Genomic DNA, 72,089 nt, shown 5'->3' with positions numbered 1-72,089 from the left:
GTGTTGTCTTCAGGATTATCATGTCATATCATGATATTATCATATCATGACATAGAATATCACGTCATTTACTATCAGTGAAAATTTTAATTCTTCCTCTCCAGTCAGATTCTTTTTATTACGTTTTTCCATCTAATTACAATGGCTAAGACTTCCTAGACCATATTGGATGAAAATGGTAAGAGTGATTAGGGTTTTAGTCAGGTTTAAGCATAACTATCTCTCTTTTCCTTCCTCCCTCTCTGTCTCTCTAAGGCCTCTGGGGAGGATAGAACTACTTCAGGGTCACACTTAACTCAGGGAATTTAGCTGGACTGTTATTTTCTGCCCCAGCCCCCTCAGCCCAATCCTTGGTATATTTCTGTGTATAATTTGTCTATCATCTTTAGCCAGGTGTCCATTCAGATATTTACCTATTTTTAATGGGATTATTTGTGTTAGAATTCTTTGTATTTTTTGAGCCAAATCCCTTATTAGATATGTGTTTGCAAATATTTTTCTCCCAGTTTGTGACTTGGCTTTGATTTTCTGAATGAGCTCTTTCACATAGTAGAAATCTTTAATTTTTAGAATGCTTATGGTATGACTTTTCTTTGTGGATTGCCTCTTGTGTTTTGAGTGTTAAAATTCAAAGCTAATGATCTACAAACCCAAGCTCATGTCGATTTTCTTCTTTAGTTTTGAGTAGTTTTGCATTTAAAGTTTGTCTATAAATAAATCTGAGTAATTTGGAGTTAAGTTATAAAGTTTATGTGTACATTCATTTCACTGTATATAGTTTCCAATGAATTGTTCCTTGAGTGTTTTTGGAGAAGTTATAGGGTGTTTGATTCCATTTTAGTTTGAATTTCAACAGTTTGAATGAGTTCAGCAGGTTGGCCCCCAGAGAACTGTGAGCAAAACGCGGTCTACAATCCCTGTACCAACCACAGGGGGCGCTGAGCCCACTTCTCTGACCCGCCGGCGCATGCACCTTCCTCGGTGAAATTGGCTCTGTGCGCAGCTGAAAGTAGGCTGCCATCTATGGGGTCGCACAGAGTCGGACACAACTGAAGCGACTTAGCAGCAGCAGCAGCTGAAAGGATGTTTCTCCCCAGGCACCACCAGGGCTTGAGCTTTGGGAAGCGCCGGGCAAGTGTCCATGCCACAGGAGTTCAGTCTCTGTAGGGCTCGCTGATATTTGGCCTTTAGGACAACCTGAAGTTGCGTCTGTGCTGACGGGTCCTCGGTTTCCTCAGGATCTGCCTGTGGAAGCACCTTTGGGAGAAAAGGTGAGAAGTGAGTAGAAGCTTCCTGTGTATGACTGTGGTAGTGGATGGGGGAGGGTCCACCTTCAGCTGATGCTGCAGGGGCTTGTTGTGAAAAACTGGTTTTTGGTTAATTTTCTATGCAAAGTAGATGGTGTCTGATGTAGTTCTTTAATGTGTGGTGTCCAGTTTTCAAGCAGTGTTTATTGTGAAGACTGTCCTTCTCCCTTGGTGTGTTCTTGGCTACTTTCTCCTAAGTTACCTGACCGCATCCACATGGGTTTAATTCTGGGGTCTCTGTTGTCCTCCTCTGGCCCTTGAGCCTGTTTTTGTGCCAGTTCCGTATCTTGGATGCTGTAGCTGTGACATCCCTCCAGCAGGCTCTCCTTTCTGAGGATCACTTTGGCTATATGGGGTCCTTTGTGGTTCCACAAATATTAAGATGATTTGCTCTATTTCTATAAAAAGTACCATTGGAATTTTGGTATGAATGGCATTTCACTATATACTTTAAGTAGGATGGATATTTTAATATTATAGTAATTCTTTCTAAAACTGTGGGATATCTTTCCATTTATTTGTATCTTCCTCAATTTCTTCATCAGTGTGTTTAAGTTTTTTGAGTGCAGGTCTTTCAAGTCCTTGGTTAAAGTTATTTCTAGATATTTTGTTCTTTTTGATATAATTGTAAATTGGATTGTTTTCTTTCTCTTTCTGATGGCTTATTGTTGTTTAGAAATGTAATTGATTTTTGTGTATTGATTTTGTAACTTCACTGAATTCATTTATTAGTTCTATTAATTTTTTGGTGGAATGCTGTAGAAAATTGGAATTAAAAAAGCCCATTCCTTCTGTTACATCCAGGTCCCCCACAACACTGATGACATAGTGGCTCCTAAGATCTTCCCACAGTGCCTCTCAATTACAGGTGGATTCCTATATGAGCAATTAGCTTCATGACCTTGTATGAACTGCATCTGAGTAAGGCTTGGCCTCTATAAGGAAGTGTAACGTTTTCTCTTTCAAGCATAGAAAAAAATTGCAATAGTAGTGCAAAGTACTGTTATCTCTTAGATTCTCTAGCCGTCTACTTTAACTCATTTGCCACTGACATGAAATATTCTAGTGTGTTTTCTCCACAACAAGGACACTCTCCCAGGGAACCAGCATGCAACCTCCAAATGAGGACGTTAGTGTGGTTTCCACATTATAATCCAATCCACAGGCCCACTTCCATTTTTGTCAGCTAGCCCCAACTCCAAGGACATGTCTTTTTCCATTCTGATCTACTTTTCTTTTTTTGGAACCATTACTTATACTTTCCCTCAGTTTCGTAACCTTGATGGATTTAAAGCTCACTAGATGAATATGATCTGGCTGCCCTTTTCTGTATGGCTTCTTTCCCTTTAGGATGTTTTCAATGTTCATCCATGTCTTTGTGCCAGCATTTTATTCACTTTTTTCATTGTACTTAAATATGGAAATATTCACCATTCAATCCATTGTAAGTGTACAGTTCTATGGCATTAACTACATTCACATTGTTGTACAAATATCCTCACAATCCATGTTCAGAAATTGTCAATTTTCGCTAGTGAAACTTTGTAGCCATTAAACTCAAATTCCCCTCAGCCCCTGGCAACCTCATTCTCCTTTCTTTCTTTGAATTTGACTTCTCTGGATACTTCATGTAAGTGGAATCATATCATTTTTGTCCTTTTGGAATTGGAGTTATTTCATGTATCATAATGATTTTAAGGTTAATATACACTGTATTAATAGTATATGTTGGTATCCTTAGTTTTTAAGACTGAATTACTTTGTGTATATGCCATATTTAGTTTATCTATTCATTCATTGATGGACACTTGGTTTGTTTCTGTTTTTATGGTTAATGCTACTATGAATATGAGTGTACCCATATCTTTTCCTGTCCTGCTTTCAATCTTTTGATTATATACCCTCATATGAAATTGGTGGTGTGTGTGTGCGTGCTAAGTCACTTTCAGTTCAGTTCAGTTCAGTTCAGTTGCTCAGTGGTGTCCGATTCTTTGCGACCCCATGAACCACAGCACGCCAGGCCTCCCTGTCCATCACCAACTCCTGGAGTTTACTCAAACTCATGTCCATCGAGTCAGTGATGCCATCCAGCCATCTCATCCTCTATTGTCCCCTTCTTCTCCTGCCCCCAATCCCTCCCAGCATCAGGGTCTTTTCCAATGAGTCAACTCTTCACATGAGGTGGCCAAAGTATTGGAGTTTCAGCTTCAGCATCAGTCCTTCCAATGAATACCCAGGACTGATCTCCTTCAGGATGGACTGGTTGGATCTCCTTGCAGTCCAAGGGACTCTCAAGAGTCTTCTCCAACACCACAGTTCAAAAGCATCAATTTTTCGGCGCTCAGCTTTCTTCACAGTCCAACTCTCACATCCATACATGACCACTGGAAAATCCATAGCCTTGACCAGACGGACCTTTGTTGGCAAAGTCATGTCTCTGCTTTTTAATATGCTATCTAGGTTGGTCATAACTTTCTGTTATTAATCCTTTGGGGTTTATATCTAGGAGTGGAGTTGTTGAATCCTATGTTAATTGTTTATTGTAAACATAGGTATAGGTAGCACCCTTTTCCATTTCCACAAGTAAAGTTTAAAGGTTCCAATTTTTCTGCATTATTGTCAACATTTGTTATTTTAAGATTTCTTGATTTTAACCATTTTAGAATATGTGAAGGAGTTGTTGCATTGTGGTTTTAATTTGTATCTTCATCATGACTAATGATGTTTAACATGTTTTCATCAAGCAGTTGACCATTTGTATGTCTTGTGTGGAGAACAGTGTGTTGAAGTCATTTATCCATTTTTAAGCTTGGGTTGTTCGTCTCTATGTTGTTGGTCAAGTTCTTGGGATAAAAGTTCATCAGATATATAATGTGCAGATGTTTTCTTACATTCTCTGGGCTATATTTTCCCTTGCTGAATTGTAACTTTTGAGGTTTTTAACTTTGAGGAAATCCAATTTATTTTTTTCTTTTGTCGCTTGGATTTTGTTTTAGATCTAAGAAACCAGCACTAAACCCAGATTGCAAAGGTTTATTCCCATGTTTCACTGGAACATTTCTACATTCATTCCTCGGTATCTGTGGAGGGTTGGTTCAAGGACACAGGGTATACCAAAATCCACGTATGCTCAAGTCTCTTATAATAAAAATGGTATAGTGTTTGCATGTAACCTAAGCACATATTCCTGTATGCTTTAAATCATGTCTAGGTTACGTATAATAATTAATAAGGTGTAAAAGCTATATAAATGTTGTAATGCAAAGTAAATGTTATGTATCAAAAGAAATTTGCTGGCACATGGAAAATTCAACTTTTGCCTTTACAAACTTTTTGTAATTTCCTCTTTCTAATATTTTCAGTACAGAGTTGGTTGAATCCAATCATATGGAACCTGGGGATACAGGGTTTTGACTGTAATTTTACTTCTTACATTTAAGCCTTCTGTGTATTTTGAGTTACTTTTTGTATGTGGAAGGAGGAAAGGGTCCAATTTCATTCCTTTGCACATGGGTAGCCAATTGCCTAGCACTGTTTGTTGAAAACAGCATTTTCCCCCAGTTTAATGTTGATCATTGTCTAAAATCAGTTTACCATAGATGGGTGGGTTTATTTCTGGAAACTCCCTTCAGTTTCATTTTCTGTATGTATGCCAGTCTCTTAGTGTTTTATTCACTGTTGCTTTGCACTAAGAAGTGAAAGTGGAAAGTGTGAGCATCCAACTTTGATTTTCCTTTTTAAGATTGTCTACTTCTGGGATAATTTCTTTTTTCAGTGTCATGCACACCTCTGGTTTCGTTGCCCAGGACCTGACATCAGCTGTGGGACTTGAATTGATTGTATTGAGTAAGAGGCTGATAGAATTTGTCATTACCACCAAATCTACCAATAGTCCCCTAATGTTCACTGGTAGATGATCTGAGCTATTTGGGGATCTTGAAATCTAATACCCTGCATTTCCAGAGTAATTCATTTGATTAAGTTGAGAATTCCTCTGGAGATGCCCCAGAGAAGTGAAGGGAGTCCCTACCAAGGGGAAGATATTACTGTATTGGATTTATCACCTAAAAGGCAACAGGAATAAGCCTCTAGTTTAGAGAAGGACAGGAGAAGAGGGATGCTCATTACTTTTCTGGGTAACATTTGGCCTTCTCATTTCCCTTCCATAACTTCTGCCAGAGTTCCTGGGTGATGACCTTACTGATGACATTATGGGTGTTAAGAAGGTTCTGGATAAAGTAGGAATTAACTCCTGGTGAGTCCCTGATCTGTTTCCTCCTTTACCTTTCTGTCCTTTTTCTCAGAATTTTAATCCCAGCACCATATCCCTTTCTCTCTACTTCCTGGTCTTTTAAGATAGAATGGAGTCCTCAAAACAAAACTCATTAAGCAGACTCAGGTTTCCAGTTTTCAAGTCTCACCTACTCCACTTCTGTTTAACAATTTTCCTAACAAGGTTTCCCTAACACAGAGCTGAGATCCAGGGTTTCCTTCAGCAAGTCTTGCACATTTAATTCAACTTGTTTAGACCTAAACCCTAAGGCAAGTTCTTTGTACCACAGCCCTACAATTTTCTTGGAGTTAAAAAAAAATGGCGGCGGCACAGTATTCCTTGCCACATGGCCAGGAAAATCTTTTTGGTTTTAATTTTCACCCATACTCTTCAACCTCAGACCTCTAAAAGACAAATCTAGATGAAAGTTGAGCTAAGATCCTGTCAGTCAGTTTGCCTTGTCCTTTTCTTCTTGATCAGGTTGGCCTATGATGTACTCTGTACGGAGAAGCTGGATCAGTGGCTCTGTGAGAAGTTGGAATACCTGCTGTCTTTGCTGCTTCTGCCCTCTTTCTGTTCCTGGAATTCCTCTTCCCCATGGCTACCTTGTTTTGCTTCTTTGTACCCCCTTGAAGCTAACTTGTCCCTGAGCCCCGGGCCCTGTAGTGACACCATTGGACATTAGGACTGATCTCCAGGGATGCGTGACTGATGCTCTGAACTTTTGACCCTTTTTCAGTGACCCTAAAAATTCTTTGGCATTGCTCTTCTTTGGTATTGGAATAAAAACTGACCTTTTCCAGTCCTGTGGCCACTGCTGAGTTTTCCAAATTTGCTGACATGTCGAGTGCAACACTTTAACACAATCATCTTTCAGGATTTGAAATAGCTGGAATTCCGTCACCTCCACTAGCTTTGTTCGTAGTAATGTTTCCTAAGGCCCACTTGACTTCACACTCCAGGATGTCTGGTTGTAGGTGAGTGAACACACCATTGTGTTTATCTGGGTTTAAGACCTTTTTTGTGTAGTTCTTCTGTGTATTCTTGCCACCTCTTCTTAATCTCTTCTGCTACTGTTAGGTTTTTGCAACTTGTGTCCTTTATTGTGCCCATCTTTGCATGAAATGTTCCTTTGGTGTCTCTAGTTTTCTTGAAGAGATCTCTAGTCTTTCCTATTCTATTTTTTTTTTTCTATTTATTTGCATTGTTCACTTAGGAAGGCTTTTTTACCTCTCCTTGCTATTTTCTGGAACTCTGCCTTCAGATGGGTTTATCTTTCCCTTTCTCCTTTGCCTTCCACTTCTCTTCTCTTCTCAGCTATTTGTAAGGCCTTTTCAGACAACCATTTTACTGTCTTGCATTTTTTTACTTGGGCATGGTTTTGGTCACTGCCTCCTGTACAATGTTATGAACCTCCGTCCATAGTTCTTCAGGTACTCTATCTATTAGATCTAATCTGTTGAATCTATTTCTCACTTCCACTGTATAATCATAAAGGATTTGATTTAGGTCATACCTGAATGGCCTAGTGGTTTTCCCTACTTTCTTCAATTTAAATCTGACTTTTTCAATAAGGAGCTCATGATCTGAGCCACAGTCAGTTCCAGGTCTTTTTTTTTTTTTTTTTTTTTGCTTACTGTTTAGAGTTTCTCCATCTTCAGCTGCAAAGATTATAATCACTCTGATTTTGGTATTGACCATCTGGTGATGTCATGTGTGGAGTTGTCTCTTGTGTTGTTGGAAGACGGTGTTTGCTATGACCAGTGCATTCTCTTGGCAAAGCTCTGTTAGCTTTTGCCTGCTTCTTTTTGTACTCCAAGGTCAAACTTGCCTACTGTTTCAGGTATTTCTTGACTTCCCACTTTTGCATTCCCATCCCCTATGGACTGGAAAAAAAAAAAAAGAAAGAAAAAAAAATTTTCTTACTTTCTTTCTTTCCCCTATGGACAGCAAGTAAATCAAACCAATCAATCCTAAAGAAATAAACTCTGAATATTCATTGGAAGGACTGATGATGAAGCTGAAGCTCCAGTACTTTGGCCACCTGATGCAAAGAGCTGACTCATTGGAAAAGACCCTGTTACTGGGAAAAATTGAGGGCAGGAGGAGAAGGGGACAATAGAGGATAAGATGGCTGGATGGTATCATTGACTCAATGGACATGAGTTTGAGCAAACTCTGGGAAGTAGTGAAGGACAGGGAAGCATGGCTTGCTGCAGTCCCTGGCACTGAAAAAAGTTAGGCATGACTGAGCAACTGAACAACAACAACAATGATGAAAAGGATATCTTTTCTTGGTATTGAAAGAAAGTGAAAGTTGCTCAGTCATGGCTGACTCATTGCGACCCCATTGACTGTAGCCCACTAGGCTTCTCTGTCCTTCGGATTCTACAGGCAAGAATACTGTAGTGGGTTGCCATTTTCTTTTCCAGGGGATCTTCCCCATCCAGGGATTGAACCGAGGTCTCCTGCATCACATGCAAATTCACAGCTGCTGGTGATCACACAAATATTGCTAGTTAATACATATTATTGCTTTTAATAAAACTTAAGATTAGAAACTTTAAGAGTATGAAGGGTCTCTTCAGGACTGTAACCTAAACCCTTCGTTGGTTTGGCTTGAAACCACAGAAAGCTAGAAATGATATAACTTGTGGCTTTAAGTTAGTTCTAGAAAATCTTGGAAGTCTACTGAAGAACAACAGCAGTCCCCCTGAAGGCACTGCAACAGTGTATTCCACTAAAAATCAGGCCATTTATTCACGACAGAGGATGAGATGGCTAGATGGTATCCTGAATAATGGGTCTGATTGTGAGTGGCTGGGTGTATTTTTTTCCCAGAGGATGAGGGAGGAAATAGGGTGAAGAGGTAGACATGGCCATGGCTCATAGCCACCTTCATCTCTGCTGAAGAGGAAATGGACTCAACTTGTAACAACTCAAGGATGGAGATTCCTTCTGGTATCAATTCAATTCAACAAACTTTCATTGATCACCTAGATTATTCAAAGAACCATGGAGGGTATCTTGTTATTGTTCAGTTGTTAAGTCTTGTCTGACTCTTTGTGACCCCCATGGACCCCATGGACTGCAGCACATCAGGCTCTTCTGTCCTCCACTGTCTCCTGGGGTTTGCTCAAATTCCTGTCTATTGAGTCCGCGATGGTATGTAACCATCTCACCCTCTGTTGCCCCCTTCTCCTTTTGCCTTAAATCTTGCCAGCATCAGGTTCTTTTCCAGTGAGTTGGCTCTTCACATCAGGTGGCCAAAGTATTGGAGCTTTAGTTTCAGCATCAGTCCTCCAAATGAATATTCAGGGTAGATTTCCTTTAGGGTTGACTGGTTTGATCTTGCAGTTCAAAGAACTCTCAAGTGTCTTCTCTAGCAACACAATTCGAAAGCATCAGATTTTGTTGCTCAGCCTTCTTTATGGTCCAGCTGTCACATCCGTACATGAGAAAATCCACAGCTTTGACTGTATAAAGCCTTTGTTGGTAAAGTGATGTGTCTGCTTTTTAACATGCTGTCTAGGTCTGTCAGCTTTCCTTCCAGGGAGCAAGCATCTCTTAATTTCATGGCTGCAGTCACCGTTCATAGTGATTTTGGAGCCCAGGAAAATAAAATCTGTCACTCCTTCCACTTTTTCCGCTTTTATTTGTGATGAAAGTGATGGGACTGATGCCATGGTCTTAGTGTTTTTGAATGTTGAGTTTCAAGACAGACTTCAGTTTCCCTCTTTCACTTTCATCAAGGGGCTCTTTAGTTCCTCTTCACTTTCTGCCATTACTGTGGTATCATCTGCATATCTGAGGTTGTTGATATTTCTCTCAGTGATCTTGATTCCTGCTTGTGATTCATTCAGCCCGACATTTCACATGATGTACTCTGAATATAAATGAAATAAGCTATATATATATACAGCCTTGGCATACTGCTCTCCCAATTTTGAACCAGTTCATTGTTCCATGTTCAGTTCTGACTGTTGCTTCTTGACCCACATACAGGTTTCTCAGGATACAGGTAAGGTAGTCTGGTATTCCTATCGCTTTAAGAATTTCCCACAGTTTTTTGTGATCCACACAGTCAAAGGCTTTAGTGTAGTCAGTGAAGCATAAGTAAATATTTTTCTGTAACTCCCTTGCTTTGTGTATGATCCAGTGGATGTTGGCAATATGATCACTAATTCCTCTGCCTTTTCAAAATCCAGCTTGTAAATCTAGAAGTGCTCAGTTCACATACTGCTGAAGCCTAGCTCGAAATATTTTGAGCATTACTTTGCTAGCATGTGAAATGAGTGAAATTGTACAGTAGCTTGAACATTCTTTGGCATTGCCTTTCTTTGGGATTGGAATGAAAACTGACCTTTTTCAGTCTTGTGGCCACTGTTGAGTTTTCCAAATTTGCTGGCATATTGAGTGCAGCACTTTAACAACATCATCTTAGAATTTGAAATAGTTCAGCTAGTATTCCATCACCTCCACATTTAGATGGAGGGGATCTAATGTTGGCTAAAAGCATCTCTTCCCTCAAGGAATAGTTGGAAAGATAAGATAAACATTAATAATTAAAGTGTAAGATATAGTATCATAAGTATCATTAGATTAGAAATGTGCCCTAAATGTTTGTAAGAGGAAAGATAATTTATATTTGGTGGTGGGTGGGTTGTGGGAAAAAGCACTCAAGGAAAGATTCATGAGAGGAGTGAGATTTAAGGTTGTTCTGAAGTATTGGTGGGATTCTGACAGGTAAAGTTGTGGGGTGGTAAAAGGACAGTAAGGGCAGGAGCTCAAAGAATCTGAAATGAATGACTTGAGACAGCTTTGAGGTATTTCCTTACCTCTGAGATAAAAAATACCCTTTACAAATTGCTGTGAGAGGAACTCTTTCTGAGAACCACTAGATGAGGAGAGCTGAGCAATAGAAGACTCTGGACCTCTGGGGCCTTGTGGTTGGGAGTCTGTATTTCATTACTCCTTTTGTTAGTTCGTTGGTCATTAAGGAGTGTATTTGCAGAACTTTATTCTAATTTTGATTATGAAAAATGTGAAGAAGGGTAATCAGGAGATTTGAGTCCTAAATCTATTTCTGCTTTTCATTGATGGTCCAAAGCTGGGTAAGTCATTTCTGTCTCTGTGGCTCAGTTTCCTCATTATTAAATGAAGATTTTGGTCTAGTGATTTTCCTGAGATCTCTTCCTGCTTTGACAATCCAGTATTCCAAAATTTTACTTTAAATTGCCTATTTCTGTATTAGCCAAGTTTTATTTTCTTAACTCCCTCATTCTCCCCTATATACCTGGGCTTCACAGGTGACTCTAGTGGTAAAGAACCCACCTGCCAATGCAGGAGACCTAACAGGCATGGGTTTGATCCCTGCGTTGAGAAGATTCCCTGGAGGAGAGCATGGCAACCTACTCTAGTATTCTTGCCTGGAGAATCCTATGGACAGGGGGCTACAGTCCATAGGGTCGCACAGAGTTAGACACGACTGAAGCAACTTAGCACCCACAAAGTACCTACACCCTATATACCCACTTGGTATTTTGGCATTTAGACCATATTTCTCTTGTCTCAGAGACCAGTGGCTCCCTAATGAAGGCCCAGTGGCCTGTTTAGGGACATATAAGGCTAGGCAAGTGGTGGACAGGGCAGCCCTTTCCTATACTTAATGAAAAATAAGTTACAGGAAATAACTTGATATTCATCCTATGATTTTGGTCTGAATTTAAACATAATGTGACACATCTCCCAGAGATGTGCATTTCCCTCCCTAATCATGGGGCTAAAGCCTTTCCTTCAAGTCTAGAGGGTTGTAGGAATAATCCCTGTGTGTGGTTGTGTGGGAGGGCAGGATTGAATGGCCATCCCTCCACTGATCTCACAATCTGCTTATTATTTTGCCTCAGTTACACCCTCAGGACCTTTGTTTGTCTAGTCAAAACTATAGTTTTTCCAGTAGTCATGTATGCATGTGAGAGTTGAACTATAAAGAAAGCTGAGCACTGAAGAATTGATGCTTTTGAACTGTAGTGTTGGAGAAGACTCTTGAGAGTCCCTTGGACTGCAAGGAGATCCAACCAGTCCATCCTAAAGGAAATCAGTCCTGAATGTTCATTGGAAGGACAGATGCTGAAGCTGAAACTCCAATACTTTGGTCACCTGATGCGAAGAACCGACTTATTGGAAAGACCCTGATGTAAAATTGAAGGCAGGAGGAGAAAGTGATGACAGAAGATGAGATGGTAGGATGGCATCACCGACGCGATGGACATGAGTTTGAAAAGGCTCCGGGAGTTGGTGATGGATAGGGAATCCTGGTGCAGTCCATGGGGTTGCAAAGAGTTGGACATGACTGAGCAACTGAACTGACACCCTCAGGAAGGCATATGCTCTGAAAAATGTAAAGGACCAAGAGGTCAGAACAGAAATGCTACTGAAGCTGGGACTGTTTTGTTCAGCTCCCAGCCCTGGCCTCATTCTACAGAGAAATATCCTCATCTTGGAAATTTCACCTGTGAGTGTACCACATACGAGGCCGTGATTTTCAGAGGGCTTTGCTGAAGAAAACTGGTAATTGCAGAGAAGATTGTAGTCTAAGGGTCAAAGGATTGAGAACAGATAGAAGTCAGCAAGCTGGAATTGAAGAGGTCTTAGCTGTTGTAGACCTGTCAGTCTTTGGATGGAATAACTGCTATTGTCTTTCAAGGAGCTCTCTTTGGAGCTGAATGGGAGATGGCGTGGCAGCTGAGCTTTTGTTTTACTTTCTCCAACTGCTTCTCCTTCCTCTCGGCTTGGAAAAAGTCTTGAACCAAGTCAGGGATCTCAAGTGGTCTGGGCTCAGGTGGGTGGTGGAGAGACTCAGGGCCAGGGTGACGGAGTGCACGTGTTTCAGCAAGCTCTTATGAGTATGACCCTCAGTGGTGTCCCAAAATATGGGCTCTTTTTCTCTCTTTCTATCCTGATCTCTTTTCGGTGCTACTTTCTGCTGACATGTATATTGTTGTGAAGGCAGGAATTTTATTGGACAAAAGTAAATGTTTCTTTTCATATGTTCCTTCTCTCCCTTCTCTCTCATTAATTCATCCTTCTTTTTATTTGCATACTAATTGAGAGCCAATTAAGTGATAGGACCTACTAGGTACAGAATCATTAGATAGGGTTTTGCTCTCAGGGCTTATGCTTTAGAGGAAAATATTCCCTCCTATTTCCTAGGATCATGCAAGAGAATGGACTCCTGAGACAGACTGATCATTCATTCCTTCATCAACAAATAGTTATTCAGGATTTATTATTTGTTATGTTCTGATTTAGGTATTTCTGACACATTTATTTTATTTCATTTCTTTCCAGGTTACTCTGGAGCTTTAGATTTTGCCAGGCAGTTTTCAGCATGGGAACCAAGTAGGAGTTGGGTCTCAGTTTTAAGACGGGACCCTCACTGTATGAAGTGGGAAATTTGCTAGTGGTCAGATTTCCACTTTGTGCATAGACAAAAGTAAAAGAGTGAGGGAAAGACAAAAGAGGAGGGGTGGAACATGCATGAAACAAGAGAGAAAAGCAATAGCTGTGGAAATGACTGGTGGAGCTGTGAAGATAGTCTTTTACTTTTTTCCCCTAGTTTTATGGAGAGATAATTGACATACATTAATGTATAAGTTCCCCTTGGACTGCAAGGAGATCCAACCAGTCCATCCTAAAGGAGCTCAGTTCTGGGTGTTCATTGGAAGGACTGATGCTGAAGCTGAAACTCCAATACTTCAGCCACCTCATGCGAAGAGTTGACTCATTGGAAAAGACCCTGATGCTGGGAGGGATTGGGGGCAGGAGGAGAAGGGGACGATGGAGGATGAGATGGCTGGATGGCATCACCGACTCGATGGGCATGAGTTTGAGTAATCTCCGGGAGTTGGTGATGGACAGGGAGGCCTGGCGTGCTGCAATTCATGGGGTCGCAAAGAGTCGGACACAGCTGAGTGATTGAACTGAACTGAACTGAATTATATAAGTTCAAGGCATACAGCAGAATGGCTCGATATACATATATAAATGAGTATTGCAATATGTTCAGTTAATATCCATCATCTTGAAACTTCTAATTGGGAAAATCTTGAAAGTTCCCTCTGATGGAGAAAATTTTCATACGTTGAGTTTTGAGGGAGTCATTTTGACTTATACATGGTTCAGCCTGAAGTTTGTGTGAACTTGAAGAGCCCATCAAAAACACACATCATGGCATGTCTGATTTTTAACCATTAAGGTGAAGAATATCTGTTTTGAAGATAAGAATAAAGAACTCCCTTCTTATGACATCCATATTTAATCTCTTGATAATAAGGTTCTCTTCCTAGACACCAGGGTCCTGCTATCTCACTTGACATTTACTAAACCTATCTCTTTTGGAACCTTGAAAGAATATTCCCAGGTCATCTTTGATGGGTATTCTGTGTTCTGATAAGGTATATGTCTATGCTAAAAATAATGGTTCAACGGAGCAGTTTCTCAGAGTTATCTGAAAGGCTGTCTTTTGGGCGATAGTCCTCAGTTTGACTGAGATAAACCTCTTTTCTATTCCTCAAAAAAATTCCATCATCTCATAATGATATAAAGGAAAGCAAAAGGAAAAAGAAAGTAAAAACTTTTCTAATTGTGATGAGAATTCTTAGGATTTACTCACTAGATTTCCTATACATCATACAATGGTATTAACTACAATCTTCATATTGTACTTTACACCTAGTACTTATCTTACCCTGAAAATTTGTACCTTTTAATTACTTTACTTCCCTCCTGCCATCCACTTCTGGGTAACTACATGTCTGATCTCATTTTCTATGAGTTCAGTTTTTCCCTAGGTTCTGCATGTAAGTGAGATCATATTGTATTTGTCTGTCTTTGTCTGATTTATTTCACTGAGCATAATAATGCCTTCACAGTCCATCCATGTTGTCACAAATGGTAGAGTTTCTTCTATTTTTTATGAATGAGTAATATTCCATTACTTTACCCATGCCTCTTTATCCATTCATCCATTAAGGAAACCTAGTTTCTTTCCATGTGCTGGGTATTGTAAATAATGCTGCCATGAACATGGGGGTGCAGATATTTTTTTGAGTTAGCATTTTCATTTCCTTTGGGTATATTCCCAAAAGTGGAATTGCTGGATATATAGTGGTTCTGTTTTTTGATGATCATCCAGATGTTTATTGAGAAGATTTTCTTGTGTGGTGACTGGGTCCTCTGTGGATGGCTGCCATTAGTTCTGTGGAGGTTTTCCCATCTTGCTTGACTGGGAAGGCACTGGGGTCAGAGGAACTGAGGCTTCTGTTTTTCATGCTGAAAAACATGTCTAAATAAGTAAGCTTAGAGATGAAGCTCTCTCCGTCACCTCTTCTTTCCCATGACTTTTCCTCTTATTATGAGGAAGCAGTAGAGCCTGGCTTAGAAGGTAAGCCTGAGCTTCCTGGCCAGCATCCTCCTTAGAGCTGCCTTCACCTCCTGGTTCTTCAAACTGTAGATAAGGGGGTTCAGTAGTGGGGTCACCACACTGTACTGCAAGGATAGCACTTGCTCCAGGGCTGAGCCGGAAGGTGGAGTCATGTACCTTGAAAAGAATTGCACAAAGGACAAAAATGAACTCAGGATAGTGGGCACAATGATGTTGGCAGCCACGGTTCATCCCATCCCAGACTCTACAAAGAGGGTGCTCAGGGCTGAGTCAGCTATCACTGATAGAAGCATCTAGAAATGACTGTATTATCAGTCAATTCTGTCGTTTCTGCCTTTAAACACCTCAATAGATGAATTATACAAAACATCATAGGAACTGCCTCAAGGAAAAAGGAAGTTCTGTAGCATATCAAGTGCTACAGATTAGAACAAAAAATAATTTCATGCATTTCTGTAATACTTCACTTTTCAAAGTACTTTTCCTTAATAATTATGATGACAATATGAGGATTTTTCCTCTTCTTTTTCTTATATACACAACTGTTTGTTCCCATCTTACGATGATTATTCCTTACAAAATATGTGCTAGTCCAATAATGTTGTCATTTTTCCCAAACCTTTATGGGGAGTTACCTCAGAATCACAGCACATTATTTTTATAATGTGTAGTGGAATAAAATTTTGTCCTTTTTAGTATGTTTGTCTTTGGCTTAGAAAACAAGCTAAGCTTTGTAAATAAAGTGAAACATAAAAATTTTGTGTTTAGCTTGAGATATGAATCCAAAAGAGTAAGATTAAAATTTTGAATGTAACTTGTTAAGTGTTACTGAGAGTATTTCCCAAAGAAACATTAATTTTTTTTTTTTTTGCAATTGTGCCATTATCTTTGGAAGGTTCTTTTTGGGTTTGCAGTGCTTGATTTAAAAAGGTATTCATTTTACTGTCATTTTTTAATTTTTAAATTATCCCTCCTAGCATATCTGTGAAGTAGGTAGGAGAAATCTTGTACCCCCTTGTGGCAAATGAGGAAACTGAGATAAGAGAGCTGCAGAGATTTGTCCTCAGGCTCAGATGAGCTCTCCTAGACTTTTCTTTATTTTTTCCCATGCCACACTTCTTACCAAGTAATGAACAAGTGAGAAAAGTATAGAGCAATTTGTGCAAATCCATCTACATTTCACTAGTAGAGAGCACAGGCCATTAGTTACTGTTTCCTAGGAAGCAAGGACACATCAACTAGAGCTGTTTATATTTGAGAGAAACATGGTAGAAAAGAACTTGCAGTTTCAAGTCAGGGAGACTTGGTTTATATTTAGGTTCCATTCTTAGCTGGTTCTGACAACTTTTGTAAGGTACTTGGTTACTCCTGAAATTCAGGATTCTTATCAGAAGTTGACATTAATAATATTTCTCCTGTGTTGTGATACATATTAAAATTGGGCTTGATTATGTAAAGCAGCTGTTGTATAGTAGATGCCTAATAAATAAACCAGAAATAATCTGGAGACATGAACTTCCAGTAAGAAGGAGAAATGGCATCTGTCTCAAGGATGATGTATTTTATTTTATTTTCTTGTCTAGCACTGAATAAATGTCTACCAGAGGCCCTGTGATTTTCTTTTGATGACTCTGAAAATCATAGGTTAATGAAAGTAAGAAAATCTTGACTTCTTGTATTAACTTATTTTTCAGAGTAGACAGTTGAGGCCTCAGAAAGAAAATGGATTTTTTTTTTTTTTTTAATTTTTTTATTAGTTGGAGGCTAATTACTTCACAACATTTCAGTGGGTTTTGTCATACATTGATATGAATCAGCCATGGATTTACACTTATTCCCCATCCCGATCCCCCCTCCCACCTCCCTCTTCACCCGACTCCTCTGGGTCTTCCCAGTGCACCAGGCCCGAGCACTTGTCTCATGCATCCCACCTGGGCTGGTGATCTGTTTCACCATAGATAGTATACATGCTGTTCTTTTGGAAAATGGATTTTTTAAAATAATTCATACATCAGGCCAACAACAGAGCCAGAACTAGAATCTAGGCCTATTGATTCTAGTACAATTCTTTTCCTGCTACTCTGCAATGCTCTGTCTACAGAGCAAGTTTACTTAGTGTGAAAAATATCCTACATTTACAGTCAAAGGTATAGCAATGACATACCTGAAAATTCCTGAACCATAAAAAATGGTGACCACAAGAAAATGAGATGAACAGGCAGAGAAGATCTTGTTCCAACCTGTGGCAGAGTTGATCCCCACGGCTGTCAGGATAATACAGGTGTAAGAACCCACCAATAGGACAAGAGAACCAAGGCCCAGGACCACCATGGTGGTCAGGATAGAGGCAATGCTAATATAGGGGTCAGAACAGGCCAACAGGAGCACTGGGGGAAGCTCACAGGCAAAACTGCAGATGAGGTTGGGGCCACAGAAATCCTGCTGAGCTAGGAGGATGGTGTTAAGTAGACCAGTCCCCATTCCTATGGCCCAGGAGGCTCCTGCCAGGCCAGCACACACCTTCTTGTTCATGGTCACCACATACAGCAGTGGGTGGCACACAGCCTGGTACCGGTCATAGGCCATGACTGAAAGGAGGCAAGCTTCAGTGGCCCCAGAAAATATGACCAAGGCAATCTGGGTGAAACATTCAAGGAAGGATATAGTCTTCCACTTGGAAAGCAGGTTGTTCAGCAACTTAGGCACAATGACTGAAGCATAGAAAGCATCCAGGAAGGAGAGGTGACTGAGGAAGAAGTACATGGGGGTGTGGAGGTGGGAATCAGTCCTGATCACCAGCAGCATCAGCAGGTTCCCTGTGAGGGTCAGGAGGTAAATCACCAGGAATGTTACAAATAGTACTATCTGGATGTGAGGGTTGTTGGATAGCCCTTGGAGAACAAACACAGTGACTCTTGTTGTGTTCCCAACTTCCATGGAGCATTCGACTTTTCCTTCAGGGGGACAAGAACAGAAAAGAATGTTCTAGTGTGCTATGAGTCTCAAAGAATGGCTGGGGATGAAGTGTCAGGAATAAAGTTTCAGGGCTGATCTAGGACAGACTGTGTAGCAGAGGCAACTTTGCCATGTCAGACCTCATCAACCCTTTCCAGCTCAGGGCAATAATCTATTGGCTAAGGTGGAGAAGGTGGGAAGGAAGAGTGTAGAGAATCAAACTTAGAGAGGAAGGAGGGCAAAAAGAGATTATTGAGACTGGAGAAGGAAACAAAGGGAGTTGGAAATAGCCACCAGTGCACTGAGAAGTACTGTTTCCAGTTCCAAAAAGAATGGAGTTCAAACCACAGGAAGGCTCACTGGCATAGTGAGTAAGCAATGAACATGTTGGCCGGCCATCTGGCTTATAGTCCATGATGCATGTTTGTATGATTGGCAGAGGTATTGTGCCAGCTGATCATGGTACAAGACCTTCCTCTGTCACTGTAAGTTCATAAATAATTCGTTTGAGTTTCTTACCAAAAAACAAATCAAGAAAACTAGATGATTTCTAAAGTCTGTTCCAGCTGAGAAATTCTGAAGATTGGGGAACAGCCTCCCTTGGGTATCTCTGATACTAAGTGGAAACCTTTTCCCCTTCTGTGTCTACACAAGCGGAAGTGGCACCAGAGTTGCTGGTTTCACAGAAACCAGATAGGAGGAAGCCCTCAAATTGGAGGCAATGGCTGTACACATCTGTAACTCCAAGGGATTTCTGTGAAGTTATAATATCCAATGTTTGCACTGTACTCTCAGGATTTAACATGAGAGTCCATGAAGACTGTGCTATTCTCTGAGTTTTTACCAGAGGATTTGGATAAAATCAAGTCAAATTTGGAGCACCTTCTGTGCATCACAGAGATCGTAAAGGGGAAAGAGGAGAGATAAAAGACAACCTAGAACGTGTGGAACAACAATGAGAGGGTTTAGTCTAGAACAAAGGAAGATAGAAGTGTTTACCTCTCTCCCCTTGAAGGGTAATTCAGGAGGATGATAAATAAGAATCTGATCACTATTTACAGCTTTTACACTCACAAGTTCTCAGAATGGATAGTTTTAGGAGAAGATGGAGTTGAATGAGAATAATATTTGTCTTCACCTGTGTTCTCTAGGCCAACAAGAGATGCTCTTAGTGGAGGCTACCTGAATGGCATCCTTTCCAACAACTGGAGCAAAAGCCACAAATATGGTTAAGGCTTCCTGGGCTTCCCTGAACTTTGTCCTTCCTTTAGAAGATGCAGAGGTGGTGCTTCTGAGCAAGGAAATATCCCTATAGTCATTCTGTCCAACAGGAAGATTTCTTGACTTTGCCTCCAAATTAGCAGTGACTAGAGGGACTTGATCTCAGCTCTAGACCTTGGAGAGTGTTGATGGTCCCTGGAGAGGCTCTTAGGTAGGAGGTCTGCTCTGATCTAAATGAGTTCCTGGGCCAACTATTTCTTCCCTGTGTTATTCTTGTTTCAGTGAGTTGCATCATCTAAGACGTACCTTTGGGTGGCCAAGAATTTCTCAAGATAAAAATATAGAGTTCTAAGATTTCTTAGTTCTAAATCTTGGAATTCCTTCCTTCTTCTCTTCCCTCCTTCCTTTTCTTCTGTTTTTGTTAACTGAAAAAAATATTTATTTATTCGTTTAATATTTTTTTAAAATTTATTTTTAGTTGAAGGATAATTGCTTTGCAGAATTTTGTTGTTTTCTGTCAAACCTCAACATGACTCAGCCACAGGTATACATGTATCCCCTCCCTTTTGAACCTCCCTCCCGTCTCCCCCCCCACCCTCATCCCACCCATCTAGGTTGATACAGAGCCCCTGTGGAGCTTACATTGCCGTAGGTAAAGTTGAGAGCCAATGGGAATTTGATGTATGTCTCAGGAAACTACTTTGGTATTTTTGGTTGCATTGAATTTTCGTTGCTATGCGCACACTTTCTCTGGTTGTGGATAGTCGGGTCTACTCTTTGGTTGCAGTATTGCTTCTTCTTGTGGTGGTTTCTCTTGCAGAGCACAGGCTATAGGCACACAGGCTTCAGTAGTTACAGCACACGGTTTCATTAGTTGTGGCTCACGGGCCCTAGAGCTTGCCGGTTTTAGGAGGTGCACGTGGGCTCCGTAGTTGCATCTTGTGGGCTCTAGATTGAAGAGCTCAGAAGTTGTGGTGCGTGGGCTTAGGTGCCCTGAAGCATGTGATGTCTTATCTGACAAGGGATTGAACCCGTGTCCCCTGCATTGGCAGATTCACATCCACTGGGCCACCAGGGAAGTCCTCTTTTTGTTAAATTGTAAATAATATTTATGATTATAGAAATATAATGATAAAAACTGGGCTTCCCAGGAGCGTTAGTAGTAAAGAATCTGCTTGCCAATGCAGGAGACCCAAGAGATGTGGGTTGGATCACTGGGTCAGGAAGATCCCCTGGAGGGAGGTATGGCAACCCATTCCAGTATTCTTGCCTGGAGAATCCCATAGATAGAGGAGTCTGGCAGGCTATAGTCCATAGGGTCACAAAGAGTTGGACATGACTGAAGTGACTGAGTGTGCAATGATAAAAGATACAATATGGAAAAGGTACTTTCAGTATTTTAAAAGTGAAAAACTATATTAAAGATATTTTCATGATAACAGGAGAAAATACAAATTTATTATGTTATCCAAAATTGATTCTTTAATTTATTGCAATTCACAAAAATCCAAATAGATTAAAAGCTGTAAAAAGTTTTGGGTTAGCAGATGTAAACTAGTATATGTAAAATGGATAAACAACAAGGTCCAACTGTATAACAGAGAGAAGTATTTCAATATCTTGTCAGAAACCATAATGGAAAAGAATATAAAAAAAGAATGTATATATGTATGTATTCCAGAATCTTTTGATGTATAGCAGAAATTAACAGAACATTTAAAATCATCTAACTTCAATTTTATAAAGGTAAAAAAGCTTAAAAAGTTTAACTGTCATACAAACTTTTTATTATCAAAAAATTTAAGGATTGTTGTTGTTCAGTCACTAAGTTGTGTCCAGCTCTTTGCAACTCCATTGATTGCGGCATGCCCGGCTCACCTGTCTTTCACTATCTCCTGGAGTTTGCTCAGATTCATGTCCATTGTGTTGGCAATGCCATTTAACCATTTCATCCTTCTCCTTTTGTTTTCAATCTTTCCCAGCATCAAGGTCTCTTCCAATGAGTTGGCTCTTCGCATCAGGTAGTCAAAGTATTGAAGCTTCAGCTTCAGCTTCACCATTAGTCCTTCCAATGAATATTCAGGGTTGATTTCCTTTAGGTTTGACTGGTTTGATCTTAATGTCCAAGGGTCTCTCAAGAGTCTTTTCTAGCACCACAATTTGAAAGCATCAGTTCTTCAGTGTTCAGTCTTCTTTATGGTGCAACTCTCACAACTGTACGTGACTACTGGAAAAACCCTAGCCTTGACCGTACAGACCTTTGTCAGAAATCGATGTCTCTGTTTTTAATATGCTGAGTAAGAAGAATAGTGTAATAATCCTTCTGTATCCATTATCCAGCTTCGTCATTTATCAACTCATTTACTGTTATGCACCTTTGACCACATGGGACTGAAAAATGTGGTCTCTATATTACATGAATAGTCAAGTGTCTAAAACATGGACATATTCAAAGGTAGAAGGGAAGGATAAGTATTGATGAGAAATTATCAGTCTTTGCCAGGGATACTGACTGAATGATGGTTGATTGAATAAATACCTAGGAACTAACAAAGCAACAATATCGATGGAACTTGGGTTTTTCACTCTGGACTCTCTAATACATCTCTGGACTTAAGAGAAAATAATCTTTTATTTTGTTTGATTCATTTTATTTTGGGATCTCTTCTGTAACAGCTTAGCCTTTATCTTTCTAAAACAGATTGCCTAACTAACTCCAATTTATCTCCAATTTCCCACCACCAAAAATAAGGTTGCAGAAAACAATTTTTTAGTGCCTTCAGAAGCGTGTCTGTTATGTTTGAGGTATACGTTAGGTGTTCTCTGAGATACAAATGGTAATAGGAAATCTTATTATGAACTGACAAAAGCAAAAAGTAGAACTTTTTTATTTTGCAAAAGCTTAAACTGCATACTCAGAAATATATCTGCATTTTAATACAAATTACATAATTCCTAGTCTTTTATCAGTTTAGTTCAGTCCAGTCACTCAGTTGTGTCTGACTCTTTCTGACCCCATGGACTGTAGCATGCCAGGTTTCCTTGTCCATCACCAACTCCCGGACTTGACTCAAATTCATGTCCATTGAGTTGGTGATGCCATCCAACCATCTCATCCTCTGTCTTCCCCTTCTTCTCCCGCCTTCAATCTTTCCCAGCATCAGGGTTTTTTCCAGTGAGTCAGTTCTTCACATCAGGTGGCCAAAGTATTGGAGCTTCAGCTTCAACATGTCTTTCCAGTGAATATTCAGTACTGATTTCCTTTAGGATGGACTGGTTGGATCTCCTTGCAGTCCAAAGGACTCTCAAGAGTCTTCTCCAAAAGCACAAATTCTTTGTTTACAGTTCAAAAGCATCAATTCTTTGGTGCTCAGCTTTCTTTCCAGTTCAACTCACATCTATACATGACTACTGGAAAAACCATAGCTTTGACTAGAAGGAGCTTTGTTGGCAAAGTAATGTCTCTGCTTTTTAATATGCTGTCTAGGTTGGTCATAACTTTTCTTCCAAGGAGCAAGCATCTTTTAATTTCATAGCTGCAGTCACCATCTGCAGTGATTTTGGAGCCCCCCAAAATAAAATCTGTCACTATTTCTACTGTTTCCCCATCTATTTGCCATGAAGTGATGGAACTAAATGCCATGATCTTAGTTTTCTGAATGTTGTGTTTTAAGCCAACTTTTTCACTCTCCTCTTTCACTTTCATCAAGAGGCTCCTTAGTTCTTCTTCGCTTTCTGCCATAAGTGTGGTGTCATCTACATATATCTGAGGTTATTGATATTTCTCCCAGCAGTCTTGATTCCATTCTTTTATAACTTCATGAAAATAAGGAATTAAGCTAAAATGCACTCTAATATTTTATAGACTTAAGGACCAGTGTTTTTAGTATATAAAAATATGTTTTTACAGAGGAAAGAAACAGAACTTGCAAGTAGGCATTTTAAACATAAGTGTCTATAGCTACAAAATTCTGTTCTAGGTAGCATTTATGTTTTGGGGGAGTCTCCCAGTCTTCAAAGGACAAAGCAGAGAGTAGAATCAGTGTAAGATGTCCACAGAGTTTGTAAGCAGAGACTCTGAAGATTTGCAGCATCCTGATAAGATGCCTTCAGTTCCTTAACATTGCACACAAATTATGTGATTTATGTTATATGTTTCTTGGTCCACTTACCAGTTATCCTGTCATTTTCTGCTCTGTTGATCAAATACTGAATGTCTGTCCATCTGAGCAGAGGATCCACAGGGTTGCAGTCAGTCAAAAGAGAACAAACTGAGAGCAAAACCTTTGAAATTGTCAATCATACTCTGTCTTTAAGGATGTCCAGACAGATGATTCCTGGACTGTGGATGTTGCTGTTACAGGTTCTGGTGCAGAACATAGTTTTATATTTAAAAAATTTTTTAAAATTTATTTTTGACTGTATTGCATCTTCATTGCTGTGTTCTCTAATTGCAGAGAGCAGAGGCTACTCTGTAGTAGTGCATGGGCTTACTTTCTTGTGGTGCATGGGCTTCTCGTTGCAGTGGCTTCTTTTGTGGAGGAGCACAGGCTCTAGGGTACACTGACTTCAGTAGTTGTGTCATGTGGATTCAGTAGTTGTGGCTCCTGGACTCTAGAGCACAGGCTCAGTAATTCTGGCATACGGGCTTATTTGCTCCAAGGCACTTGGGATCCTCCTGGATCAGGGATCAATCACGAGTCTCTTGCATTGGCAGGCAGATTCTTTACTACTGAGCCACCAGGGAAGCCACACATTGCTATATTTAAAATAGATAACCCACAGTGACCTACTATGTAGCACAGAGAACTCTACTCAATACTCCATAATCATAATAACCTAAATGGGAAAAGAGTTTGAAAAAGAAGAGATACATGTATATGTATAACTGAATCACTTTGCTATACACTTGAAACTAGCACAAGATTTTAGCCAACTTATATTCCAATATAAAATAAAAAATTTAAAAAGAAATCTTTGGTGTGGACAATAAGATGAAAATGTGATATCCAGAAAGAACATGTCACTTTCACATACAGAATCTGGTGGACCAAGTGTGGTCGATCTCCACTCATCAATGTTGTCTCCATTGGCCCAGCAGTGAAGTTAGGAGAGGAGAATCAAGGTTATTTCAGCTGACTCCTCCTGAGTTCTTATGGTGCTAGTGGATAACTTAGCAGTGGTTTTGCTAGAGTGTGGTGCTTTTCTTCTCCTGGGTGGCAGAAATTTTTCTCACTTGTTTTTAGGCTTTTTTTTTTTTCCATTTATTTTTATTAGTTGGAGGCTAATTACTTTATAATATTGTAGTGGTTTTTGTCATACATTGACATGAATCAGCCATGGATTTACATGTATTCCCCATCCCGATCCCCCCCTCCCACCTCCCTCTCAACCCGATCCCTCTGGGTCTTCCCAGTGCACCAGGCCCGAGCACTTGTTTTTAGGCTCTGGAGTGGTTGGATTTTGCCAGTCCATGTCTGAATTAGCACGTCGGCCTGTGGCTTTCATCATGAGTCGTTCACCAGATTGGACATCTTGGAGAAGTTATTTCTTGGAAAATTCTGCTGCCTGCTCAGCCCAGTCCCTGGATGCTATGGTTGTTGGAGGAGGTGAGGAAGAGGCAGGGAGGGCAAAAAGGAAGCCGAGAAAGTTCAGGCCAAGAGTGTGGAACATTGAAAGTTGGACAGGATTGTCTACAATAAACATTTAATACATGTTTCCTCAAGAATTTATATGATAATATTTTAGAGAATTATACCCAGATGAATGCTGAAGCTGAAACTCCAATACTTTGGCCACCTTATGCTAAGAGTTGACTCATTGGAAAAGACTGTGGTGCTGGGAGGGATTGGGGGCAGGAGAAGAAGGGGACGACAGAGGATGAGATGGCTGGATGGCATCACCAACTCGGTGGACATGAGTTTGAGTAAACTCCAGGAGTTGGTGATGGACAGGGAGGCCTGGTGTGCTGCGATTCATGGGGTCGCAGAGTCAGACACGACTGAGCAACTGAACTGACTGAATATATCTGGATCATAGTGTATACGTAGGTATAATTTGATCAAGTAGTCATGCAATGGAGATGATGTAACTTTCACTATAATCCTTGTAGGTTTCTCTTTCATAAATAATTGTTAGCTAATATTTGGTCATCTATCAGGTGTGCAATGCCATATCTTTGCTGTTTTAACTTAATATTTTTTAGTTGCTATTGAGCTGAGTATCTCTCTATGCATATAACAATTATGATTTATTGTAGGATATTGAGTATTGGTCTCTGTGCTATACAATAGGACTTTGTTGTTTATCCATTCTCTGTATAATCATTTGCATCTGCTAGTCCCAAACTCCCAGTCCAACCCTCACCCCCCACTTCTCCTAGGCAACCAGAAGTCTGTTTTTTTAAATTAATTAATTTTTTTTATTGAAGGATAATTGCTTTACAGAATTTTGTTGTTTTCTGTCAAACTTCAGCATGAATCAGCCATAGCTATACATATAACCCCTCCCTTTTGAACCTCCCTCCCATCTGCCTCCCCGTCCCACCCCTCTAGCTAGGTTGATACAGAGCCCCTGTTTGAGTTTCCTGAGCCATACAGCAAATTCCCATTGGCTATGTAATTTACATATGGTAATGCAAGTTTCCATGTTACTCTTTCCAAATACATCTCACCCTTTCCTCCCCTCCCTATGTCCATAAGTCTATTCTCTATGTCTGTTTCTCCATTGCTGCCCTTAAATAAATTCTTCATACCATTTCTCTAGATTCCATATATATGCATTAGAATATATTTATCTTTCTTTTTCTGACTTATTTCACTCTGTATAATAGGTTCTAGGTTCATTCACCTCATTAGAACTGGCTCAAAGCATTACTTTTAATGGCTGAGTAATATTCCATTGAGTATGTGTACCACAACTTCTTTATCCATTCATCTGTCAATGGACATCTAGGTTGCTTCCATGTACTAGCTATTGTAAATAGTGCTGAAATGAACAATGGGACATGTGTCTTTTTCAATTTTTGTTTCCTCAGGGTATATGCCTAGGAGTGGGATTGCTGGGTCATATGGTGGTTTTATTCCCAGTTTTTTAAGGAATCTCCGTACCATCTTCCATAGCGGCTGTATCAATTTACAGTCCCACCAGCAGTGCAAGAGCATTCCCTTTTCTTTACACCCTCTCCAGCATTTATTGTTTTCTTTTAATTTTTTTTCATTTATTTTTATTAGTTGAAAGCTAATTACTTTACAATATTGTAGTGGTTTTTGCCATACATTGACATGAATCAGCCATGGATCCACATGTGTTCACATTTATTGTTTGTAGACTTTTTGATGATGGCCATTCTGACCAGTGTGAAGTGATATCTCATTGAGTTTTGATTTTCATTTCTCTAATGATGAGTGGTTCCAAATAGGAAAAGGAGTACATCATCAAGGCTGTATATTGTCATCCTGCTTATTTAACTTATATGCAGAGTACATCATGAGAAATGCTGGGCTGGAGGAAGCACAGCTGGAATCAAGATTGCCGGGAGAAATATCAATAACCTCAGATATGCAGATGACACCACCCTTATGGGTAAAAGTGAAGAAGAACTAAAGAGCCTCTTGGTGAAAGTGAAAGAGGAGAGTGAAAAAGTTGGCTTAAAGCTCAACATTCAGAAGACTAAGATCATGGCATTTGGTCCCATCACTTCATGGCAAATAGATGGGCAAACAGTGAAAACAGTGACAGTCTTAATTTTTTTGGGCTCCAAAATCACTGCAGATGGTGACTGCAGCCATGAAATTAAAAGATGCATGCTCCTTGGAAGAAAAATTATGACCAACCTAGACAGCATATTAAAAAGCAGAGACATTACTTTACCAACAAATGTCTGTCTAGTCAAGGCTATGGTTTTTCCAGCAGTCATGTATGGATGTGAGAATTGGACTATAAAGAAAGCTGAGCACCAAAGAATTGATGCTTTTGAACTGTGGTGTTGGAGAAAACTCTTGAGAGTCCCTTGGACTGCAAGGAGATCCAACCAGTCCATCCTGAAGGAAATCAGTCCTGAATATTCATTGGAAGGACTGATGCTGAAGCTGAAACTCCAGTACTTTGGCCACCTGATGCAAAGAGCTGACTCATTTGAAAAGACCCAGATGCTGGGAAAGATTAAAGGCGAGTGGAGAAGGGGACGACAGAGGATGAGATGGTTGGATGGCACCACTGACTCAATGGACATGAGTTTGAACAAACTCCGGGTGTTGGTGATGGACAGGGAGGCCTGGCTTGCTGCTGTCCATGGGGTTGCAGAGTCGGACATGACTGAACGATTGAACTGAACTGAACTGAATCATAAATGGGTGTTGAATTTTATCAAAGGCTGTTTCTACATCTATTGAGATTATCACATGGTTTTTATCTTTCAGTTTGTTAATACGGTATATCACATTGAATGATTTGCATATACTGAAGAATCCTTGCATCCCTGGAATAATCCCAGGTTGATCATGGTGTATGAGTTTTTGATGTGTTGCTGAATTGTGTTTGCTCAAATTTTGTTGAGGATTTTTGCATCTATGTTCTTCAGTGATATTGGCCTATAGTTTTCCTTTTTTGTATTGTCTTGTCTGGTGTTGATATCAGGGTGATGTTGGCCTTGTAGAATGAGTTTGGAAATGTTCCTTCTTTGCAGTTTTTTGAAAGAGTTTTAGAAGGATAGGCATTAGCTCTTCTCTAAATGTTTGATAGAATTCTCCTGCGATGCCATCAGGTCCTTGGCTTTTGTTTTTTGGGAGATTTTTGATCACTGCTTCAATTTCAGTGCTTGTAATTGGGTTGCTCATAATTTCTATTTCTTCCTGGTTCAGTCTTGGAAGATTGAACTTTTCTAGGAATCTGTCCATTTCTTCCAGGTTATCCATTTTATTGCCATATAATTGTTCATAATAATCTCTTATAATCCTTTGTATTTCTGCATTGTCTGTTGTAATCTCTCCTTTTTCATTTCTAGTTTTGTTGATTTGATTCTTCTCTCTTTTTTTCTTAATAAGTCTGGCTAAAAGTTTGTCAATTTCGCTTATCTTCTCAAAGAACCAGCTTTTAGTTTTATTAATCTTTATTATTGTTTCTTTCATTTTGTTTTCAATTATTTCTGCTCTGATCTTTATGATTTCTTTCCTTCTACTAATTTTGGGATTTTTTTTGTTCTTTTTTTTCCAGTTGTTTTAGGTGTAGAGTTATGTTGTTTATTTGATGTTTTCCTTGTTTCTTGAGGTAGGATTGTATTGCTATAAACTTTCCTCTTAGAACTGCTTTTGATGCATCCCATAGGTTTTGAGTTGTCATGTTTTCATTGTCATTTGTTTCTAGAAATTTTTTGATTTCCCTTTTGATATCTTCAGTAACCTGTTGGTTATTTAGAAATGTGTTTTTTAATCTCCATGTGTTTGTATTTCTTACATTTTTTTTCTTGTAATTGATATCTAGTCTCATACCGTTGTGGCCAGAGTAGATGCTAGATATGATTTCAGTTTTCTTAAATTTACTGAGGTTTGATTTGTGACCCAAGTTGTGGTCTATCCTGAAGAATGTTTCCTGTGCTCTTGAGAAGAAGGTGTATTCTTCTGCATTTGGATGGAATGTCCTGAAGATATCAATGAGATCCATCTCATCTAATGTATCATTTACAACTTGTGTTTCCTTATTAATTTTCTGTTTGGTGATCTGTTCGTTGGTGTGAGTTGGGTGGTAAAATCTTCTACTATTATTGTGTTAGTGTCCATTCCTCCCTTTATGTCTGTTAGTGTTTGTCTTATGTATTGAGGTGCTCCTATGTTGGGTGCAGAGATACTTACAATTGTTATGTCTTCCTCTTGGATTGATTCCTTGATCATTATGTAGTGTCCTTCCTTATCTCTTGTAATCTTCTTTATTTTAAGGTCTATTTTGTCTGATATGAGGATTGCTACTCAGCTTTCTTTTGCTTCCCATTTGCATGGAATATATTTTTCCATCCTCTCACTTTCAGTCTATATGTGTCTTGAGGTCTGAAGTGGGTTTCTTGTAGACAGCATAAATATGGATCTTGTTTTTGTATCCATTCAACCAGTCTGTGTCTTTTGGTTGGAGCATTTAATCCATTTACATTTAAAGTAATTATTGATATATATGTTCTTATTACCATTTTCTTAATTGTTTGGGGTTGATTTTGTAGATGTTTTTTCTTCTCTTGTATTTCTTGACCATAAAAGTCCCTTTAACATTTGTTGTAAAGCTGGCTTGGTGGTACTGAATTCTCTCAACTTTTGCTCGTCTGAGAAGCATTTTATTTCTCCATCCATTTTGAATGAGATCCTGGCAGGGTACAATAATCTTGGTTGTAGATTTTTTCCTTTCAGTACTTTAAATATATCCTGCCATTCTCTTCTGGCCTGCAGAGTTTCTGCTGAAAGATCAGCTGTTAAGCATATGGGGTTTCCTTTGTATGTTACTTGTTGTTTCTCCTTTGCTGCTTTTAATGTTCTTTCTTTGTGTTTAGTCTTTGTTAGTTTGATAAGTATGTGTCTTGGCATGTTTCTCCTTGGATGTATCCTGTAGGGACTCTTCGTGCTTCTTGGACTTGACTGACTATTTCCTTTTCCATGCTGGGGAAATTTTCAACTATAATCTCTTCAAAAATTTTCTCATACTCTTTCTTTTTCTCTGCTTCTTCTGCGACCCTTATAATTCTAATGTTGGAGCATTTGATATTGTCCTAGAGGTCTCTGAGACTGTCCTCTGTTCTTTTCATTCTGTTTACTTTATTCTGCTCTTCAGAAGTTATTTCCACCATTTTATTTTCCAGCTCTCTGATTCATTCTTCTGCTTCAGATACTCTGCTGAGTATTTTTAATTTCAGTAATTGTGCTGTTTGTCTCTGTATGTTTATTTTTTAATTCTTCTAGGTCTTTGTTAATTGACTCTTGCATTTTCTCCATTTTGTTTTCAAGGTTTTTGATCATCTTCACTAACATTATTCTGAATTCTCTTTCAGATAGTTTGCCTATTTCTTCTTCATTTGTTTGGACTTCTGTGTTTCTAGTTTGTTCCTTCATTTGTGTAGTATTTCTCTGTCTTTTCATTATTTTATTATTTTTTTTTTTTGACTTTTTGTGTTAGAGGTCTCCTTTTGGCAGCCTTCAGGGTTGAATTCTTTCTTCCTTTTGGCTTCTGCCCTCCTAAGTTTGGTCCAGTGGTTTGTGTAAACTTCACATAGGGTGAGATTTGTGCCAATTTTTTGTTTGTTTGTTTGTCTTTCCTCTGATGGGCAAGGCTGAGTGAGGTGATGATCCTATCTCCTGATAATTGGGTTTATATTTATGTTTTGTTTATTGTTTAGATGAGGTGTCCTGCACAGGGTGCTACTGGTGGTTGGGTGATGCCGAGTCTTGTATTCAAGTGGTTTCCTTTGTGTGAGTTCTCACTATTTGATACTCCCTAGGGTTAGTTCTCTGGTAGTTAGGGTCTTGGAGTCAGTGGTCCCACACTAAAGGCTCAGGGCTTGATCTCGGTCAGGAATGAAGATTCCACAAGTGGTTTGCTATGGCATTAAGTGAGGTTAAAACAAATACCCAAAAACAAGAAACCAAAGATGAACTTCAGACAAATGGAAGTTACAAAATCAGGCAAATAATAATTAAAATAATGGAATATACACATATACATACATACCTATGAGCAAAGTCAGAACAGTCTAACAAAAATGAAGTACAGTAGATTGACCTGGTGAACAAAGGAAATCAAAAATTATATTCACCAGTTAAGAACAAAACTAAATAAAGTAAAAACTGGAAAACAAAACTGAAAGCAAGTGTCAGGTGGGGAATAAAGCAATGAAAACAAAACTAACAGATATGTTGAGAGGAAAGGAAAAAAGAAAAGAAAGAAAGAATAGATATGCAAAGTTAAATAGAGGTAGATGAAGATTTGTATACATTAAAGATTAACTGCAAGGGGAAAAGAACAGTAGGAAAAGCAAACAAAGGAATAAATTTAGAAAAAATATGATAGGTTTAAAAAAATTAAAAATTGAAATCATAAAAAAGAGAAAAGAAAAAAAAGATAAAAAGGAAGAAGAAAGAAAACAAACAAACAAACAAAAAAGGAAAACTCCACCGAACTGCAAAAGCCCAAAGTATAGGCAGAGGTTCATAACACCAATAAAAAATGTGACTGAATATACACATATACATATGCACCCATAAGCAAAACCAAAACAGTCCAACAAAAATAAAGTACAATAGATTGCCATGGCGAACAAATGAAACCAAAAATTATATCTACTGGTTAAGAACAAAACTTACTAAAGCACAAACTGGAAAACAAAACTAAAACAAGGTACCAATTGAGGAATAAAGCAATGAAAATAAAATTAACAAATATGTTGAGAGGAAAGGAAAGAAAGAAAAGAATAGATATGCAAAGTTAAATAGAGGTAGATAAAGAAGATTTATATACATTAGCTGCAAGGGAAAAAGAAGAAAAGCAAACAACGGAATAAATGTAGAAAAATAATAATAGGTTTCAAAATTAAAATTAAAAAAAGAGAAAAGAAAAAAAGGAAAACTCCACAGAACTGCAAAAGCCCAATGTAGAGGCAGAGGTTTATACCAACAATAAAAAATGTGACTGAGGAAAGAAAAAAAAGAAAGCTTAAAAGCTTAATTAGATTTCATAGTGCCAATAAAATTGACAACTATAACAGAGGCAGGGAAAAAAGAAAAAAAAGAAAAGAAAAAAAATCCAAAAGAATCTATAGAACAAGTCAAAACATAAGAATAATAAATGTTTTCTTGAGTCACTGTTGTCAGAGTCCTTTCCCTCGCTGGGAGTCACAGTCCACCTCACCTCCCTAGGATGCCCTCCAACACTGTGCTGATCTCTGGACCTGCTGTGGGGGCAGCTCAGATTCAAACCTGGTCCTACTCCTGTGTCTTCTTGCCTCTGATGTCCACAGCCATCAGAACTAGTGCATTTTCTTTTGTGGGAGCTCTCAGTGTCCTTTTATATATTCCATAGACACAGAGTCTGCCTAGTTGATCATGTGGATTTAATCTGCAGCTTGTACAGCTGATGGGAAGGTTTTGGGTCTTCTTAGCCATACTGCCCCTGGGTTTCAATTGTGGTTTTATTTCCACCTCTCATGTGGGTCATCCACTGGACTTTGCTCCTGAGGCTGCCCTTGAAGATTTGGATTTGCCCCTGTGAGGGCCAGGTGTGGAGGTGGTGCAGCTGCCTGGGTCGCAGGGATTCTGCCCGCACCAGGTACTCAGGGGAGTTGGTGGCTAGGGCAGCAGGAAATATAGTGCTCTCGAAGGGCATGGAAACCAGTATTGGCCAATACACTCCAGTATTCTTGCCTGGAGAAGCCCCTGACAGAGAAGCCTGGCAGGCCACAGTCTACAGGGTCGCAAAGAGTTGGGCACGACCGAAGCGACCCTGTGTGTGTAGACTTGAGACTTATTTTGCCTGTGGCAGCTCTGCCCCAGTGAGAGTTGAATGTGAAGGTGGCGCATCTGCTTGGCTTGTGGGGACCGTGGTGGTGCTAAGAGTGCAGGGACACGGACTGCCTCTGGCGCAGGAGTTATGGCACTATCAGAGTCTTTTTACAAGCCTCTTGTAGCTGGCAGTTGGAAGGCCTCTTTGGCCAGTCTTTCTTCCTAGCTCCACCCGTTCAGGCACTTAGAGGGCTCCCTTGCCTGGGGTCCTTCTCTGTTGTTCGCTGTGTCAGGCACATAGAGGGGCCCCCCTGGCTGGGGTCCTACTCTGTAGATTGGTGCGTCAGATACTTAAAGGGGCACCCTCGGTGAGGTCCTACTCTATAGTTCAGTGCCTCAGGTGTTTGATGGGCCAGACTCTCTATTGTTTAGCTGCCGATGCTGGCATGTGGGGAGAGAGAGGCTATGGTGATGGCTCCACCCCCTATATGTGACTCAGCAGTATTGCCTTGCTTCCATGGCTGCCTGGCTTTCCTCCACAGGCATTTCCCACCACAGTCTCCTCCTTCACATTCCCTTGATCCGTCTCTCTGCAGTCAACAGCAGCCCTCACCCTGGGATTGCTTCACAATCCCTAACCTCCAGCTCCCAGCTGCTGCACCTTCCAGGGTACCTGCGTCCCTGTCCAGGGTATGTATGGCTGTGGCAAGGACTGTCTGATTCTCATTCCATTTAGGCTGCCACAGATCAGCTGCTTCACTCTCAGCCTTAAATGTTTCTCTTCTGACTCAGACAGTTGCCCCGATGTGGGGATCAGACCCGTGCTTCAGTTCCCTTACCCGCCAAGGGCAGGTCCAGTCCTACTAACACTCCTGTCCCCCACCCCCCCCACCCCTACTTCCTTCATCGTACTGAGTTTTGCGTGGTTCTATATATTCTTTTCCATATATTCATTTCCATTCCTGTCTGCTCTCAGCTGCTGTCTGAAGGTGTATTCCTGATGTATCTGTGGAGAGAGATATGCTCCATGTCCACCTACTTCTGCACCATCTTGTTCTCTCCACAAGTCTGTTTTCTATGTCTATGAGTCTGTTTCTCTTCCATATGTTCTTTGTCACATGACTTTTCCTTTATAGGAGGAGTATACTGTTTCATATTCTTTGGTGTCACACTTAGAACCATGTGTGTATGCCAATTTTATGCACATATTTACTAAGGGCTTCATTTTATACATTTCATCTTTAATCCATCTGGATTTCCTTTTCAAGTAACAAAAATGCTATTTCAGATAAAAACAAAACCAAAAATTCACCAGTTCTTAAATATGTGGGCAGACACAAAAAACCACCTTTGGTATAATTTCATTTATAGGAAACATTGAGAATATGTAAAGAAACAGAGAAGGAAAGGGGATTAGGGGTTGCCAGGGGCTAGGGGAGGGAGGAATTGGGGACTGCATGCATCGGATAAAGTATTTTATTTGCAAGAATAAAGTATTTTGAACCTAGACAGTGGTGATGGTTGTATAGTGTTGTGAATGTACTTAACGGTCTAGAATTGCAAATTAAAAAGGCTTAAGTTTTATTATTTTATTCCTTTTTCACATTTACAAGTCTTTGCCTAATGTATTATTACAAGTAAATTGTAGGCAAATACCATTTATTTTCTGCAGCACCTAGATAGTTGCCCTGGGCATATTGACTACTGAAAATAAAACACAAATTTTAAGTGTTCGAATAATTTTAGTGATATGAAATTGGGCAGAGGGTTATTTGAATTGCAGCAAACTACGTTTGATAAGCCCTAGCTTCCCTGGTGGCTCAGAGGGTAAAGCATCTGCCTGCAATGTGGGAGACCTGGGTTCAAAACCTGGTTTGGGAAGATCCCCTGGAGAAGGAAATGGCAACCCATTCCAGTATTCTTGCCTGGAGAATCCCATGGACAGAGGAGCCTGGTAGACTACAGTCCACGGGGTCGCAGAGTCAGACACGACTGAGTGACTTCACTTTCTTTCTTTTTCTTTTTATCTGTTCACTTACTGAGTTCTCTTGAGTTCTTTGGTTTCATTGCCAGGGAATTGAGGTCACTTCCTGGGACCCCCTTATCTGGGTTTACCACTTACATAAAACTCCCAAGGGTACCTCTGCACTGATGACTGTTCATCCCCAGCCCCATGCCATGTCCATGCACAGTGATACCAATACAACCCACTCCATGGTTTCAGGGAGGCCTGGGTGCAATAAGGACCCCAACTCTAAGGACATAGCTGGGTTCAGACCCAGCTTCTCCTTCTCATCAGTGATGTGTCCCTTGACAAGCAACATACCTCTCAGGGTCCCCAAGCCGCCCATCTGCACAATGAGGTCGTTCTGGTGTCTACTTCATAGGGAGACCATTAAGTGTATAGATTTATAAACACCTACATTGCCTGTAAAGCCCATAGGTTGGTATCACACATGGCTCATGGACAGACTTAGCAAAGGAAGGATTACATAAAGGGCTACTGTAGCACAGATTACAACTGCAACAAGCCTAGGGAAAGCCACTCACTCCCCTTCCTGCCTGTTTCCCAGTCTTCCTATGGGAGGGTTGAAATTAAATGAAATTCAGACATTGTCCTCTCTGGCCTACAGCCTTCCATGTCCCCTTGTTGTGTTTAGATTCAGATCCAAGTGTTTCACCTTGGAAAGACTTTCACCAAGTCTTTCACCCCACCTATGCGGTGGGCTGCCCCCATTGTGGCTTCCAGGGTTCTTGGTTCCTGGTCACACATCCTTGTATAATCCCCAGTGTTCTTAGTGGATGGACAATGAGACTGGGTTCTAACATATGGACTGATTTATGAAAAGTCTGTGACTTCTACTCATTCCTCCTCTCTTGCTGTCTCTCAGTCTCTCTAACTCTGTCTTTGCCTCTTTTTTTTTTTTTTTTTTTTTATCTCTTTCTTTCCTGTGTGCATCAGATCAGTTCAGTCGCTCAGTCATGTCTGACTCTTTGCCACCCCATGGAATGCAGCACACCAGGCTTCCCTGTCCATCACCAACTCCCTGAGCTTGCTCAAACTCATGTCTGTTGAGTAGGTGATGCCATCCAACCATCTCATCCTCTGTCGTCCCCTTCACCTCCCATATTCAATCTTTCCCAGCATCTTTTCCAGTGAGTCAGTTGTTCACATCAGGTGGCCAAAGTATTGGAGTTTCAGCTTCAACATCAGTCCTTCCAATGAATATGCAGGACTTATTTCCTTTAGGATGGAATGGTTGGATCTCCTTGCAGTCCAAGGGACTCTCGAGCGTCTTCTCCCACACCACAGTTCAAAAGCATTAGTTCTTTGGCACTCAGCTTTCTTTATAGTCCAACTCTCACATTCAGACACGACTACTGGAAAAGCCGTAGCTTTGACTAGACGGACATTTGCTGGCAAAGTAATGTCTCTGCTTTTCAATATGCTGTCTAGGTTGATCATAGCTTTTCTTCCAAGCAGCAAGCATCTTTTAATTACATGGCTGTAGTCACCATCTGCAGTGATTTTGGAGTCCAAAAAAAAAAAAAAAAAAAAAGTCTCTCACTGTTTCCATTATTTCTTCATCTATTTGCCATGAAGTGATGGGACCAGATGCCATGATCTTTGTTTTTTGAATGTTGAGATTTAAGCCAGCCTTTTCACTCTCCTCTTTCACTTTCATCAAGAGGCTCTTTAGTTCTTCTTTGCTTTCTGCCATAAGGGTGGTATCATCTATATATCTGAGGTTATTGATATTTCTCCTAGCAATCTTGATTCCAGCTTGTGATTCGTTGAGCCTGGGGTTTCGCGCGATGTACTATACTTATAAGTTAAATAAGCAGGGTGACAGTGTGCAGCCTTGATGTACTCCTTTCCCAATTTGGAACCAGTCTGTTGTTCCATATCCAGTTCTAACTGTTACTTCTTGACCTGCATACAGATTTCTCAGGAGGCAGGTAAGTTTGTCTGGTATTTCCATCTCTTGAGGGATTTTCAAGAGTTTGTTGTGATCTACAGAGTCAAAGGCTTTGGCATAGTCAATAAAGCAAAAGATGTTTTTGCTGGAACTTTCTTGATTTTTCGATGATCCAGTGGATGTTGGCAATTTGATCTCTGGTTCCTCTGCCTTTTCTAAATCCACCTTGGACATCTGGAAGTTCACGGTTCACGTATTGTTGAAGTCTGGCTTGGAGAATATTGAGCATTTCTTTGCTAGAGTGTAAGATGAGTGCAATTGTGTGATAGTTCGAACATTTTTTGGCATTGTCCTTCTTTGGGATTGGGAAACTGACCTTTTCCAGTCCTGTGGACCCTGCCGAGTTTTCCAAATTTGCTGGCATATCGAGTGTAGCACTTTCACAGCATCATCTTTTAGGATTTGAAATAGCTCAACTGGAATTCCATCACCTTCACTAGCTTTGTTCATAGTGATGCTTGCTAAGGCCCACTTGACTTCACATTCCAGGATGTCTGGCTCTAGATGAGTGATCACACCATTGTGGTTATCTGGGTCATGAAGCTCTTTTTTGTATTCTTGCCACCTCTTCTTAATATCTTCTGCTTCTTTTAGGTCCATACCCTTTCTGTCCTTTATTGAGCCCATCTTTGCATGAAATGTTCCCTTGATATCTCTAATTTTCTTGAAGACATCTCTAGTCTTTCCCATTATATTGTTTTCCTCAGTTGCTTTGCATTGGCCACTTAGGAAGGCTTTCTTATCTCTCCTTGCTATTCTTTGGAACTCTGCATTCAAATGCATATATCTTTCCTTTTCTCCTTTGCCTTTCACATCTCTGCTTTTCTCAGCTATTTGTAAGGCCTCCTCAGACAACCATTTTGCCTTTTTGCATTTCTGCTTGAGGATCGTCTTGAGAACTGCTTCCTGTACAATGTCATGAACCCGCCTATAGTTCTTCAGGCACTCTGTCTATGAGAACTAATCTGTTGAATCTATTTGTCACTTCCACTGTATAATCGTTAGGGATTTGATTTAGGTCATACCTGGATGGTCTAGTGGTTTTCCCTACTCTCTTCAATTTAAGTCTGAATTTTGCAATAAGGAGTTCATGATCTGAGCCACAGTCCACTCCCGGTCTTTTGCTGACTGTATAGAGCTTCTCCATCTTTGACTGCAAAGAATATAATCAATCTGATTTCAGTGTTGACCATCTGGTGATGTCCATGTGCAGAGTCTTTTGTTGTGTTGTTGGAAGAGGGTGTTTGCTATGACCAGTGCGTTCTCTTGGCAAAACTGTTTTCCTTTGCCCTGTTTCATTTTGTACTCCAGGGCCAAATTTGCCTATTACTCCAGGTATGTCTTGATTTCCTACTTTTGCATTCCAGTCCCCTATGATGAAAAGGGCATCTTTTTTGGGTGTTAGTTCTAGAAGGTCTTGTAGGTCTTCATAGAACTGTTCAGCTTCAGCTTCTTCAGCATTACTTGTTGGGGCATAGACTTGGATTACTATGATATTCAATGGATTGCCTTGGAAATGAACAGAAATCATTCTTTCATTTTTGAGATTGCACCCAAGTGTTGGTGTTCACTCTTGCCATCTCCTGTTTGACCACTTCTAATTTACCTTGATTCATGGACCTAACATTCCAGGTTCCTATGCAAAATTGTTCTTTACAGCATCAGACTTTACTTCCATCACCAGTCATATCCACAACTGGGTGTTGTTTTCACTTTGGCTCTTTCTCTTTATTCCCTGTGGAATTATTTCTCCACTCTTCTCCAGTAGTGTATTGGGCACCTACCAACCTGGGGAGTTCATCTTTCAGTGTCATATCTTTTTGCCTTTTCATACTGTTCATGGGGTTCTCAAGGTTTCATGAGGTTCATGGGGTTTCATGTATATGTTGGCTATTTATATGTCTTTGCAGGAATATCTGTACAGATCTTTTGCCCATTTTAAAATCAGGTATCTATGTATGAATCTGTATAGGTATCTATGTAGCTATTGACTTGTGTGAATTTATTATATATTTCAGATATTAACCCCTTATTAGGCATGTGGTTTGTAAATATTTTCTGTTATTCTTTAGGTTGCCTTTTCATTTCATTGACTATTTACTTTGCGGAAGCTTTTTAGTTTGTTGCTGTCCCAGATATTCCTGTCACTGCTTTTGTTGCTTGTACTTTTGGCATCATATAAAAAAATCTTTGCCCAGGTCAAAGCCAAGAAATGTATTCTGTATGTTTTATTCTATTAGTTTTATGGTTTCATGACTTACATTTAAGTATTTAATTTGTTCTGAACTTTCCTCAGCTTTATTGAGATATAATTGACATATAACATTGTGTAAGTTTAAGGTATATAGTACGATGATTTGGTCCATGTATATATTGCAGAATGTTTTGCCACAATAAAGTTAGTTATCATATCCTCTACCACACACAGTCACTGTTTTGTTGTTGATGTTGTTATAACAAGACTATTAAAGCTCTATTCTCACAGTTACTTTCAAGTATACAATAAAGTATTGTTAACTGTAATCACTATGCTCTACCCTAGAAACTCAGAACTTATTCATGTTATAACTGGAAGATTGTACCCTGTGCGCAACATATCCCCATTTATGTACCCATTAACCCCAGCAACCACCACTCTAAACTCCGTTTCTATGAGTTTGATGTTTTTAGAATCCACACAGAAATGAGATCATAACAGTGTTTGTCTCTCCCTTTCTAACTTATTTCACTTAGCATAATGCCCTCAAGATCCATCCATCTTGTTGTAAATGGCAGGGTTTCCTTTTTTTTGGTGGCAGAATAATATTCCATTGTATGTATATAATTCTCTATATCCATTTTGAGTTGATTTTTATATTTGATGTTCAAATACCTTCCCTGGTGGCTCAGATGGTAAAGAATCCTCCTGCAATGTAGGAGACCTGGGTTCAATCCCTGGATCAGGAGGATCCCCTCTAGAGGGGAATGGCTACCCACTCCAGTATTCTTGCCCGGAGAATTCCATGGACAGGGGAGTCTGGTGGGCTACAGTCCATGGGGTTGCAAAGAGTCAGACACGACTGAGCAACTAATTTATTATTATGAGATAATCATCCAAGTTTACTCTTCTGCACGTGAATACCCTTTCCCCCCCAGTATCGTTTATGGAAGAGACTGTCCTTTCTCCAATGGATATTCTTGGCTTCCTTGTCAAATATTAGTTGATCATACATGTGAGGGATTATTTTTTGATTCTGTTCCATTGACCTATGTGTCAGTTTTTATTCCAGTGTGTTAGTCAGTCTCTCAGTCATGTCTGACTCTTTGGGACCCCAGGACTGTGGCCCACCAGGTTCCTCTGTCCATGGGATTTCCTAGGCAGGAATACTGGGGTGGGTTGTCATTTCCTCCTCTAGGGGATCTTCCCAACCCAGGGACTGAGTCCATTTTCTTTCTGTCTCCTGTATTAGCAGATGGGTTCTTTACCATTAACACTACCTGGGAAGCGCCAAGGTGGGGTTTATGCCAGTACCATAATGTTTTGATTAGTGTAGCTTTTCAATAAAGTCTGGAGTCAAGAAGTGTGATATCTTCTGCAGTTTTGTGGTTCTTTTTCAGGGTTGCTTTGGATATTTGAGATCTTTTGTGGTTCCATACAAATTTTAGTATTATCTGTTTAGTGAAAAATGCCATTAAAATGTTGCTAGAGATTCCATTGAAACTGTAGATAACTTTGGGTAGTCTAGGTATTTTCAATATTAATTCTTCCTATCCATTCTATCATTTCATTTATTTGTGTCTTCTTCAGTTTCTTTCATCAGAGTCTTTTCCTTTTATTTGATGAGTTTATATTTCTGTTATTCTTATATGCATCTTGAAATTTTCTATGATGTAATTTTTAAACTTTAAAAAAATAATTTTATGCTGTCTTTACTTTGTTTTCTGTCTTTTGTTGATGACAAAAATCTCATGCTGTCCTTACACTCAAAAGAACATTAAATACCAGATAATAATATACCATCTATACAGAGGTAAAATGATGAGAACTCCCAAATTCTACAATTAGGAGTTTTCATTTATATGTAGGGTCAAAATAAAAAGATTGTGCAGTGTTGGTGGTACAGTGGTGAGCATAACTACCTTCCAAAATAAAGAGATTCACAGACATGCACTCTTTAGATTTAATAATTTCCATTTCTTTAAGAAAATCTAGATGAGTGCACATTACAACAAAATAAAAGCAGAATGAAATAACTTATAAATAATGATGGGTAACACTCAAATGTTGGGTATTAGTGCTCTAATGCTCTATATGTTCATTTCATTTAATACTCACAGTGTCTTTATAATGTAGATATTATTGCTGTATTGTCTATAGGAAATTGACACAGAAATGTTAAGTAATTTACTGGAGTCATAAAGCTTATATGGACAGAGCAAGGGTATGAATATAGGCATTTGGATCTTAAGACAATGCACCTAACCATTGTGCTCTAATGAAAAGGGAAGTAAAACTGGATAAATGTTCTGTAAAAGGAATACTTGTCAGCACTAAATAATTTTAAAATTAGAATGAGACCAAAGAACTATAGAAATTACAACTAAACTCCATAATATAACTGATTAAAAAGTCACATCTCATGCTTAGTCACTTGGTCGTGTCCAGCTCTTCTGCATCTCCATGGACTGTAGCCCACCACGCTCCTCTGTTCATGGGATTTCACAGGCAAGAATTCTGGAGTGGGTTGTCATTTCCTTCTTCAGGGGATCTTCCTAACCCAGGAACTGAACTCATGTCTCGTGTCTCCTGCATTGCAGGTGGATTCTTTACCACTAAGACATTGGAGAAGCCCCTCCCTCAAAAAAAAACTCATATAATGTAAAGTAATAATTCATGAATGATACCCAGAAACAATAATCCCAGAAAGTAGGAAAAAAAAGCAGGAAGGGAGTGAATTAAAGTGGCAGAGAGAAGATGGAGACTGTTAAAGAAAATAAATCTGTAATCTTTCATGGGAGCTGTCAACATGCTTTGTTCTTATGGTTTAAATTCATAAGTATATGTTTTAAGATGTTCAAAATTATAAAGAGAAAATAAAAATAGTTAAATACTATAGAGGACAATAAATTGAATAAAATCCTTAACAAAGTTGATCAATAAGACAAAAAACGAAGTGTCAAGATAAAGTACATAAATGATTAATTCAGGAGATACAACATCTAACTGAATTCTAGAAAGGAAGTGATGGTGGTTGTGTGAGAGGGTAGAAGGAAAAACAGACCAGAGGGTAGAAAGAAAAACAGATTAAAAACGACATAAAGTTTCTTGTATTTTATTTTTCATTATCTGTATAGCCGGGGAGAGGAGAGGGTGGTAGAGGGCTCCCTTACAGTTAGTGGTCTAGAATTCTACCTTAAGTTCAAGCACTTGGCAACACAAACTCATTTCCTTTTATTCCGTGTTCTTATTCGCTACTTAAAATATTGCAGGTATTTCCCAAAAGTCCTTTTCACAGCAGCCTTCACCTCCATGTTCTTTAGGCTGTAGATGAGGGGGTTCAGCATGGGCGTGACTGCACTGTACTGCAAAGATGAGAGCAAATCCAGGAAGGAACCGGAAGTGGGCATGAGATAGCGAATCAAACCGGAACCAAAGAACAGGATCACTGCGACGAGGTGGGAGGAGCAGGTAGAGAAGGCCTTGCTTCTGCCTGTGGTGGAGCTGATGCTCAGGATGGTGGAGACAATGCGAGCGTAAGAGAAGAAGACTGGGAGGAAGGTTCCAAGACCATGGAGTAAGATGGAGCAGATCAGGATGTCGATATTGATAGAGATATCAGAGCAAGACAGAGGGAAGAGGGAGGGCAGCTCACAGGTGTAGTGGTGGATGGTTTGTGCCTCACAGAAGTCCAGGTTAACAGCCAAAAGCACGATGACGACTGAATTGAGAGAGGCCAGGCCCCATGAGGCCAGTATAAGTTTTACACAGAGCTGGGTGCTCATCAGCTGGCCATAGAGCAGTGGGTGACAGATGGCGGCATAGCGGTCATAGGCCATCATTGAGAGAAGAAAAGCTTCAGTCCCTGCAGTGATAAACACAAAGAAGACCTGAGTCAGGCAGCCCTCGACAGAGATGGTTTTCTTCTCAGACAGGAGGTCCTTCAGGAGCTTGGGCACAGTGACAGAAGAGAAGCAGAGATCTAGGAATGATAGATTACTCAAGAAGAAGTACATGGGTGTGTGGAGGTGGGAGTCAGTCCTGATCACCAGCAGCATCGTCAGGTTCCCCATCATGGTCAGGAGGTAAATCACCAGGAAGAGCACAAAGAGCAGAGCCTCGATGCGGGGGTCGTCTGACAGCCCCGTGAGGACAAACTCGGTGATGGTGCTGTGGTTCCTCAGGGCCATTTGTGGAGGCTACTTCCTTGAAATAAAATAGAGAGATAAGATGTCCTGTCTTTTTCAGAGTTTCACTCCTCTTTTTATATGTTCCTCTCTACTCTGCCTAGACTCTGCTCAGACATCTCAAAGCTGCCCTATCTGTATCTCAGTGTTTACATTCTGTTTTGTTATCACTTCTCTTGGGTCTCAGTCTTCACATACCTCAGAGATTCCTATAAAAATGAATATCTCTGGATTACCTACACATTCATAGTATTTAGATTCTGCTTCATCCATCTTACAGTTTAGAAATCCTAAAAATTCTAGCACGTATCTGCAGTGATTTTCTAAACCTTTTCTTCTCTTTTCAGTTTCTCAATCATATATGTATTTTTTGTTTAAAACCTTACTAAGATTGATGATGACTCTGAGCATTCTCATCCTTTTACTCCAGTGGCTTCAGTTACAGTAATGCCTGCCAGCAATATTTCAGTGTTGCTATGCAGTCTATCTGTGTTGCATAGGGGCTACTGTTGTTGAATTTAAAGGATGCTGTTATCTACACAGGTGTGCTGTCTCATGTCATTGCAACACCCTTTGATGCTCTCTCGTTTTTTTATAATTCACAAGTGATTTTGCCATTGCTGCAAGAAGCTCTTGCATTCATGTTGTGGATACATTATTCTGTTTTCCCAGAAGGGTCAAAGTGGAAAGAGTCTCATAATTTTCTTTTAAACTTTTATTGCATCCTATTACTCAAAGTATCAGCTGTGTCCAAGAGGACCAGATGGTTAGTAGTTTATCTTAATGATGACACTAATGATGATACATTTTGAAGCCTAATTTCTGGCACTACTTGGTAAGTCACTGTCTTAGGTGAAGATTCCTGCCTCACTTGGACCTTTTGAGGCTAATTTACAAGCATTCTGTTTTTGTCTGTCAATCCACAGTCTGATCCCATAGTAGTCTTCTGTCCTCACAAGAACGTGATCTTGCTGATTCAGAGAACCCTGTTTCTGACCCTTCCAGCTTGCCAGAAATCCATTACCAGATGCTAACTTATGTCAAGAGAAGTTTGAATTCTGATTTCATTAACAACCCCATAAACCCAAGCTGAAGTCCATCTTAGACTCAAGTCTAGGTTACCTGTGTGCCAGAATAGAGGGCAGTGTTCACCTTTGAATGTCTTCAGGATGTTAGCTTAGACCTGGTGATGGTGAAGCATAATCAGCTGGAGAAATTGCTTTTGAGGATCCTGTGTGGATGAAATGTAAATACTGTTGAAAGCAGTATTTTGAATTTCTACAGGCAAAATAAATGATGAGTGAAAGCAAGTCTTTCCAATGGTTTAGATATTTCAAAATATTTATTGAATGGCTGTCTTGAAAATTGCTTCCATTCCTCCACTTTCATTCACAGAAGTGGACCTGGCCAGTGTCCACAGTGTTCACAAGGACTTCAAGCTTTCTTCTTAAGAACATGGTAGCATTTGCAGAGAATCACTTTCTGTCCTGCCTGACACCCACATTTTGTGTGAATAAAGGTGGCAGCTACTTCTCTTACATGATTTTCAAGTTATCACTTAGAAAGGAATATCCTACTCCCTTGCCATCTCTAAATAGCATCTCAAGTTGATATCTGAAATTTCTTTAATGATTAGGAATAACTTTTCATTTAAATTCTATAATTAAGCATAAAATAAACCAAGTTTGCAGTCATTTTTAGGAAGGGGTGATATTGACTTCATTGAGTCCTGAAGTATAGAAGATTGATAATATTTATAATATTTTTAATACATATATAATATTTATAATAATATATAAATATATTATACTACAATATTATAATACAATGTTATATTATTATACTAAATTATATAATATATATTATATTATAATGTATAATTAAACATATTATAATATTTAAATATATAATATTTATAATATTTTGAGTGACAGCAGAAAAAGACAAAAGGGAGAAACTGAGAGGTTAACTGTGGATGGGTAGGAGGTGTAAAAAGTGGATTTCAGAAGTGTCTTAGACAAGCACCTGTGTCACCATTTTGCCAACACAGACACTTCCTATCCATGGCACATCTGGCCATATGATCTATATCTCTTACAAAGAGATGAAGTAGGATACTGGCTACATCTCTGATTTTATAGTTCTCAGAAGGTTCACTAAAATAAACATCTTCCCTAATTCATCTGTTTAATAGAGAAAATCAAAATGTATTTCACCAATTTTGGATTTAGCCCAAAGTTAAGAGGAACAACTCTGATGGAGATATCATCTTAGTTACCTGAGCTTGTCTGGATCAGTTATTTGACAGCAGGTTTCTACAAAATGAGAGACTTTTTAGGTGTCTGGTGAAGAGCCCTGCTTGAACTGGCTGCTAAGAGAAGTTTCTGGAATGAAGAAGTGAATGAAGGGTGTGTGTGTGGAAGGTCAGACTGGACGAGGTGACTTGAGGGATCCAGCATGTTGAGGGGTAACAGTCAGACCCTAGGTGCATGGGAGAGGAACCTGAACTTTGAGAAGGATATCAGCCCTGGAAGCAGGAAGGACCAAAGGCAAACTTCATCCATTTGAACTGCTGGTCAGGACTCTCCTCTCCTATGCATCCTTGCACTGTTCACAGTATCTCCGAAGTGACTAGATATGAGTGTAATTTCAATCATGGAAAAAATCTACTACAGTTCTCCTAACTGGAGTACTGAGCAAGCAGATAAATAGGTACTTCAAAAATTGTAATATCTATCACTGATACCCTCATTTCATTCCAGGCTTCAGCTTTCTGCAATCTTTTGGGATCCTGAAACAGGAGAGGATTGATGCCCAGGCTTTAAAGTGTTACTGTCCTTTGTGTTAAGCAGAGAGGGAAGAAAGACCTTTCAGAGGAGGTGTCCAGGGCAGCTGTACAAATGCCCCATTTGGAGAAGCAGGTATCAGAGTCCCATCCAGGGGAGATGGCCTGCCAAGGAGTAGGATATTTCCACGTCTATCTGAGGGATGAGGAATGGGCGGCTCAGGAACCTCCGGGTTTTGGACTAATGAACCGTATCATGAAGTGGCAGGAGGAGGAGGTGGAGGAGAGGATAGGCAGCAGAATTAAAACAAACACAGAACTTTATAAGCAGAAAAATAGGGGGAACACCAGAAAATCAGAGAAGATATTACCATTCTGCTGGTTCTTCTTGGAGGAAGCAGCTCCACATACTCTGTCTTGTCCATCTTGGGTAGACAGGTCATAGGTAAAGTCTCCCTACAAGGGAACCTTTGTCACGAGAGGCTGACTGTTTATTATTGAGTATATAGCTTTTTCTCTTTGCCATCAGCTAGTGAAGGAAATTAGAATGCTTCAAGCTCTGGAAGCAATAGGTATGCCACAGTTATCAAGATTGTTCCCTGAATGACTTAACCTAGAGTGCTGTCATTCTGCAATGCAGGGCATGGTATAGAAAGATAAATAAAATTTCTCTAAAGAAGCTCATATTTTGAGCAACAGTCATGTATTTCATTAAAATCTTCTTACATGATCTCAAGTACAGTAACTTGTCTTCTCTTCATTCATTTCCTCTGTGATTCTAAATACTCTTTTAAGATCATCACTTAAAGAAAGAACTCTCTAACAGAACCAATCAGAAGGCCATCTGTGCTTCTGCAGCCAAGGGCTGAGTTTGGGACTCAGCAGAAGCTGCGGTATTGCCCTGTATTCCCTGAAGTCTCAGCCTGAAGCCAAGCTCTTGGCTCTCTAACTGCAGTTTCCAGTTAACTGGAAAGTTAAACTTAGTAGGAGGCACAGGGGATTCTTTCCAGGGCAGTATTTGAAGTTTCTGATTAAGGCAATTATTTAAAACCTAGAAGAGAACTCTTATTAGCCTTGAGGTGGGAGGAGAAAGGAGAATAATACAAAGTCTTTAAGAAATATCTGCTGAAAAACTGACATTTTCCTCAGGTAACATGGAGCTGAGAATGTGTGGGATTGTCATGGGAGCTGATCTATGACACAGTACTGATCTCTAGGTCATTTTTGAGTGTACATTTGAGTTTTCCATATTTTCACAATAGGATTGTCTATTATAATAATTAAATGAGAGCAGATAACCATTCTGAGGAAATTAAACCTTAAGTTTCTAGAGCTTCTATTGTTAGTTTATAATAAATTTTAAAAAGAGTTTGTTAAGGTATATATACCTTATATATATATATACACCTTATATATATATAGTATATATATATATACACATCTTATATATAAAATATATAATCATTTACTTTAAAACATACAATGGGTTTATAAAATTTCTAAAGTAAAAAAATTTTCTTATTTGAGGCAGATGAAAATCATCAACATTTTAGTGCAACTTATGTATAAGCAACAAAGAGAGGGCATGTTACTCAAATTCACTTGACTGATATACACATCATAGGAAGCATAACTACGAACAAAGCTAGTGGAGGTGATGGAATTCCAGTTGAGCTATTTCAAATCCTAAAAGATGTTGCTGTGAAAGTGCTGCACTCAATATGCCAGCAAATCTGGAAAACTCAGCAGTGGCCACAGGACTGGAAAAGGTCAGTTTTCATTCCAATCCCAAAGAAAGGCAACAACAATGTTCAAACTACTGCACAATTGCACTCATCTCACACGCTAGTAAAGTAATGCTCAAAATTCTCCAAGCCAGGCTTCAACAGTATGTGAACCGTGAACTTCCAGATGTTCAAGCTGGTTTTAGAAAAGGCAGAGGAACCAGAGATCAAATTGCCAACATCCACTGGATCATCGAAAAATCAAGAAAGTTCCAGCAAAAACATCTTTTGCTTTATTGACTATGCCAAAGCCTTTGACTCTGTAGATCACAACAAACTCTGGAAAATTATTAAAGAGATGGGAATACCAGACCACCTTACCTGCCTCCTGAGAGATCTGTATGCAGGTCAAGAAGCAACAGACATGGACATGGAGCAACAGATTGGACATGGAGCAACAGACTGGTTCCAAATCAGGAAAGAAATACATCAAGGCTGTATATTTTCACCCTGCTTATTTAACTTATATGCAGAGTACATTATGTGAAATGCTGGACTGGATGAAGCACAAGCTGGAATCAAGATTGCCGGGAGAAATATCAATAACCTCAGATACGCACCCTTATGGCAGAAAGCGAAGAACTAAAGAGCCTCTTGATGAAAGTGAAAGAGGAGAGTGAAAAAGTTGGCTTAAAGCTTAACATTCAGAAAACTAAGATCATGGCATCTGGTCCCATCACTTCATGGCAAATAGTTGGGGAAACAATGGAAACAGTGAGAGACTTTGTTTTCTTGGTCTCCAGAATCCCTGCAGATGGTGACTGCAGTCATGAAATTAAAAGGCGCTTGCTTCTTGGAAGAAAAGCTATGACAAACCTAGACAGCATTTTAAAAAGCAGAGACATTACTTTACCAGCAACGGGCCATCTAGTCAAAGCTATGGTATTTCCAGTAGTCATGTATGGATGTGAGAGTTGGACTATAAAGAAAGCTGAGTGCCAAAGAATTGATGCTTTTGAACACTGGTGTTGGAGAAAACTCTTGAGAGTCCCTTGGACTGCAAGGAGATCCAACCATTCCATCCTAAAGGAAATCAGTCCTGAATATTCATTGGAAGGGCTGATGCTGAAGCTGAAACTCCAATACTTTGGCCAGCTGATGTGAAGAACCGACTCATTGAAAAATACCCTGATGCTGGGAAAGATTGAAGGTGGGAGGAGAAGGGGACGACAGAGGATGAGATGATTGGATGGCATCTCTGACACAATGGACATGAATTTGTGTAGGCTCCGGGAGTTGGTGATGGACAGGGAAGCCTGGTGTGCTGCAGTTGATGGGGTCGCAAAGAGTTGGACATGACTGAGTGACTGAACTGAACTGATCATTAACATCATTAACACATCATTAACATTAACATTAACATCATTAACATCATTAACACATTTATTCATTCACCATTTCTTCAGTAAAAAGTGAGTGCCAGGCACTGATCCCAGAATAAACAGATCATCTACTCCAATCTCTTGTTAGGTTTAAGGAGGAAAGAGGATATTAGTTCTGAGGGTCAAGGTATGTTTGAAGTATATGCAAAATTCCTGTTTAAAAATAATTTTTTAAAATTGGAGGACAATTGCTTTACAATATTTTGTTGGTTTTGCCATAGAGTAGTGAGAATCAATCATAACTATATGTATATCCCCTTCCTCTTGAGCCTTCCTCTCCCCCCACCATCAAATCCCACCCTTCTAGGTTATCACGGAGGACAGAGCTGAGCTCCCTGTGCTAGACAGCAGCTTCCCATAGCTATCTATTTTACATATGGTAGAATGTATAGTCAGTACACTTTCTCAATCCTTCCCACCCTCTCCTTCCCCTGCTGTGTCCAAGAGTCCATTTTTTATGTCTGCATCTCTATTCCTGGCCTGCAAATAGATTCATCAATACTATTTTTTTAGATTCCATATGCATGCGTTAGTACATGATATTTGTTTTCCTCTTTCTGACTTACTTCACTCTGTATAACAGGCTCTAGGTTCATCCACTTAAGTTCACATTTGTTTTTATGGCTTAGTAATATTCCATTGTGTATATGTACCAAAATTTATTTATCCGTTCATCTGTCAATGAGCATCTAGGTTGCTTTGATGTCCTCGCTATTGTAAATAATACTGCAATGAACATTGGCGTTGCTACTGTTCAACTGCTAAGTTGTGTCCAACTTTTTACTAACCCATGGACTTCAGCACTCCAAGCTTCCCTGTCCTTCACTATCTCCCAGAGTTTGCTCAAACTCATGTTAAGTCAGTGACGCCATCCAAACATCTCATCCTTGGTTGCCCCCTTCTTCTCTTGCCCTCAATCTTTCCCAGCATCAGGGTCTTTTCCAATGAGTCAACTCTTCGCATCAGGTAGCCAAAGTATTGGAACTTCAGCTTTAGCATCAGTTCTTCCAATGAATATTTGGGGTTGATTTCCTTTAGGACTGCCTGGTTTGATCTCCTTGCAGTCCAAGGGACTCTCAAGTCCCAACACCACAGTTCAAAAGCATCAGTTCTTCAAAGCTCCACCTTGCTTCTGGTCCAACTCACATCTGTACATGACTACTGGGAAAAACCATAGTTTTGGTTATATGAATCTTTATTGGCAAAGTGGTTGTCTCCGCTTTTTAGTACACTGTCTAGCTTTGTCATAGCTTTTCTTCCAAGGAGCAAGCATCTTTAAATTTCATGGCTGAAGTCACCGACTGCAGTAATTTTGGGTCCCAAGGAAAGAAAATCTGTCACTGTTTCCACTTTTGCCCCTTCTATTTGCCCTGAAGTGATGGGACTAGATGCCATGATCTTCGTTTTTTGAATGTTGATTTTTAAGGCAGCTTTTTTCACTCACTTCTTTCACCCTTATCACCCTTTACTTCTCTTTACTTTCTGCCATTAGAGTGGTATCATGTGCATATCTGAGGTTGTTAATATTTCTCCCAGAAATCTTGATTCCAGTTTGTGATTTGTTCAGTCCAGCATTTCACATGGTGTACTCTGCATATAAGTTAAATAATCAGGGTGACAGTATACAGTCTTGACACACTCCTTTCCCAATTTGGGAGCAATCCACTGTTCCATATTCAGTTCTCAGTTCAGTTAGTTCAGTTGCTCAGTCCTGTCTGACTCTTTGCAACCCTGTGGACTGTAGCACACCAGGCTTACTTGTCCATCACCAAGTGCTGGAACTTGCTCAAACTCATGTCCATCGAGTCAGTGATGCCATCCAACCATCTCATCCTCTGTCATCCCCGTCTCCTCCTGCCCTCAATCTTTCCCTGCATCAGGGTCTTTTCGAATGAGTCAGCTCTTTGCATCAGGTGGTCAAAATATTGGAGTTTCAGCTTCAACATCTGTCCTTCCAATGAACACCCAGGACAGATCTTTAGGATTGACTGGTTGGATTTCCTTGCAGTCCAAGGGACTCTCAAGAGTCTTCTCCAACACCACAGTTCAAAAGCATCAATTCTTTGGCTCTCAGCTTTCTTTATAGCCCAACTCTCACATCCATACATGACTACTGGAAAAACCATAGCCTTAACTAGAATGACCTTTGTTGACAGATCATGGCACCTGGTCCCATCAAATCATGGTAAATAGATGGGGAAAAAATGGAAACAGTGACAGACTTTATTTTCTTGGGCTCCAAAATCACTGCAGAAAGTGACTGAAGCCATGAAATCAAAAGACTCTTGCTCCTTGGAAGAAAAGCTATGACAAATCAGACAGGGTATTAAAAAGCAGAGATACCACTTTGCATTGATTTGTATAGTCAAAGCTATGTTGTTTTTTTTTTTTTTTCCAGTAGTCACGTATGGATGTGAGAGTTGGACCAGAAAGAAGACAGAGCTTTGAAGATTTGATCCTTTCAAACTGTGGTGCTGGAGAAGGCTCTTGAGAGTCCCTTTGACAGCAAGGAGATCAAACCAGTCAGTCCTAAAGGAAATCAACTCTGAATATTCATTGGAAGGATTGATGCCGAAGCTCCAGTACTTTGGCCACCTGATGCAAAGAGCTGACTCATCAGAAATAACCCTGATCCTGGGAAAGATTGAGGGCAGGATAAGACATGACTTATTGATAGAACAGGAACAAATACTTGAGTCTTTCTTAAAAGGGGACTCAATTTTTTTTGTTGGGTCACTTCTGTGGTTTGGAGAATTAGATGTAGATATCTGGGAACAGTGTTGCTGAGGGTGGCCTGAAATCCCTATATCTTCAGCACCTTTTTTCTTTGATAGAAAATTTTTTCCCAAGCTTTTGTGAGATACTGCACAATTTCACCACTTCCCCCCTAGTTTGCCTGCCCAAGATCCCCTCTATATAGGATTTGTAGTTTCTCACAGTCAGCCAAGATTTAGGGGAGGCCAATGAGGGGAAGGATTCTGAGAGCATGAGGTCCCATGACCATGCTGGCGGGAGGCTGGACTGGCCTTTTATTTTTGCATTGATGGATTAGGAAATCAGGTTTCAACTTGTTTTTAAAAGTCTGTCAGTATTTGTTAAAGTATATATTCTTCACAACTGAAGAAGGAGAAGCTCTATACAGTCAGCAAAAATAAGACTGGGGAGCTGACTGTGGCTCGGATCATGAACTCCTTATTGCAAAATTCAGACTTAAATTGAAGAAAGTAGGGAAAATCACTGGACCATTCAGGTATGACCTAAATCAAATCCCTTATGACCATATGGTGGAAGTGACAAATAGATTCAAGGGATTAGAACTGATAGAGTGCCTGAAGGTCTGTGGATGGAGGTTCACAACATTGTACAGGAGGCAGTGATCAAAACCTTCGCCAAGAAAAAGAAATGAAAAAAGGCAAAAACGCTTGTATGAGGAGGCCTTACAAATAGCTGAGAAAAGAAAAGAAGCAAAAGGCAAAGGAGAAAAGGAAAGATATATCCATCTGAATGCAGAGTTCCAAAGAATAACAAGGTGAGATAAGAAAGCCTTTCTAAGTGAACAATGCAAAGAATTAGAGGAAAACAGTAGAATGGGAAATACTAGAGATCTCTTCAAGAAAATTAGAGATACCGAGGGAACATTTCATGCAAAGATGGGCACAATAAAGGACAAAAAGTATGGACCTAACAGAAGCAGAAGATATTAAGAAGAGGTGGCAAGAATACTCAGAAGAACTGTACAAAAAAGATCTTCATGACCAAGATAACCACGATGGTATGATCACTCACGTAGAGCCAGACATTCTGGAATGTGAAGTCAAGTGGGCGTTAGGAAGCATCACTACAAATAAAGCTAATGGAGGTGATGGAATTCCAGTTGAGCTATTTCAAATCCTAAAAGATGATGCTGTAAAAGTGCTTCCCTCAATATGCCAGCAAATTTAGAAAACTCAGCAGTGGCCACGGGACTGAAAAAGGTCAGTTTTCATTCCAACCCTAAAGAAAGGCAATGCCAAAGAATGTTCAAACTACTGCACAATTGCACTCATCTTCCATGCTAGTAAATTAATGCTCAAAATTCTCCAAGCCAGCAATACGTGAACTGTGAACTTCCAGATGTTCACGCTGGTTTTAGAAAAAGTCGAGGAACCAGAGATCAAATTGCCAACATCTGTTGGATCATCAAAAAAGCAAGAGAGTTCCAGAAAAACATCTATTTCTGCTTTATTGGCTATGCCAAAGCCTTTGACTGTGTGGATCACAATAAACTGTGGAAAATTCTGAAAGAGATGGGAATACCAGACCACCTGACCTGCCTCTTGAGAAACCTGTATGCAGGTCAGGAAGCAACAGTTAGAACTGGACATGGAACAACAGACTGGTTCCAAATAGGAAAAGGAGTACATCAAAGCTGTATATTGTCACTCTGCTTATTTAACTTTCATGCAGAGTACATCATGAGAAATGCTGGGCTGGATGAAGCACAAGCTGGAATCAAGATTGCGGGGAGAAATATCAATAACCTCAGATATGCAGATGACACCACCCTTATGGCAGAAAGTGAAGAAGAACTAAAGAGCCTCTTGATGAAAGTGAAAGAGGAGAGTGAAAAAGTTGGCTTAAAACACAGCATTCAGAAAACTAAGATCATGGCATCCGGTCCCATCACTTCATGGTAAATAGACAGGGAAATAGTGGAAACAGTGGCTGACTTTATTTTTCTGGGCTTCAAAATAACTGCGGATGGTGACTGCAGCCGTGAAATTAAAAGACGCTTACTCCTTGGAAGGAAAGTTATGACCAACCTAGACAGCATATTAAAAAGCAGAGACATTACTTTGTCAACAAAGGTCCATCTAGTCAAGGCTATGGTTTTTCCAGTGGTCCTGTATGGATGTGAGAGTTGGACTGTGAAGAAAGCTGAGCGCCGAAGGATTGATACTTTTGAACTGTGGTGTTGGAGAAGACTCTTGAGAGTCCCTTGGACTGCAAGGAGGTCCAACCAGTCCATTCTAAAGGAGATCAGTCCTGGGTGTTCATTGGTAGGACTGATGCTGAAGCTGAAACTCCAATACTTTGGTCATCTGATGCAAAGAGCTGACTCATTTGAAAAGACCCTGATGCTGGGAAAGATTGAGGTCAGGAGGAGTAGGGGTTGACAGAGGGTGAGATGGTTGGATGACATCACCGACTCAATGGACTTGGGTTTGGTTGGACTCCGGGAGTTGGTGATGGACAGGGAGGCCTGGCGTGCTGTGGTTCTTGGGGTCACAGGGAGTTGGACACGACTGAGTGACTGAACTGAACTGAACTGATTGCTGAAAGCTAAGCTTTCTCATAAAACCTATTAAAGGCAATTAAAATTATAATAATAAATTGCAGTTATTTTTTGCAAAGTTTAGCTATTTTAATGTAATATTTGGATGTTTTCAAGCTCTTCTGAGAATGGTTTCATTATTTCACTTTTACACATTCTTCCACTGTTACACAGGTGTGATAGATTTCTTTAAAGACTAATAGAATAGCTTGCAATTCAATTCTGGATCCAGTTGTGGTATAAATCTGGGTTTCCATTTACTTACTGAGTGGAATATACTGACTTCACTTCCTTCTCTGCTTCCAGAGACTGAGTCAGATTTACCCAAGGGTGAGAACAGAAGGAAATTAGAAAGTGAAGTTGGTGTGGTTGATCATGATGAAGGCTAAAATTTTTGAAAAGAGTATTTTAAAGATAGTTTAAAAAAACCTTGCCCACACTGGTGTTTTAGCAATGAATACATGTATTAATGGTGTGTGTGTGGGGTCAGCCTGGATAGTCCCTGGTTACAGGGACTTGAGAGCTTACGGGTAATATTCAGAATTTAGGTGCACAAGGGAGGAATTTGATCAGCAGAGAAAGATAGCAGTGCTGGAATTTGGCAGAGACTAAAGACAAACCTCAGCCACTGGAGATTGTTCTCACAAGCTCTCTACTTCTGTGCTGCGTTGCATTATTCACACCGTTCCTGTTGTGAATAATGATCTGTTTAACTAGTAGAAAATATTTCCTGCCATACCCTAATGGAATTCTTGTCAAAACCTAGTATCTATCTGTCATATCCTTATTTCATTCCAGGTGTCATGTTCTGCAGTGAGAGGATTTATGCCCCAGTTATAATATGTCCTGGTCCTCAGTGTTATGCATGGAGGAAAGAGGGACCTTTTTGATAAGCTGTACAAGGCAGCTGGAACAATTGCACATTGAGGAGAGTAGTGATATCTGGGTCCACTCAAAGAGCGGAGGTACCAAGCCAAGGATGGGAAGTTACCATCTGTAGCTCAGGTGGCAGGTATGAGCGAAGAAGGAGCCTGAGTCTTGAACGAATGGAATGCACCATACAGTGGCAGTGGTTAGGAGTGGAAGAGAAGATAATCAGCAGATTAAAATACACTGAAAATTTTCTGGGAAGAAAAATACAGGGACCATCAGAAAATCAAGGACAATACTACTCTGTTTTTGATATTCTGGAGGGAGCAGCTCCAGAGTTTTCTGTCTTTCCTGTCACAGGCTGACACATCAGTGGCAAAATCTCCCTATAGAACCCCTGTCACAGGAGTTTGATGCTTCACATACCGGGTAACTTTTTCTCTTTGCTGCCAATGAGCGATGGGCACTACAGTAGTTCAAGCTCTAGAAGCACTGGAAATGTCACAAATTCAGGATTATTCTTCTGCATATCTTAGAGTGATGTCATTCTGAAATGCAAGTCACAATATGCAAAGAGAAAAACATTCTCCCTAATGAAGCTCAAATTCCACGCAACTGCCATATATTTCTTTAAAATCTTCTCACGTGATATCAAATGCAGTAACTTGCCTTTATTTAATTTTCTCTGGGATTCTGAATATTCCTCTAAGAGCATAACTAAAGAAAACATGCCTTAATTGAACCAATCAGAAGGCCATCTGTGCTCAGGCAGCTATGGATTTGGTCAGGCACCCAGGGAAACCTGGGCTGTTGTGTATTCTCTGAAGCCCCAGCCTAAAGCCAAGCTCTGGATTCACTACCTCACAGTTTCCAGTTAACCATAATTAAAACTTATTAAGCGCATGGATTCTCTTCAGGAATCTATTTGAAATTTATCCTAAAGGCAGTTATTAAAAGTCTAGAAAAGCCATTACTAGGTTAGAGAGGACTGTAAAGGGGAGGATAAGAAAGTGATTAAAGAATTAATGGATCTGCTGGAAAAGGGACATTTTCCTCATGACATTGTGGGGTTGGGAATACCTTTTAGGAATTCTCAGTGGCTCTGAGCTCCAAGTCATTTTTAGTGTTGGGAAGTGTTTTTCTTTATACAACAAGATTGTCCATTTTATTGATTGAGAGGAGAAAATGTTACCCTGGGGAAATTATTGGGTGGGACTTGATTTTGTAGAGTTTCTATGTTCCAGGGATACAATAAAATTTTAAATAGTATTTGAAGGAGTTAGTAATTTAAGAATACATGAGTTACTATTAACAATTTATAGGTGCCATTAAAATGTCTAAAGTTAATGTTTTTGATTTCTTATCTGGGATATGTTAGATATGTTTCAACATTTTAATGGAATTTACATACAACTAAAACATACAGAAATGCATGAACCGTGAACTTCCAGATGTTCAAGCTGGTTTTAGAAAAGGCAATACAATGTTGTAAAGTAAAATAAATAAATTAATTAATTAAAAAGAAAGAAAAGAAAGAAAGAAAGAAAAAAAGAAAGAAAAGGCAGAGGAACCAGAGATCAAATTGCCAACGTTCGCTGGATCATCGAAAAAGCAAGAGAGTTCCAGAAAAACATCTATTTCTGCTTTATTGACTGTGCCAAAGCCTTTGACTGTGTAGATCACAATAAACTGTGGAAAATTCTTCAAGAGGTGGGAATACCAGACCACCTGACCTGCCTCTTGAGAAACCTATATGCAGGTCGGGAAGCAACAGTTAGAACTGGACATGGAACAACAGACTGGATCCAAATAGGAAAAGGAGTACGTCAAGGCTGTATATTGTCACCCTGCTTATTTAACTTTCATGCAGAGTACATCATGAGAAATGCTGGGCTGGATGAAGCACAAGCTGGAATCAAGATTGCAGGGAGAAATATCAGTAACCTCAGATATGCAGATGACACCACCCTTATGGCAGAAAGTGAAGAAGAACTAAAGAGCCTCTTGATGAAAGTGAAAGAGGAGAGTGAAGAGGCTGGCTTAAAACTCAACATTCAGAAATCTAAGATCCAGGCATCCGGTCCCATCACTTCATGGCAAATAGATGGGGAAACAGTGGAAACAGTGGCTGACTATTTTTCTGGGCTCCAAAATCATTGCAGATGGTGATTGCAGCCATGAAATTAAAAGGCACTTACTCCTTGGAAGGAAAGTTATGACCAACCTAGAGAGCATATTAAAAAGCAGAGACAGTACTTTGCCAACAAAGGTCCATCTAGTCAAGGCTATGGTTTTTCCAGTGGTCATGTATGGATGTGAGAGTTGGACTGTGAAGAAAGCTGAGTGCCGAAAAATTGATGCTTTTGAACTGTGGTGTTGGAGAAGAGGCTCTTGAGAGTCCCTTGGACTGCAGGGAGATCCAACCAGTCCACCCTATAAGAGATCAGTCCTGGATATTCATTGGAAGGACTGATGTTGAAGCTGAAACTCCAATATTTTGGCCATCTGATGCAAAGAGCTGACTCATTCGAAAAGACCCTGATGTTGGGAAGGATTTAAGGCGGGAGGGGAAGGGGACGACAGAGGCTGAGATGGTTAGATGGCATCACTGACTCAATGGACATGCGTTTGGGTGAACTCCGGGAGTTGGTGATGGACAGGGAGGCCTGGTGTGCCGCGGTTCATGGGGTCACAGGGAGTCGGAGAGGACTGAGCAACTGAACTGAACTGAAGTCAAAATATACAGATGTGTCTCCAATAACTTAATCAAGACCACATATGGTCAACACAAATTTGTTTAACAAATTCTTCCTCATTTTGGTGTGTGTGCTAGGTATTAACAGATAATCAGGTCTCAAGATAAATATTACATGTTTCTTGTCATTTAATTAAGACCTCCTAGGTGGAAATTGGTATTATTTTTGTAATTTCATCATTTTGAGGGATAAATCCGAGTGGAACTCATTCCTTAACATTTGATTCCACGCTATCAAATAGATGCCTCAGTACTAGGAAGAAAGCATATCTCCTAGTAATAGAGGCCAATTTGGCTTAATTTTTAAAAATTGAAGTACAGTTGGCTTACAGTGTTGTTTTAGTTTCAGGTATACAGCACAATGATTCAGTTTATATATATATCACTTAGTATGATAGTCTCTAGGTTCATCCATGTTGCTGAAAATCACATTATTTCATTCTTTTTATGGCTTTGTAATATTCCATCACATATATATATAATATATGTATATATACACATACATATAGCACATCTTCTTTAACATTCATCTGTTCATGGACGTTTAGGTATCCTCCAGGCCTTGGCTATTGTATCTAGCACTGCTATGAACATTAGGGCACATGTATCTTTTCAAATTAGAGTTTCTCTGGGTATGTGCAACCTCATAGTGGGATTGCAGGATCATGTGGTAACTCTATTTTTAGTTTTTTAAAGAACCTCCATACTGTTCTCCACAGTGGCTGCACCAATTTACATCCTCACCAAAAATATAAGAGGGTTCCTGTTTCTCCATACCCTCTCCAGAACTTATTATTTGTAGCATTATTTTGAGGATGGCCATTCTGATTGGAGTGAGGTACATTCTGATGTTGTAGTTTTGATTTGCATTTCTCTGATAATTGGGCTTCCTAGGTGGGGCAGTGGTAGAGAATTCACCTGCCAGTGCAGAAGATGCAGGTTTGATCCCGGGGTTGGAAAGATCTCCTGGAGGAGGGAGTGACAACCCAGGCCAGTATTCTTGCATGGAAAATCTCATGGACAGAGGAGCCTGGTGGGCTCCATGGGGTCGCAAAGAACCAGACACCACTGAGCGACTGAGCACACACACACTCTCTGATACTTACTGATGTTGAGCATCTTTTCATGTGCCTGTATGTCTTCTTTGGAGAAATATCTATTTAGGTCTTCAGCCTATTTTATGACTGTGTTTTTTTAAAATGTAGAGCTGCATGAGCTATTTGTATATTTTAGAAATTAAGCCCTTGTTGATGTAATTGTTTGCAAATAATATTTTCTCCTATTCTGTAGGTTGTCTTTCTGTTTCGTTTATGTTTCCTTTGCTGCGGAAAAGCTATTATATTTAATTAGATCCCATTTGTTTCTTCTGTTTCTATTTCTATTACTCTAGGAGATGGATCCAAAAAGATATTGCTGTGTTTTATGTCAAAGAGTATCCTGCCTATGCTTTCGCTAGGAGTTTTATAGTATCCAATCTCACATTTTAGGCCTTTAATCCATTTTGAGTTTATTTTTGAAGATGGTGTGAGCAATGTTCTTATTTCATTGTTTTACACATAGCTGTATCACTTTGTTGCATCACTTATTGAAGAGACTGTCTTTCCCCACTATATATTCTTGCTTCCTTTTGTCATAGAGTAATTGATCATAAATGCAAGGGCTCTCTATTCTCCATTCTATTCTGTTACATTGGTCTCTGTCTGTTTTTGTGCCAGTACTGCATTGTTTTGATTCCTGTAGCTTCATAATATAGTCTGAAGTCAGGGAGTGTGATAGATTTATTTATTTTTTTTAGGATTTCTTTGGCTCTTTGGGTTTTTAAAAATGCTCCCATACACATTTTAAGATTGTTTGTTCTTATTCTTGTGTATCATGTATATTTTGATGGGGATTACCTTGAATCTATAGATTATTTTGGGTAGTATGGGCATTTAAACAGTATTAATTCTTCCAATCTGTGAACATGGAGTGTCTTTCCATTTTTTTTTTTTTGTATCATTAGCTCCCCGACCACAGATGGAAACTGTGCCATCACCGTGAAAGCCCCAAATCCTAGCCATGAGGCAGCCAGGGACTCTCGTTGCTTTCTCTTTCTGATGGTTCATTATTAGTGAATAGAAAAGCATCAATTTCTGTGTTATGATCTTGTAGTGGTACGTTTACTGAATTCATGTATTCATTCTATAGTTTTTTAGTGGAAACTTTAAGGTTTTCTAGATATAATATCATGTTATCTGTAAATAGTGACAGTTTTACTTCCTTCCTTCCAAATTGGATGTCATTTTATTTCTTTTTCTTGTTTGATTGCTGTGCGTAGGATCCAATATATGTTAGAGGTGGCAGGACTGAGCATCTGTATTGTTCCTGATTTTTTTCAGGAAACTTAGCTTTTCACTGTTGAGTATGATGTTAGCTATGAGTTTGTCATAAATGGCCTTTATTACATTAAGAAATGTTCCTCCTAAACCAGCTTTGATGACAGTTTTTTTCATGAACGGATGTTGAATTTTGTCTGCTGAATTGATCATGTAATTTTTATTCTTCCTCTTGTTAATGGTGTGTATTTATGGATATTGAGCCATCTTGACAGTCCTGGAATAAATCCTGTTCAGTTCAACTCAGTCACTCAGTTGTGTCCCACTCTTTGCGACCCCATGAATTGCAGCACACCAGGCCTCCCTGTCCATCACCAACTCCCGGAGTTCACTCAGACTCATGTCCATCGAGTCGGTGATGCCATCCAGCCATCTCATCCTCTGTTGTCCCCTTCTCCTCCTGCCCCCAATCCCTCCCAGCATCAAGGTCTTCTCCAATGTGTCAACTCTTCGCATGAGGTGGCCAAAGTATTGGAGTTTCAGCTTCAGCATCAGTCCTTCCAAAGAACACCCAGGACTGATCTCCTTTAGGATGGACTGGTTGGATCTCCTTGCAGTCCAAGGGACTCTCAAGAGTCTTCTCCAACACCACAGTTCAAAAGCATCAATTTTTCAGCACTCAGCTTTCTTCACAGTCCAACTCTCACATCCATACATGACCACTGGAAAAACCATAGCCTTGACTAGATGGACCTTTGTTGGCAAAGTACTGTCTCTGCTTTTTAATATGCTGTCTAGGTTAGTCATATTTTTCCTTCTAAGGAGTAAGCGTCTTTTAATTTCATGGTTGCAGTCACCATCCACAGTGATTTTGGAGCCCAAAAAAATAAAGTCTGACACTGTTTCCACTGTCTCCCCATCTATTTCCCATGAAGTGATGGGACCAGATGCCTGGGATCTTAGATTTCTGAATGTTGAGTTTTAAGCCAGCCTCTTCACTCTCCTCTTTCACTTTCATTAAGAGGCTTTTTAGTTCCTCTTCACTCTCTGCCATAAGGGTGGTGTCATCTGCATATCTGAGGTTACTGATATTTCTCCCTGCAATCTTGATTCCAGCTTGTGCTTCTTCCAACTCAGCGTTTCTCATGATATATTATGCGTATAAGTTAAATAAGCAGGGTGACAATATACAGCCTTGACGTACTCCTTTTCCTATTTGGATCCAGTCTGTTGTTCCATGTCCAGTTCTAACTGTTGCTTCCTCACCTGCATATAGGTTTCTCAAGAGTCAGGTCAGGTGGTCTGGTATTCCCATCTCTTTCAGAATTTTCCACAGTTTATTGTGATCTACACAGTCAAAGGCTTTGGCACAGTCAATAAAGCAGAAATAGATGTTTTTCTGGAACTCCCTTGCTGTTTTGATGATCCAGAAGATGTTGGCAATTTGATCTCTGGTTCCTCTGCCTTTTCTAAAACCAGCTTGAACATCTGGAAGTTCACAGTTCACATATTGCTGAAGCCTGGCTTGGAGAATTTTCAGCATTACTTTACGAGCGTGGGAGATGAGTGCAATTGTGTGGTTATTTGAGTATTCTTTGGGATTGCCTTTCTTAGGGATTGGAATGAAAACTGACCTTTTCTAGTCCTGTGGCCACTGCTGAGTTTTCCAAATTTGCTGGCATTTTGAGTGCAGCACTTTCACAGCATCATCTTTTAGGATTTGAAATAGCTCAACTGGAATTCCATCTCCTCACTAGCTTTGTTCATAGTGATGCTTTCTAAGGCCCCCTTTACTTCACATTCCAGGATGTCTGGCTTTAGGTGAGTGATTACACCATCGTGATTATCTGGTTTGTGAAGATCTTTTTTGTACAGTTCTTCTGTGTATTCTTGCCACCTCTTCTTAATATCTTATGCTTCTGTTAGGTCCATACCATTTCTGTCCTTTATCGAACTCATCTTTGCATGAAATGTTCCCTTGGTATAGCTGGGGTTAATTCCCATCATGACTGGAGTGGGGGAAATCCTGCCTTGATATGAAAGGAAGGGAATTATTCCCTAAAGTATTTGCAGGGCATGGGCAATATGTACCTGTAAGAAGTATGAGAACATTCATGAAACAAATGTTTTTGGTTGTTTAGTTTTCCTATTGATTGCAGTTTAAAATACATATGTAAAGTGATTAAGTGCCGACATTTTAAAGGGACAGCTTGGTGAATTTTGATAAGTGTATACACTTTGTAACCACTACAGAGACCAAGTCCAAAACCTTTCATCTGCCTGAAAAGATTCATTTTGATACTTCCTGGTCAATCCATTCTCTACAGGAAACTACTGTTCTGATTTCATCGTGAATGAATTTATGAAATTATTACTTTTCCTGACTATTTTAAAATGTAAGTTTTATTATTAGTCAGGTATGGTAAAGCCAACAGACAGGAGACAATTTTTTATTGAAAAGATAATTTATTACTTATAGGACCATACAGGGAAGCCTTGGACTGGCCAGGAAGCAGATAGAGTGAGAGGAAAATATGGGCAACAGGCTTTAGTGTGTTTTTCGTAGGAAGAGATGAATGAGGCAGTGTAAGCAAGTTTAGGATGGAATAATTTGATTGATTTCAGTGGAATCTGGGTTTAAGGGTCTGTCTCTCATTGTCTGGTACCTGGCCCTGAGGTGATTAGAGCATGTGGATAGTGGCCTGCAGTGTGATTGCTAAATAAAAGAGGCAATTGAGGGTATGGGTTCTTGATTAATTAGATTATATCTGAAAAATGTGTTGATCAGATGAGTTGTTTGTTGTCCCTAGGACCTGGCTAGCCCTGGGTGGACATCTCTCCAAGGTCAGCAAGATTTGAAGATGTCAAAGTATCAGGAAAAATAAAATGTAATGTCCAGTTTAAGATGAGTAAGATTTGGGAATCTAAAAGACAGCATGGTGATTATAGTTAATAATACTTTATTTTATACTTGGTTGCTAAGAAAATGTATCTCAAATACTCTGACCTCAAAAAATGAAAGGTAAGGATGTGAAGTGATGGAGATGGTAAACACTTTGCAACATGTAAGTGTATCAAATCAGCACACTGTACACCTTTAACTTATAGGAAATTATATGTCAGTTATATCTCAGTAAAGCTGAGGAAAAGAAATTTAGAAAATAGAAACATGATTAATTCACTGTCTTTCAGTTCAGTTCAGTTCAGTTGCTCAGTCGTGTCTCACTCTTTGCGACCCCATGAATCGCAGCACGCCAGGCCTCCCTGTCCATCACCAACTCCTGGAGTTTACTCAAACTCATGTCCATCGAGTCAGTTCAACCATCTCATCCTCTGTCGTCCCCTTGTCCTCCTGCCCCCAGTCCCTCCCAGCATCAGGGTCTTTTCCAATGAGTCAGCTCTTCGCATGAGGTGGCCAAAGTACTGGAGTTTCAGCTTCAGCATCAATCCTTCCAAAGAACACCCAGGACTGATCTCCTTTAGGATGGACTGGTTGGATCTCCTTGCAGTCCAAGGGACTCTCAAGAGTCTTCTCCAACACCACAGTTCAAAAGCATCAATTTTTCGGCACTCAGCTTTCTTCACAGTCCAACTCTTACATCCATACATGACCACTGGAAAAACCAGAGCCTTGACCAGATGGACCTTTGTTGGCAAAGTAATGTCTCTGCTTTTTAACCTCAGATAAATAAAATAATAAATAAGTACCCATTATATCTGGCTTCTCTTACATAGTGTCTGTGAGATTTATTCACTTATTGTTTGCAATTTTAAAATTTTGTTGTATTATGTTTCACTGTGTAAATATACTACATGTATGAATTTATTTATCTGTTTTCCAGGTGATGGACATTTAGGTTTATTATAGATTTTGGCTGCAATAATAAACTGTTATGACTATTCTATTAATGTATTTTCTGAATATGTTTACTCATTTCTCTTCATATTTACCTAAGAATATAATTAATGAATCTTAGAGTAGACATATAGTGTGCAGTTAGTAGATACCGCCTAATATTTTTCTGAAGTGATTGAACCCATTTACTATTCCACTACCAATATATGTGAGTCTGATTGCTCCACTGCCTCATCAAGTCTTGAATACGTCCAGTATTTTAATTTTAGGACTAGAATAATTTCATTTATATAAAGTTCAAGAACAGAATATACAAAAAACAAAAAGCTATGTTATGTGTTGTAAAAAGCATAATGCCTAGAGTAAAACCTAATATATGAAGATGACGTATTCAATAGAAGGCAAAAGACTGAATCACTAATGGTTCTATGGAATCAAGTCTAGAACTATGGATTTCCAGATTGCTTGTAAATTCAATGTTTTTCTTTTGTTGATTGCATAAAACTGGCAGGGAGAGTATGTCTAAAAATATATCCTATGTTAACTTAAGCATCTTTTATATCATTTAGTTAATTTTTTTACTTTATTCTTATTTGCTATAAGTACTTATCAAGTTTAATCCTGAGGATTTTCTATTGATCTTCTAATAGTAAATGGATCTTTTTCTGCCTGAAGCATCATATTTTTTGTTTACTTAACAGTGGCTAGTATATAGAAATAGTACTGGTTGTATTAATATTAGTTTTTGTCTATTAAATTCTTTGGAGTGCCAATAAGTTTATTTTCCTATGAGGAGTTTTTAGGCTTTCCATAGAATTATGTCATCTTCAAATATTCATATGTTTTACTTCTTCCTATGGAAATTTAAATATTGGATCTTATCATCATATAAATTCATTGTAGAGAAATTGCATAATTCTGATAAGTAATATGAGCTATAATAACTTTTTTCTGGTTATTTCAAATGTCATTCTCCAAATCTGACATTTTATTATGAAGCATTTATCAAATACAGGAAGAATCATTTGAATCTTTTTTTATGAAGCATTTTAAGTAGAAATTCTTGTGACTTTTATGCCTTTTGAGAAGTCAAATAATCTCGGTTTTTTTCTCGCTAATAATCATGTTGTATTATTGATGGGCTTTGTGTAAGTGGTTCTTCACATTGTGTCCCACTTCAGTACAGCATAGAATTTCCAAATAGGTCTCAAAAGTGAGGGTTCCTTTGTGATCATTACCTGGGATCTTCAGGGAAGCTGTGGGTTCTTTCCCCAATCCTACTTGACTCTGTGGAGGGGGAGAGGTTGGAAACAAAACAGGAGGGAACATAAGAAGAAATTTAGTCTTTCCAGTTATGCTGGGTAAATGTGACTTAGTTCAACCTGTGCAATAGTGCAGATATTTCCCCAAAGTCCTTTTCACAGCTCCCTTTACCTCCTTGTTTTTGAAGCTGTAGATGAGGGGATTCAGCATGGGTGTGATCACACTGTATTGTAAGAAAGAGAGCAAATCCAGGAAGGAACCAGAGGAAGGCATGAGATAGCGAAGCATACCTAGGCCAAAGAACAGGATCACTGCAATGAGGTGGGAGGAGCAGGTGGAGAAGGCCTTGCTTCTGCCTGTGGTGGAGGTGATGTTCAGAATGGTGGAGACAATGCGAGCGTAAGAGAAGATTGTTGGGAGGAAGTTTCCAGATCCATGGAGTAAGATTGAGCAGATCAAGATACTGTTATTGATGGAGATATCAGAGCAAGACAAAGGGAAGAAGGAGGGCAGCTCACAGGTGTAATGGTGGATAGTTTGAGCATCACAGAAATCCAGATTAATAGCCAAGAGCTCAATGATGACTGCATTGAGAGAGGCCAGACCCCATGAGATCAACACCAGCCTCACACAGAGCCGGTTGCTCATCACCTGGCCATAGTGCAGGGGGTGGCAGATGGCAGCATAGCGGTCATAGGCCATCACTGAGAGCAGACAGGCTTCAGTTCCTGAAGAGAAAAACACAAAGAAGACCTGAGCCAGACAGCCCTCGAGAGAGATGGTCTTCTTCTCAGACAGGAGGTCCTTCAGGAGCTTGGGCACAGTGACAGAGGAGAAGCAGAGATCTAGGAATGATAGATTACTCAAGAAGAAGTACATGGGCGTGTGGAGGTGGGAGTCAGCCCTGATCACCAGCAGCATCGTCAGGTTCCCCATCATGGTCAGGAGGTAAATCACCAGGAAGAGCACGAAGAGCAGAGCCTCGATGCGGGGGTCGTCTGACAGCCCCGTGAGGACAAACTCGGTGATGGTGCTGTGGTTCCTCAGGGCCATTTGTGGAGGCTGTTTCCTTGAAGGACATTAGACAGAGAAATGAGATCACTTGTAATTGTCCCTTTCCTTTATGTCATCATCACTTTTCCTTACCATCCCTCCCTGGTCTCCCCGAACACTGTGTTATAACATCTCAAACTTGTCCTCACTGTGTGTCGCTGTGTCATCTTGATTTTTTATTTTTGTTTTTGTGTCCTAGTCTTCACATACTTCAGAGAATCCTATTCTTTTTCCATAGGGTTTTAACTGAAAAAATGATTGTATCTGGCTCATCTACTCATATGTAGTATTTAATTTCGGTTGAATTTTTCTTCTAGTTTAGAAATCCTTATAATCATTCAGTTTTGAAAACCATTATCTGCAGCAGTGGTTCTAAATCTTCTCTCAGCTGCTTGTTCCCCAATAATGATTTCTTTGCTCATGGTCGTCTAGTAGCTTTTAAATTTAATAGGATATTAATTTTTAATGATATTTTTATGTATAGGGTCTCTACTTAATCACTTTCAATTTATTCTCACTGTGATTTTGTCATTTATTTTGGCAGTCACTCATGTTCATTTTATTCATGATGAAACTGATATTCATGAAGATTTTATAATGCCACGTTGAGAAACAGTATAAGAACCAGGAAATAAATTCAATTATTTTGGCTAAGTCAGATCTAATTTTAGTGCATAGCATTATAGACTGTTTTCCTACTCTTAGAGTTGGAGTTCATCTTTGTTTTTCCTTAACTTTCCAAAGTTTTAAGTTACTTTTGATATCAGATTGGTTTGTATTTTCCTCTGTCTATGCTTATACTTTTCTCCACTTCAAATGTCCTTCTTCTTAATTTAGTTGATCTATATTCTCATGGCCCTTCCAGTCTGAGCTTTTCTCCTGTAGCCTGTCTTGATTGCTCCCTACTGCTCTCTGTTCGAATACTAGGTTCCCTGTGTTATGTCAGAGTCTGAAATTTGCTTCTTTTCTCATTTGATGTTTAACACACATCTCAGTTTTTCCCTTCAGACTGTGAACCCCTTGTGAACATGGATCCCATCATAATGACAGCAATCATAAGCCACCTGTTCTTATACTTCATTTCCATTCTGTGTTAGCTTCAGTTACGCCTTTTGTATGAGTCTAGAAACTTCTATATGGTATTTCATGGGTGCCTCAGACAAGACTCCCACACATCCAAGCATAATTTCCTTCCCTTTTTTCCAAATGTCCAAATAGCATAACGCCAGGCAGAAGTTCTGCTACTGAATTTCAAGGATGCTGTTATCAACATGGATCATGTTATTTCAGGTCACTGCAAAATTCCTGATGATATATCACTCTTTAGAGGGCACAGACCTTTTGCAATAATGGAAGAATCTCCTTCCAGTTTTGATATGGGTGCATTATTCCTTTATTGCTCTTTTAGGATTGGGTGAAATGTTACTACAGTTTTTTCTTAACCATAACTTTCATCCTCTTGCCCTTAGTCTCACTTAGTTGTTCATGAGGACCAGGATGGTGAGCAGTACATTTGGGAAATGATGCTATACTCTAGATAATTTTGAATCCTAACTCATAGTTCTATGTACTAGGATATGTCTCATAATATGAAGATTCCTGCCTGTCTTGATCATTTTAGGCTAACTGACCAGTTTTCTTTTGTTTAGCACTCTACCATCTAACTCAAGGTAACTTTCTGAATTCACAAAAATGTTAAAATTGCTTTTTTTCACAGAGCACCTGTTTTTGGTCACTCTGTCCTTGCCAGCAATCTATGATCATAAACTGAATAATCATGAGAAGCTTAAATTCTGATCACATTAACAAAGCTTTCAGCTTAAGCCCATCTTAAATTAGTGAGTGTTACTTGGGGGTCTGGACAAACAGGGCAGTGCTTACCTTTGTGTATCTGTAGAACCTGGATCCAGTATTAATGAAGCATTGGCAACTGAAGAATTTACTTTGGAGGATTCTGCTTGGATAAATATGTAAGTATTGTTGAAAGCAAAACTTTCTCATGAAACCTATTAAAGCCAATTAAAATAATGAATTGGACTTAGTTTTTTTTTTTTTTTTCTTTTTGCAAAGCTTAACTACTTTAAAGTACCTCACTTATTTGGATATTTTCAACCTATCCTGAAAATTGTGTTCATCATTCCACCTTTATTCATAGGGAGACCTGACCACAGTGTGCATGGCAGACTCAGGGCCTCACAGTAGGTAAGAATATGTCTGGAATCTCTTATGTTTAGTCAGTATGGTATTTCTGGAGGACTGTTTTCTCTCTTCTGTTGCATCCATATTTACTGTGCGTGAAGACATCCACTATTGCTTCATGTGATTTAGAGGGTATCATAGAGAAAGGAGGCGACCTAACTTCCCCATCCTAGACAACACCTTACACAGATGTAGTCAGTTTCTTTAAACCCTGATAAAGTCTTTCCATTCAATTCTGGATCAAAGCATTCAGTTACAAGTTTTCATTTACTTACCAAGTGGACGATACTGGCTTCACTTCATGCTGAACTCTGAGAGGCTGAGTCTGATTTTTTTCCACAAGAGTGAAAACATGAGAAAACTGTGGAAAGTGAAGGGTGGGGCAGTTGATCATGGTGAAGGGTAAACTTTGTGAAAAGAGAACTTCAGAGATGTTCTAGACAAGCCTTGCCCACAGTAGTTGTTTACAGACATTTTTGGAATGAATCCATGCATTAATGGTGTGTGTGTGTAGGGTCAGTCTGGACAGGTTGGCTCAAGGGACCTCAAAGCTTAGGGGAAAATTCAGACTTCAGGTGCACGAGGGAGGTATTTGATCAGCAGAGAAAGATAGAAGTGTTAGAATTAGTCAGAGATTGAAGACAACTTCATCCACTGGAGATTGTTAGAGCTGTCTGCTCCTATGCTCCCTCGCACTATTCACACTGTCTCCATGGGAATCAGATCTGTTTAAGAAGCAGAAAATAATTCCTGCCATAACCCTAATGGAATTCTTGCCAATTAGGGGGAATTAGTAGCCCTAGAAATCCAGTATCTATCTGTGACACCTCATTCCAGGTGTCAGCTTTCTGCAATGAGAGGTTTTATGCCCAAGTTGTAAAATATACTGGCCCTCAGTGTTATGCATGGAGGGAAGAGAGACCTTTCTGATAAGCTGTGCAAGGCAGCGGAACAATTGGAACAATTGCATCTTTGGGAGAGTAGTGATACCTGGGTACCCTCCAAGGAAGGTACCATTCCAAGGAATGGGAAGTTACCATCTCTAGCTCAGCAACCAGGGATGGGCATAGTAGGAGCCTCAGACTTTTGAATGAATGGAATGTGTCATTAAGTGACTGTGGTTAGGAGTGAAGGAGAGGATCATCAGCAGATTAAAACACATAGTGAACTTTCCAGGAATGAAAATATGGGACCATCAGAAAATGAAGGAGGATATTACTGGGTTTTTGATATTTTGGGTGGGAATAGCTCCAGAGTTTTCTGTCTTTCCTTTCACAGGCTGACACATCAGTGGTAAAGTCTCTCCATAGGAGAACCCCTGTCACAGGAGTTTGATACTTGATATACCAGATGGCCTTTTGTTTTTGTTGCCAATGAATGAATGGGCATTTGAGTAGTTCAACTTCTCAATATTGGAAATATCACAGATTCTGGATTATTCTTCTGTATATCTTAAAGAAGTATCATTCTACAACACTGGCCGCTGTATGAAAGGAGAAAAACAATCTCACTAAAGAAGCTCAAATTCTGTACAACTCACATACATTTCTTGAAAATCTTCTCTTGTGACATCAAGTGCAGTAAAGTGCCTTCTTTTCATTATTTCCTTTGTGATTCTGATGCTATTCTAAGGGCACCACTTAAAGAGCTTTCTATGGAACCAATCAGAAGGCCATCTGTGCTCATACAGTCACAGAGGGGTTGGGTCAGGCACCCAGGGGAAGCTGGGTCACTGCCCTGTATTCTCTGAAGTCTCGTTCTGATGCCAAACTTTGAACTAACTAAGCTCAGTTTTCAGTTAACCAGAAAGTCAACTTTATTAGGAGGCACATGGGATCCTCTTCAGCGCCGTGGTTGAAATTTCTCACTTAAGGCAATCATTGAAAGCCTGGAAGAAGCTTTAGTTGTTAGTCACTAATCATGTCTGACTCTTTTGTGACCCCATGGACTGTAGCTCACCAGGCTCCTCTGTCCATGGGATTTTCCAGGGAAGAATACTGGAGTGGGTTGCCATTTCCTTCTCCAGGGCATCTTCCTGACCCAGGGATCAAATCTGGGTCTCCCACATTGTAGGCAGCTTCTTTACCACTTGAGCCACCAAAGATAGCTGGGACTGAAAAGGGGAAAATAAGAAACAGATTAAAACAACTAATCTGCTGGAAAAGGGACATTTTCCTAATGACCACAGGGGACTGTGAAGGCCCTTTAGGAATTCTCAGTGGCTTTGAGATACGACATATCACTGAACTCCAGGTCATTTTCTAGTGTAAATGAGAGTTTTTCTTTATACATCAAGATTGCCCTTTACACTGATTAAATGAGAGGAGATAACCCCACCTAGGAAAATTACTGGGCCTTGGTTTTGTAGAGTTTCTATAGTCCAAGCATACAATGCATTTTTAAATACTATGTTAAAGAGTTAATAGTTCAAGAATATAATGAATTAGTATTAATAATTTCTGCCATATGCTATTAGAATGTCTAAAATCAATTTAGACATTTCTTTTTGATTTCTTATCTGAGATATGTTAGATCACATTATCAACATTTGAATGGATTTGCTTACAACTAGAAAACACAGAGGACATACATGTCTCTTAATTTAATTAACACCATGTATGGTCCACGGATCTTTATTCATTGAGTTCTTCCTCATTTTGTTGTTGTGCTTGGTACTGACAGACGATGGGCTTCATTGATAAATAATACATGTTTCTTGTCATTCGTTTGAGACCTCCTAGATGGAAATTAGGGACTTCCCTGATAGCTCAATTGGTAAAGAATCTGCCTGCAGTGTGCCTGGGTTTGGTCCCTGGGTTGGGAAGATTCCCTGGAAAAGGGAAAGGCTACCCATTCCAGTATTCTGGCCTGGAAAATTCCATGAACTGTATAGTCCATGGGGTTGCAAAGAGTCAGATACAACTGAGCGACTTTCACTAACTCACTGGATGGAAATAGGCATTATTTTTGCAGTTTTATCCTTTGAGAGACATTAAATCCAGTCCTAACTCATTCTTTAATCTTTGACTTCCTGTTAGCAAATTGATACCTCATTTCTAGGAAGCAAACATTTCCCCTTGTAATAGAAGTCAGTTGGGCTTGATTTTTGTGTTTTTTGGAAAATGTTGCTCATGGACTGTGTTTCGTCTGTAAATAAGAGGTATACACAAGATGAGAGCCTTTAATGTTTCTGACATTTTTGAACTTGATACTATTTGTGAGAGAAGAACTCTTTCTATGTAGTTGCCAAGGAAACAGGTGATTGAGTGATGGCAGTTTTATGTAACCTTATTGGGAATAACTTCCCTGATAGCTCAGTTGGGAAAGAATCCGCCTGCAATGTGGGAGACCTGGGTTCGATCCCTGGGTAGGGAAGATCCCCTGGAAAAGGGAAAGGCTACCCACTCCAGTATTCTGGCCTTGAGAATTCCATGGACTATACAGTCCATGGGGTTGCAAAGAGTCAGACACGACTGAGC

At 39.7% G+C, this 72,089-nt stretch overlaps 3 protein-coding genes across 3 annotated transcripts; all 3 read right to left on the bottom strand.

Annotated features, from left to right (window-relative positions):
* Positions 1 to 15,018: 15,018 nt before the first annotated feature.
* Positions 15,019 to 17,962, bottom strand: LOC122427162 (olfactory receptor 8S1-like). The gene is made up of 2 exons (XM_043446463.1): positions 17,190 to 17,962; positions 15,019 to 15,181 (listed from the first exon to the last, which is right to left on the bottom strand). The coding sequence occupies exons 1-2, from the start codon at positions 17,960 to 17,962 to the stop codon at positions 15,019 to 15,021; spliced, it is 936 nt and encodes a 311-aa protein (XP_043302398.1).
* A 24,139-nt stretch (positions 17,963 to 42,101) lies between these two features.
* On the bottom strand, positions 42,102 to 43,037 carry LOC122427541 (olfactory receptor 8S1-like). The gene has a single exon (XM_043447094.1). It carries the CDS (start codon positions 43,035 to 43,037, stop codon positions 42,102 to 42,104), a length of 936 nt encoding a protein of 311 aa, XP_043303029.1.
* Positions 43,038 to 65,472: 22,435 nt separating this feature from the next.
* Positions 65,473 to 66,411, bottom strand: LOC122427735 (olfactory receptor 8S1-like). Its single transcript, XM_043447416.1, has one exon. The coding sequence runs from the start codon at positions 66,409 to 66,411 to the stop codon at positions 65,473 to 65,475; it is 939 nt and encodes a 312-aa protein (XP_043303351.1).
* Positions 66,412 to 72,089: the final 5,678 nt, after the last annotated feature.

Source organism: Cervus canadensis, chromosome 25 (genome assembly GCF_019320065.1).
Source record: "Cervus canadensis isolate Bull #8, Minnesota chromosome 25, ASM1932006v1, whole genome shotgun sequence".
Taxonomy (NCBI): domain Eukaryota; kingdom Metazoa; phylum Chordata; class Mammalia; order Artiodactyla; family Cervidae; genus Cervus; species Cervus canadensis.
This window is presented reverse-complemented; position numbering and strand designations above follow the sequence as displayed.

Bases quoted from the DNA above. Each gene is read 5' to 3' on its own strand.
- LOC122427162 (XM_043446463.1), bottom strand. From the start codon at position 17,962: ATGGAAGTTGGGAACACAACAAGAGTCACTGTGTTTGTTCTCCAAGGG. The intron at 15,182-17,189 runs GTATGTCATTGC...ATTCTTTTCAAG, and splicing joins TATGGTTCAGGAATTTTCAG to GTACATGACTCCACCTTCCG.
- LOC122427541 (XM_043447094.1), bottom strand. From the start codon at position 43,037: ATGGCCCTGAGGAACCACAGCACCATCACCGAGTTTGTCCTCACGGGG.
- LOC122427735 (XM_043447416.1), bottom strand. From the start codon at position 66,411: ATGGCCCTGAGGAACCACAGCACCATCACCGAGTTTGTCCTCACGGGG.